Genomic DNA, 64,021 nt, shown 5'->3' on the forward strand with positions numbered 1-64,021 from the left:
AGTGCATAACATTATTGTACAAGACCTCTTCTAGGCATCTTTTTAAGTCAAGCATCACATAGAGGTAAGTTCTCAGCTGATTGTTTTTCAAATGTGATTTTCAAAAGCCTGGGTAGAAGGCACTTATTTCTCTGCTAAGTCCTAGAATGTCTCAGGGTCAGTTGTTTTCATTTTTGTTTCTCAGTGTCAAGTATGATAGGTCCTACAGTCCTTGTTTAATGTAATTTTGTTAAAACTTTTGTACTTCTGGGTGTTGCATGGAGACTGCAACATGAAAGAACTTTAAAAAGAACGTGAGGAGAGTTTCTGTCTTGAGAGGGAATAGCAATTATCTAGGTCAAATGAACTGCTTTCAAACAGGCAAACTGTACTTGTGTGCTTGGACAGCATTGGAATTAGAGGCAGAAAATATGTATATCAGTAATTCAATGAATCAACTGCTGCCTGTGAAGCCTCCTTGCCTCAGACTATTCCTATCCAGCAATAACAGGAGTAACTGGGATGATTGGTGTGTAGTGAATAAGATCCATCAGAAAAGCAGCTTCTTGGGAATGACCTAAACTATACTAAAATCTTTATTTTCCAATTTTTCCACCTGCACTGATGACCCTGGAATTCCTACCTTCCAAGAGGACTTGATTTCAAGTTCCTTTCTACTAACCCAAACAATGCGGGTCAGCCTTTGTTAACTAGTCTTCAGCAGCGTCCCACTTCCGAGTGGAGCTCTTTCAGTGGCTCACATCACTGAATCTGCTATCTGAAGTACAAAAGGGAAGACTGCAAGACTCTGTGTGTGGTGTGATAACACTGACAAGCTCATCTATGAATCTGCTGTCTTGAAAGGTCCGGCTGTTCCTGTCCCAGCTGTTACTGCTCCCAGCCAGCAGCAGCCCAGGCTCTTGAGCTGGCTCCGGTGCTCACCGAGCGCTTCATTGAACCGACTCAGCTCACTAACCCAGCAGAAAAATGTTCTGCTTGCTTTGCCAAGGTAAACCCCGATTAGCTCCAGAGCCACCAGCTGAGAAACAGCACGAAAGCCAGAGAAGGTCAGTGGCAGTGAGCCATGAGGTGGGCTTGGTTCTGTTACTGCATTAGACTTTTGGTTCTTGATATGGTTTAAAATACCTGTTTATTAGGGTAGAACAGCAGCAAATGGGAGCAATGGTGTCTAGTGACCAGGGAAAGAGATCCAGGTACAAAAGACATGATCCAGCTCTTGGTTCCACTTCATGTCACTACCCGTGCCCAAGTCTCTTAATAACACAAAGATTTGAGTTCCTTTGTAAACTGAGTTGAAACTTGCTACCAAGAAGAACAAAAGCAGCATATTACTCAATGTTAGAGTATCAAAATTTAGCCCAGAGGCTGCTACAGTCTCCCGCTTCTAAATGGCATCTGCAAGCAAAAGCTACTTTTACTTACTGTCTTTCAAGCAGTAGTTAAAGACCGTGAAACCACACATTTCATACATATGTGTAAATCCTGCTCTGGTCTCTGCTACGTTCAGAGCAGAACTGACTAGAGGAAAGGATTTTTTTTTGAAGGCCTGCAGTTAGTGCCCAATTAGCATGAGCTGAATTTCAGGCTGTGGGAGGTTTTTGTTTGAATGCTGTCTTTGAATCATCTAAAACTCCTCCTGCTGGAGGTTTTGCAAGCACGATGGGCTCTCTGCAGCTTCCTTTTGCCTGACTGTCAGACTAGCTCTGCAAAGCAAGCAGCCAAAGCTTTGTCCGCCTTCTCCTTGGCACAGTGAAGAGGAAACTCATGGGCAAATTCTGTGAAAGAGTTGCCATTCCTGCAGCACTCTCATATCCGTCCAGTGCCAAATTTCTGAGTTGTAAGCATAGACTGGGGGAGACGGGGAACAGCTGGAAGACTCACCAAATTGAACACGCTCCTCTGTGCTGCTCTGCTGGTGCATGCGGATCCCTTAGAAAGCCTGCATTGTAAACCGCTCTCTTCCCCCATGTCATCCATGCTCTGCCCTTCCTGCATCCTGACGATGCATGGCATGGCTTTTCCACTCCTTACCTGAACATAGGCATCTTTTCTTTTGTCCTTACACGGTGTTCTTCTTCCTGCCCATGTTGTAGCTGTTTGATGATATGTGAATATGTGGTTCTACCATCTGGATTCAGTGAACTTCTCAGCCTCCTGGCTCTTACAGTAGAGCATGAATTGACACACGTAAGCCTCCAGTAGTTTTTAAAATAGTGACAGAGGTATCTTAAATATGAAGTGTGCAGTAGCAGGATGGCTTGAGCAAGGGGGTAACAAGGTCAGAATTTACCTTTCAAGATTAGAGGTTCAGCTGAGTGCAGGACTTTGTCTTTGCCGCTCTACAACAGCCAGCTGCTTTGCTTGGGTTTAGCTGAATTCCAGCAGACTTCCACAGGAACTGTAGTTGGCACTAATTCGATTTCTTCTCAGCAGAGTCAGCACAGATATTTTTCATCAATAAATATTTCACACACGTTCCAACAAACCAACCCGCTCTCCTCCTGAAGCAAACCTCTAGAAAAGGAGCCTACTTTTGCAAAAAAAAAAGGAAAGAAATAAAAGTTAAGATTTATCCCAGCTTTTGCTTTAGTCAAAGTGCTGGGAATGATCAGGCTTTAAATTTAGTTTTCTAAATTCAGTTTATCAGTGGTGGTCTTGATTCATGGAAAGATTACAGTTGCTGATTTTGAGACATACATCTCAGATAAAAACATGCTCAGATAAAGGACATTTAGACACACTTTCTTCAAATCTGGACTCAGTGTTGTTCCTGGATCTCCGTCCTCATTCAACTGGTATCGACCAGGCAAGTCCACCGGAAGAATTGGGAATTGGGTATTTATCTCCAAGGGTCAGGTACTTGCTGGTCCTAATTGACACCTCTCTGTTTTCCTCCTTTGCTCCTTCCTTTCTGCTCTAGAATCTCTTGGGAGGCCTGCACCGTCTTCTCATCCTCGTCCCAAGTCAGCTAAGAACCCTAGGGAACACTGCATTTCTCACATCCTTCCCCTTCTTCTCCCAAAGGTACACCTTTCTGCTGACAGTTGCTATACGAACAGCAGAAAAGGGTATTCCACTATCTTTCAATCTAATTTCCTATTATTCAGATGCTTGTTCTTTTCTGTTAATCCTGGTTTTTTTTATTTTGTTCCATATCATAGAATGTACTTTGCACTGGAGGCAAGTTTGCAATAATTCTGCATAATAAGGAAATACTGATTCCCTTCTCCATATTCGACAAAAGAGGACACTGAGGCATGGGCTGGCTAACTGAATTGCCCATGGAGTCCCTGATCTCATTCCCAGGTACAGCAAGCAAGTCTCCTTTCACAGGATTAGTCCACCTAAAGGTATCAACACATTAATGGCCTTTGTCTTCATTTTCTATTTTCTGCCCTGCATCTCATTTAAACAAGAAGAGAGCAAATCTTATTTGCACTGGTCTATCAAGGTGAACCTTGGTACAACTCCTTGAGAGTTAACTCTTTGCATTTTCCTATTTAAGTGCTTGTAATCCTTTTTCTTTGTTGACTAGGGACCATTTTTTCATTGGAGACTGGCCACAGGAATGCGAGTTTTGGCTGATTCCCCATTTTCTGCTAGGCTTTGAGCTGGTGTGAAGTTTCCTCTGTGTTGGTAAGTTACCCAGAGGGACTGCTGCTAAAGGTCTGTAGATTTGGAATCTGTCCAGATCCGGTTGGCTACTATTTTCCTTAGTGGGCATTCACTGCTTTTACAAACAGAACAGCAACATTGGAGTGTCTTGTTTTGAACTTCTGTCACTCAAGTTCCTCTGGTCAGCAGAGGACAAATACTGCAAGCTGTAGTCCGAGCTCCCTCGTTACTTGCTGTGGAACCTGAAATTCTTTATTTCTGTAACTGCTTGGTTAGACTGTGCTAAGAGACTGCAGGATCAAATTGTCGAGATATGATTTATGCTGCCTTCAATTTCAGGTGGCTGTTGACATCCCAAAAACAGAATATAAAATATCAACAAATTATTTGTCCTCCAGTCCCTCCAGTTGTTCCTTTCTGCCACCTTGATAGTGCTTGCCACCCTTTCAGTAGTGCCATCACTTCTGATTCTGATTCTGCAGCTGCACTGTAGATCGGATCACCGAAATGAACCACATTAAAAATAACCTTTCACGTTAACCTTTCTGGGTTATTTTTAACCCAGACCACAGACAATCCCTCACAAAATAATAGACAGTGAAACACAGCCATGCATGCCTGCACAGACCTTTGTTTTGGGGAGACCCCCACGGTGGTTTTAACTCTCCATTCCCCTAGAGGAGCTCAGTCCTTCCTCACCTCCATGATGACTGAGAGAAAACACACACACACCCCACCCCGGCATGGTTAGCACTCCCTGAACGCCCAGCACCCGAGAGAAGCCGTGTGTCAGCGCCTGGGTCCCTGCCTACAATATGTGTTATTATGAGACTCTGTGCTGGCCGGCAACTCCCTGTGGGCGTTATAAGCAGGGAGACTGAACACCTTCGCACAACCGGTGTGTAGCTCCACACACAGCCACTGATTAGCTCTCCCTGTTGAGGGAGGGTCTGCAGATCAAGAGCCCAGAGGTGGGCTAAGGAGCGGGGAAAGGCCCCATGTCACGTCGCGGCGCCCACACGACGGAGCGGGCCGGCGGCCTCAGCCTGAGGAAATCCCCCGGGGCCGGAGAGGGGCTGCCGGCGGCGCGTCCCCGGGGCCGCTGCCGCCCCCCGGGAGAGGGCGGGACGGCGCGGCCGGGAGCCGGCAGGGGCGCGGGACGGGCGCGGAGACGGCGCCGCACCGGCGGCTCTGCCGCTCCTCAGCCCTGTCTGCGCCGCTGCCCCGCGGGCCGGGCGGGAGGGACCCCGCGTCCCTCAGGGCGGCAGCGGCCGGCCCCCGTCCGGGCGGGAGGGACCTCGTGTCCCCTCAGGGCGGCAGCGGCCGGCCCCCGTCCGGGCGCGGGCGGGCCCGGTGTCCTGTCAGGGCGCGGGCGGGCCGAGTCGCCCCCCGCCATGTCCCTCCCGCCGCGGCCCCACCGCCCCGTACTTAAGGCGGCGGCGGCGGCGGGTGCTGCTCCCGCTCGCGCCCTAACCGTGTGTCCTCACAGAGATGGCCTCGACGTGCCTGCGGCCCCTGCTGAGGTACCGGTCCTTCGCCATCCTCTTCCTCACGCCGCTGCTGCTGCTGCCTCTGCCGGTCACTGTGCAGACGCGGGTAAGTGCCTGCGGGGACCCGAGCTCCCCCGGCCCGGCCCTGCCACCCCGCAGGAGCCCCCCCCGCCCCCGCTCGGGGCCCTACTGCCCTGGAGCCCCTCTCCCAGCCAGCCGCGCGGGGCCCTTCCAGGCTTGCTGGGCACCCAGCCTGCTTGCCCGCTGGCCAACCGGTCACCCTCGCCACGGCATCTCCTTTCCACCTGAGCGAGCAGTGCCCCATCCCTCCGCGTCCCGCAGCGGGCTGGCGCGGGGCCACCCTGCCGCCCCGTCCCCAGAGTGGGGTCCAGGCCTCGCAGCGCACTGCGGGTTTGGCTCCCGAGTGACCGTTGGGCACCGGTGCAAGCAGCAGAACTTGCAGAAAGATCCTCTGTTCATCCAGAGGGTTTTGCCACTGCCAGGACATGGGGCTCCCATGCACCCAACCCGACTTGCAGATTAGATGCAATTCTTCTTGGGCCAAAGATAAATACCTGCATAACTGGCCTGCACATTTAGCATTGTGTCTTGTACTATCTAGTGATGATGGCAGTGGACTGAAAGACAGGAGTCCTGGGTTCTCCAGCTCACGCTGGTGCCGAGGCTCCGAGATAGTTGAAGGGGTGCTGCTGAGTAGCATCCTTCATCGGTGGCGCGGTGGGAAGCCGTGCGCTGTGTGACGTGCAGTGATCCCAACAGGGTTTCAAATGCAATATCCTCCAGTTCACATCCCTCTTACTCCACTGATGGTGATGGCACAACTCCTTTGCTTTCAGTGGAGCTATACCAGAATAAAATTGGAATAACCCAGTGAAGAGTTTGGTCTTTAATGTCTTGTAGCCTCTATGGCAAAATGTCAAAGCTCATCTTATAGTATTTTAGCCTGCTAGAGCTTTAGAGGCTATTCTGGTGCTAAAAACAGTCTTTCTTCTGAGTGACCTGTATTGCTCAGTGTATTTTAAAGGACAGGAAAATGCCATGCATTTTCAGAATAATAATTATATGCGATTTCAGAATAATAAACAGAATTGCCAGCTCTTCTGGTTTATTCGTCTAAGTAATATCAGCCCTACCTTGCAGTTGAATGCTGATGCTTTATAGAAAGAGGAATTCCTGACTGTTAGGCACTACTTTGATCAATATGAGGAAAGATAATTTCCCTAAAAAAAAGTAAGTACGTCTTTAGTTTTCCGGTATTTGAAAGAATATTGTGTCATCAGTCTAATCTGGGAAACTACAGTATTTCACAATGGGAGAGTAACATTTCTGTCAGTGATTACGTTTCCAGCTCCCAGTGAGAAGGCAGGTCACTGTGTTTCCTGTTAACTGCTCCAGAGACACCGAAGAAACATTCTGTGACTGTTCCCATAAATGACAGGTGGATATAGGTATAGATGCAGGTATATATTTAATTCCAGATCTTTGGTTGTGTGAATTGGCTGTGGTTCTTGGAGTTAATTTATAAGCATGGTTGTATTTTTGAACTTCACATAAATTATTTACTCTCCACTCTACAAAGCCAGTGTTTCTTCTGTACTGTGAATTTTACTCACTTGGGGTTGTTTATCTGTCTTTCATACTGGCAACAGATTAACCACAGTCAGTTCTAGCACTTAGTTACTGTGGTACAGCATAAATTGTATCATGAGGTGACCTCATATTTATTAAGGGAAGGGACTTAAATAGGATCTACCTGATATCTTTTAGTCTCTGAAGACGTATTTTTTTCAAAACATGTGCTGTAATTAATCTGGAAACCTGAAGAAAAAAAAATCAAATTACTTACAAAGGCTGTTTTCTGGTTCTTAAGCTTCTCAACAAAATGAAGGAAAACACACCCCTATTTATAAATATCACCTTATGGCAATTTTTAAATGTCACTGTGACACCATTTATTTTTCCAATAAAGTCCTGTTTGTTGTATTAGAATAAAATCCTATAAACACATACTCTAAATTTGAGCAAAGTCTGAACTACAGAACACTGACTTCAGCTTTAAACCACTGTTTGCTGTTGGCTAATGGATGCTTGCTTCTCCTAACAATTTTGAAAGTACAAACCAAGGGAGGCTAGGTTATGGAAATGCCTGATCAACAGCATAAAAAGACAAGTTACAACATTTCTAATCAAGGGAATCCCCTTAGTAGGTAAGCACAGTGAGATTTGGGAAAGTAATTAAATACCTCTAGCATGCTTAGTCACCAAAAATAAGGTAAAAGAGTTACTTTAGGAAGTTACAAACTTTTAAATTATTCAGTGATACAGTTTCTGGGCTCAGGTGTGTGACTGGACACACCTCAAAGATTTGTGAATTTCAGACAAGCTGATCACCCACACTGGGAAATTCAGCCATCCATTTAAAAATAATTAACTCAAAATAGAAATGCCCAAATCTACAAACACTATTAAAAAACCTTGGCTCTGCTTCCCAACTGCCCAGAGGTAATTGCACACTGCAAACTGTACTTACCTAGTTGTGGAAGGTTTCTTTTTTCACACCCTACATTTTGTGGGGGTGCATTAGAACAAACACTGTGCTCAAAAAGATCTTTTTATGCAAGGGACTTCAGAACAAGGTTTAAAAGTACAATTTTAAATCCTCATGTCTCTGCTACCTATTTCAGCATAACTTGTTCAGCTACAGACAATGAAGTGTTTGGGCCCCTTATAAGAGCTACCAAAGTGTTTCTTACCTCTAAGAATAGTTTTTTATGCTTAAATTTGTCTTCCATTTTGTCGCAGGAGGCCAAATGTGCATATATCATCATCATCATGGCTGTATACTGGTGCACTGAAGTGATCCCTCTGGCTGTGACCTCCCTCATGCCTGTGGTGTTTTTCCCTCTGCTTGGAGTTCGGAGCTCTAAATCAGTAAGGAGCGGTTCTTGCTCAATGCAGATCTGATACAGGGGTATCCACTGCTCTGGTCCTCCATCAATATTTGGCAAACAAGCCTGCTAGGAGAGCACTCCAGTTCTGTGGTAATGTTTTTAAACATATTGAGCAGTGTTGAGGGTTCCTGTATGGGAACATGATGAACTAAGTACGCATTTGCCCAAAATGTTACAGGTTGAGGTGGGGCTTGAGGTGGTAGAGGGGAAGGTCCCTTTCTGGGTGTGGATCCTGCTGCAGAAGCAACCCCTTAGTGCTTGTGTGTTCATAACCCATCCCATGAGAGAGCAGTGCTGACATGTCCTCTGGGAGATCTCAAAATGCACAGGACAAGCTGCTTCTGATGGGGTTGGTCGCACAATGCCAGCAAGTGCACAGTGTCCCCTCCAAAGCTCATCCTGGCTGTTGTGCTTGTGCTATAGTCCAAGGGAGAAGCTGTATTAGGGACTGTAACACAGGTTCAACTGCTGGCCAACGAGCTGCTAAGGGCAGATATTGTTGCTAAAGGTGCTGAGAAACCCATTTTGGAGCTCAGCATTTCTAGTACCTACACAATACTTTGAGTCCCTAACAATGTTTTAGGAAACTGCTGTCATTTTGTACTTTATTAACTCCTGATGATCCAAAAAAAAAGGTTCGTAATGCACAAAGAAACCCTGCAGTGGACAGTTCAGCACTTGAGCAGGGGATCCAGGGTTCAAGAAACTGGAGGTGGCTCTGAGGCTGCAGCTGCTCCTTCTGCCCATGTTGGGATGGGACCTGGTGCAGTAAATGGCTTTGAGAGGATGGAAGGCAACATGTACTAGTGAAGCTCACAAAAGGCAACGTTTGGGCCCCTGACCTGCCTTCTCTGTCTTTCAGGTGTGCTTGCAGTACCTAAATGACACAAACATGCTCTTCATGGGAGGGTTGATTGTTGCAATTTCTGTTGAACAGTGGAATCTTCACAAAAGGATTGCGCTGAGGGTCCTGCTGATTCTTGGGGTGAAACCTGCACTGTAAGACCATTACATTTCTTCTTCCTTGCCTGTGTCAATTTAGCAGAGGCCTAGGGATAGTGTTTAACAATCAGCAGGGAACCTTCGAAAATCTCTTTAACTGCATTGTACAGAGTTTCTAGAGGTGAAGTCCGGCAGCAGGAGCAGTTTATTTGTCCTTTAGCCAAAACCAGCTTTTGGCTAAATTCTAGATGCTTGCCATTGGGGACAAAATGATGACAGACTTAATCATGTGCAGACTAAGGAGCTAAATGGCTTTCCAGGATTCCCTCAGTGAAGGTGGCAGAGCTGTCCTGGAAGAGAGTCTGGCCCTGCTTTGTGTTACTAGACACTACACGTATCCCTGCCTGGGCTCAACTGCCTAAATTGCAGTGACTGCAAGGACTGGCAGTGTCTGTGTTCTCTCATCCTTTCTCCTCTGCCTGCTTCTCTCTTCAGCCTCATGCTGGGATTTATGATAGTCACTGCCTTCCTGTCCATGTGGATAAGTAACACAGCCACCACTGCTATGATGGTTCCCATTGTCCAGGCTGTCCTGGATCAGATGGACAACACAGAGCATGATGTGACCATGATGGAACAAGGAACCGGGCAAACAAATACAGTGATTGAGCTGGAGGAAAAGAGTGCGTCAGATCTCCCTTCAGTGCATGGTAAGGGCCTGCTCAGCAGTGAGTTAATGCTACTGAACGTGCTACACTCAGAGCTCCTGAGCTAGAAGGAGTTCTCTGTGCCTTTTACAAGGAGAGAGGATGGTAACCTGTCTGAAAATCCATAAATGCATGACATTTAGGCTTTACAAAATTACTTACAAATTTGTTGACTGCCATTTTGTTATGCTTAGTGCTAAATCCCATGCAGATTGTTACGTTCTTTCCTTCGAACTAGGGTCATCCTCCTGTAGTTTCCCTAGACTTAACTGCCTGCTGAAAAGCATATCCTGTGGGAAATATCCAACCCCGCCCCCCCAGCATCCCACTTTCTAAATCTTGTGATTATCGGTGAGGATTCAGCTTCTAAGCCATGTAGGAACCAACTTATTTTGGTTCTGGGGTATAAATATCTCTCTATTGACCAGATTGCATGTGGAAGTGGGAAGAAGAAAGAGGAACACTTTAAAAGCTACATGGAAAAGAGGAGCTGGTGTCATTTGACTCACAGTAGACAAACTACTCTTTGGAACACTTTAAAGTGTGATCTTACCCTGTTGCTTGACTCCACAAGGTCCTTCTGTCAATGCTGTGTTTCTGCAGTGGGTTTCACTTGACTTGAACCATGTGCAAAGACTCAGTCCCTCTGATTTCACTGCTCTGCTGTGCAGTTGCAGAGGGGTATATTATTAAATACCATTAAAGATCAGATCTACAGTGCCTTTCTCTTTCAGAAGAGGAAGGATTGTCTTGGGAATTTTCCCGGAGATGTGATTTCACTGAATTAGCAAGTTGATCTGCCACGATTCTCTGTGTGACTGTGTGCAAGAACGAGTGCAAATGTTGGTAGCGCATACTGTGTCCCACACTGTTAACCTCAGAGAGCGATGGACACAGCAGCAAAATTTCACACTTGATGTAAACTGACGTAGCATATTGATCTTAATAGTTATGCCAGGAAAGAATTTGGTTTTGGGCAGCGAGTTTTTTCTGCCCATATTCACAGCTGTGGTATTGGAATGGTTCCCGTGACTACAATATCTGGCTGGTGGTAAGCCTCTGTGTGAAACAGGAAATTACTGCTCAGAAACTGTGGCACCAGTATGGACAACAGCATCCTTGGATCATGTAGACCCAGATTGTCAACCTTTCTTTTCAGCTCCCCATGAACATATCTGTATTTTATTTGAATTAAGAGAAATGGCATACACAAACTGGAAGCACTGAGCCTGCAGACCCTGAATTCTCTGCCTCCCTAACTTTACCTGAGACAGGTCATGTTCTTTGTGTCTAGTCATAAGCAATGGACAAGTCCCTGATGACCCCAGATCTTCTGAGGAAAGGAAAATGAGGAAACGCGTGTGTAAGGGAATGACACTGTGTGTATGCTATGCCGCCAGCATTGGAGGAACTGCAACACTCACTGGAACAGGACCGAACATTGTGTTGAAAGGCCAGATGAATCAGTAAGTCATTCTTGCTGTTTCTTTTACTTAGACTATCTTACTCTTTCTGTGACTAGTCTTAGATGAGAGTTTCAGTTGCCAACTGTAAGCAATAAACAGTTGAACTGAGAGCGAGGAATGTGTATGAAGCGATGGGCCTCATTTTTCTGCTTCAGCCTTTTTTAAGCAGCTCTGTGCTGCTATTAGAAGTCTCCTGAGAACCTTGGAAATACTTGTTGGTAATCAACAGCCAGCTGGTTGATCATGAGACACTGGTTCTTCAGCCACCTCTTTTTCAACTGAAATGCAGCACATTAGCAGAGGAACTGCAGTGAAGAGCATCAGAAGAATGTGTGATTAACTCTTCTCAGCACACTGAAGAGAGCTAAAAATAGCTTAGGCTCTCCTGTGATATTATTCCTCCATGCTGTGGCTGTGGAAACTGTACAGATACTGTTATAAAGCAAAGGAGTTATCCACAAAATACTCTCTTTGCTAAACTGAGTTTGGCAATTGATTTAAATGCAACCTAATCTACAGTGGAAGTTTTGCAGACTCCACAACAGTCCCTCAACGTTGCTTTCTTCTGTTGGGAGTACTTCAGCCTCAGCTGCCACACTACCTGCTGGTTTTAACACCCAGCTGGAGATTTGTTATTGATATTTGTCCTCCAGTCATTATTGGGGGACACAGGGAAGAATAAAAAATGCTGTTCTTAAAACACTGGCCTCATTCTTTTAAGCCAACCAGCGACTTTGTCTTCTGTTGCACAGAAGTACAGCTATTATTTTCAGGAAAGACAATTCTTGCACTCTTATTAGAATGAATGCAGAGAAAGAAAGAACATTCTGTCTTGGGGTAAATGAGCAGGCATGTTGCAAGTGAAAATTACCTAGAATGCGTGGGAGACCTTTCAGCAGAGCTTGTCTTACTGAGACCTAAAATATCAACATGAGCTGTTATAGGCATTAAAGTAACAGACAGGGAAAACTAAGGATCATTTAAGTTCTGCTGTGAAATCCAGGCCACCTTCCTATTGACTTCAGTTAGGCTATGAATGTTGCTTATGGTTACTTGCAATGGTTGTCCTTGATTTAGATGTATAATTGTCACTAGTGCATATTAAAGGGAGAGTAGATGACTAAATGTTTTGACCTTTGTACAGAAAGCATTTTTCTTTTCTTTTCAGGTTATACCCTAACAATAATGATATTGTGAATTTTGCTTCCTGGTTTGGGTTTGCATTCCCAAACATGATTCTGATGTTGGTACTAGCTTGGTTTTGGCTACAGTGCTCCTTCATGGGACTCAAGTGAGTATTTAACGACATGATGTTGTGTAAACCCCTCAGCTAATGCAGATCAGCTTATTGAGAAATCTGAATAAAACAAATGCACTGACAAATTATTAATTTTGTAGCAGAGAACAGTTCTATTTCACAGCAACTTTTGAGGCCTAGAAACCTTTTGTGTTCATGGGAGTTGCGCTAAGGGAAAAGCTTTATACGTTCTTAATGTTCAGACAGAATTGCCTTTTTATTTTTCAATTTCACATCTGAGAATTTCGGCCCTAGCAGAGCTAGCATATCTGTTCTGCTACCCTTGATTCAAAACTGGGTTTTTCATCCCAGGTTGTTCCAAATTGGACAGAGACTTACTTCCATTCATAGAACCTGTTCTTCTGTGAGAACTGGCATGTGCCCATGAAATGCTTTGACACACTTGTCATTTCTGTGTTCCTGGCCTCTGCTGTAGTCTGTGTCTGTCCCCACGAGTGACAGCTTCAGAATGGAAAGCATGTTAAATCCCTTTAGTACATTAATACTTACAGTATTTTCTTCTTCCTTTTCCTTAAAGCTTTAAGAAAAGCTGGGGCTGTGGGACAGAGAGAACTGCTAAAGAAAAAGCTGCATGCGACGTGCTGAAGGCGGAAATGAAGAAATTAGGCCCTATCTCCTACGCTGAATTCAATGTCCTCCTAATGTTTGTTTTGCTGGTTCTCTTGTGGTTTACCAGACACCCAGGCTTTGTAAAAGGCTGGGCCACCAGGCTGTTCCCAAGAGGAGAAAAGTATGTTTTTAGGGGTTTTTTCATCCTGTAAAATGTTGGTTTGTGAATCAGATTCACAAATCTGATTGTTGTGAATCAAATTCCCTTGCTCTTACATTCCATTTTGAGTGCAGGGTCGTTCACTCTAACCTTGTCTGAATTGACATTTGCTGGGCTTGATCCTATGGCTTATGCCTGAGATCACCGATCGGTCTATTGTTTGACAGTTCGCACTGCAGTGAAGGCTGGAGACTGGGACGTGGAGCAAGCTGAGCCTCCTACAGGAAGAGAAAATTCTGTAATGCTGGTCTCAGTCACACTGATGTACGCAGTAGTAGTTTGTTTGTATGAGCTCCAATTAGTTGTGGTGTCATCTGAATATTTGGTAATATCATCTCTAAACAGTATCTTAGAACTCACTGGGAAATGGATCTGGTGCTTCGAATGGCTTCTTCACATAATGTCTGTGGCACATTAAGAACACAAAATGCATGATGGGACTATTACTCAGTCCATTTCTTTACACATCTTTCTTTGAGATACCACTGTTGAATCTTGGCTTCACCACAGAGAAGGAACCCTGCTCCCAGGAGCCACTGTCTTCTGTGACACTGGTTATTAATGTGTTGTAGCTAGTTTCTTTTATTACTGTGTTTGTGTTGTGGCAGGTCTAAGAGACCTCAGTCATGAACTAATGACCCATTTTGCTAATGTACAAGCCCCAAACAGGATGACAAAGAGCAGTGACTGCAATAATGGAAGGCAGCCATTTTGTAGGAGAAAGATGTCTATTTTCTGAGCTAGAGTCTCTTTTCTTTTTTAGGTTTATCACTGATTCTGCTCCTGCTGTGTTTGTTGCCCTGTTACTGTTTATCCTTCCTGCTAATAAACCCGAATTCACAGGCTGTAAGGCAAGCGTGTCTGACCCTGAACAGACTGAAAAAGGTATTTAAAAGAGGATTGTAAGACTGGGAGGCAGCTAGCCAGCTCCAGCTAACATGGCAGAAACGTGCTGGGTTTGCATGCATTGCTTCGGGACAGATTGCCTCCCTTGCTTCTTGGGCAGGGCTGGGGCACCGTCCCTGCTCACGTGTGCAGATTTCCCAGTAATATTCATCTGCCCGTTAGGTCTTTCCCTCATATCTTATAGAACAGGAGACAAGATCTCTTCACTCTCCTAAAACATGTTCTGCATTTCATTTCTCACTTCAGATATAAAAAAAACATTTTTATCAGCCCCGTTGCTGGACTGGAATGTGGTTCAGAGGAAGATGCCCTGGAGCATTGTGCTGCTGCTGGGAGGAGGTTTTGCTTTGGCCGATGCAAGCGCAGTATGTCCTGACAACTGTTTTTCTCTGACTCAAAGGCGAGCTTCCCTGGTTTGTTATCTGGTCCTGTGTTACTGGGCATGCACCCAAAGGCAAACACAGTCGAGATGTTCAGATCTGGAGGCAGATCCAAATTAGCAAAAACTGGGAGGAGAGGTGAAAGCTTGTGCCTCTTTTTCAGGAATTTGTGTGCTCTGACCAAATTTCTCCCAATTTATCTTACCTCTTGGAGGCTGCTGAATAGTTTGGGATCATCACTGGACAGACCAGAAAAGCAGCCTTTCTTATTTCTGTTATCGTCCCAATCCCAGCCCTGGCTAGAAAAATAGAAGTATAGATAACACTTGTAAGATTTTCAGGACCATTTGAAGTTTTTTTAAAGGATATATGTCTTCAGATTTAACGCAAACCACTACTGAAGTCAGGAAGAAAATCATTGTGGGTAGATATCTTCCAAAATTGTGTACGGTGGGGTTTCTTGCACTTCTTGTCAGTGGCTGTTGCCAGGCAATATGCTGCAGTCCATAAACCCATGACTTGATCCTGTGTTCATAAATTCACGGAAAAGGCAGCTGAATTTCCAAAACAGGAAAGACTCTTGAGGTGAACCATATTGTTTCCTTCATCACTTCAAAGATGCATCTAAATCAAAGCAAGTCTTAGCTATCAGCAGTGCCATGCTTTGGGGAAATTCATATTCAGATCTAAGTTTTGAGGCCAGGTTCATTTAAAACATGGGGCAAATTAAAGCTCTAGGGCCTTGCATTCATCTACATACATTATACATACATTATTAAAGCTCTAGAGCATTAGAAGACATCAAGTGAAAGGTTTTGTAAGCTGTCTGAGTCAATCACTGCCTGTTTCCTTAGAACAGAGCATTCGTACAGCATCAGTATCTTCATAAACCTTAGAAAAATAAGCTAGGAAACTTCCGAGTGGTACATGAAGTATTTGCGATAGTCTCAGCGATAATTATTTCTGTTTAGCAAAAAACCAGAATTTTGTAACCATTGTGTGAGCAAGTATTTGGGTTCCATAAAAATCAGGAAAGTTGGGCTCAGTATTATGTCCAGTTGGCAAAGAATTTCTTTTAGTGTTTGTGACAGAGCATTGTACTTTCCCAGATGGTGTTTCTATAATTAAGGAGTCATTTAGCATTATTTAGTAGGAACATTACACATAACTTGAGTTCCCTGCTCATGAGCCAGGTGTTCTAAGCCTCACTGAAAAACTTTTTTTTTTTCTTGCCAGAACTCTGGGCTCTCAGCTTGGCTGGGTCATCAAATGACTCCACTAGGATCTATCCCACCCTGGGCCATTGCGACAGTACTTTCGCTTATTATAGCTGTCTTCACTGAGTGCACCAGTAATGTCGCCACAGCCACCCTCTTCCTACCTGTCTTTTCATCCATGGTAAGATCACTTCCATCCTGTTATCCTGTCAACCAGGAGATCAGAGTTAAAATTACAGTCTCTAGTGGCAAAGCAATATCGTATTTATTTTCTTGAATGTTGCTTCAATGTTAATCTGAAAGCCAGCAGTGAAACAGTCCATCTGACAGTGTGCCATAATGGACAGCAATTTTAGCTCATGTTCACTGCTATGTTTATAGCATCACGTGTAGATAGAAAGTGGGAATGCAGACTTCGTCCATCTGCCCCCACTTATGCCTGGAGCCTGAGAACCAGCTCCTCGGGGAAGATGCTGATTCAGGATGCCTGTCCCATGGCCCCCCCAGCTGAAAGGGAAAGGCAGCTCAAGCCTTCTGTGCAGTGTGTCCCTGGGCCCTGGAGAAAGTGAAGTGAGAGTCACTTTTTTAATAAAGATCAACAAACATCAGTTACTTCTGGTCATTTTGTATGTGAACCATCAACTCAGAACTGGAAAAACACACACACAAAAAACCCAAACCAAAACAAAAGCCAGCACTTTCTATTTATCCCTTTGAACTGTTCCTTCATCTTCATGGTTTTATGCTAGAATACAGAAAGCTGTGGGCCTGGTTATTAGAAACGTGTCATTTTCCATAGGAAGCCAGAACAGTTTAAAACTTATGGAGGAAAACCTGGTAAGTTTTGCTGCCTTTTCAGAGCAGAATTGAAATTGTAGCATAAAGGAAAAAATAGGTTACTTGGTTTTTTAATTTAGAAAGTACAAACGCTTTATTCTGGACCATTTCACAAAGTAAAATTATCCCAGTCAAGGTGCTGAGCTATTAGTGACTTAAATTGGCACTTAAATTCTGAGTCCCACAGAGTTTATGTAGCGTCTAAGAGTGTTACTCCACATGCCTAGTAATTATAATCTCATTTCTGTGTTACCCTGGAAAAAGTGTGGTCTGAGGTCAAAGAAAAGATCATTGGATAAATTTGACCAGAACTCCAAATTATACCATACAGCAAAACAAACAACAAGAAAGAACCAAGCATTGTTTTAAAGTATTGTGGGATGGGAAGCGAGAGCAAAGTTATCTTTAAGCATGTGTGGATTTCAGAATAAAATGCTTGTAAATTACCCTGGTGATATACCAGGAAACAAAATGAGCCGATGTGTCTCAATGGTCTGGGAAATGTTCTTTATGCTTTTCTTTTGGAACACCTCCAGTGTGATATTCTCTGCATTTCATTGCAGGCTACATCTGTCAAGATCCATCCTTTGTACGTTATGCTGCCGTGTACTCTTAGTGCTTCATTTGCCTTCATGCTACCTGTTGCAACACCGCCAAATGCGATAGTGTTTTCCTATGGCCACATCCGTGTTTTGGATATGGTAAGATGAGAATTACCTGGTCTTTTATCTGAAGCTCTCCATTGCCTTTATCCTGAAATATGGCAAAGGTTTAATTTTCTTAGCTGAGTATTTCCAAAGTCCCAGGAAGCTCTTATGGGCTGGAACTCTTAGGAGGTGTTAATACTGCAATAAAGATTTGCATCTCTGAAGCAACAGCACCTTTCTCACAGGCTTTGGCAGACTTACATTTTTGATTGAAATTAAAAATTGACAAGTCATAAGTATCTTTAAACACTGAAGAGTTAAAATGCAGTCAGTGCTTTCCAGTCTTCTGGGGCTTTGGCAAGTGTAGCTGAAGCCTTGTTTCCGCTGGAGCTGAAAGCAGAAGGTAACAATCAGTTGCCCAGGGCTCTGGTCCTCTGGTTGCCTGACAGGCCACACAGTGCCAGATTCTGTCCCCAACACCCAAACGTTATTGGGTTTCTAACTGGAGACTTGAAGGGGGAAGAAGTTCTTTCACTAATAAGAGCAATTTGTTGCACATCCTGTAAACTGCTAGCCTAATTATACAGCAGTGTTCAAAGGTTTTGCACAGCGTGTTCCCTGGTATTTCCACCTAAGTAAGAACCCAGGGCAGTGAGTACAATGGCTATTTCTGTGATTTATTTGACCATGTGTGTCTTGTGTATGTACAAATAGGTCTTGCCGCAGTTTGCTGTGCTGTTGTTTGGTTATTGTTGTTGATTTGGACTTTTGTCCTCACAGGTTAAAACTGGAATAGTGATGAACATCATTGGAGTCCTCTGTGTCACACTGGCCATCAACACATGGGGAAGATCCATGTTTGAGCTGGACACATTCCCAGCCTGGGCAAACACAACGGCTAACCAGTGAGCAGTGAAGAACTCATGGCTTAAACAAGGAAAGGACCCTTAATACTACTCCCTGTTGCCCGAAGGCCTATACAGTCTCATCACCACTTCAGAGACAGTCACACAGCAGTTCAGGCATGAAACAACTCAAATTTATTCTGGTCTTTTGTCTGGACCTCCAACCAATGTCAAGATTTAGCATTTATTGAACTTTAAATAAAGAGAGGGCAGGCTGTTGTATCAAATGGTTTGAACCGTCATATCACTGGTATGTACTTGTACATTGTTAGCATTGAACACTGCACTCAGGCAGGGGCTGAAAATTCATTAACTAATACATCCACAAGTCAGCAGCTGTACAGGGAAATCCTTGTTGTCACTTGTCTAGTGAAAGAAGGGGTATGGTATGGTGTGATGTGATACAGTACAGTATGGTACGGTATGATTATGGTATGGTACGGTACAATTTGAGCAACCTCCATTTGAGCAACCTGCTCTAGTGGAGGTGTCCCTGCCCATGGCAGGGGGTTGGAATTCGATGATCTTTAAGGTCCCTTCCAACTCTAACCATTCTATGATTCTATGAATTATGGTAGGGTAGGGTACGGTACAGTATGTTTTAGTCAGTCCTCAACCATACGGTGGACTCCTTCCAAGTCAATATCCAACACATTTTCCATTGCCTTGTTTTCGCTACCAGATCTCACTGCATATAGACACCCTTATTGAGGGTTGAGATAACATAATTCCATGCTGGATTCAGCTGATGTCTTGGGCACTGATGATTTAAGGCTGGCTTTGTGTTCCTTGCACTGTGACACTGGCAGGGATAGGAGCCTTTCCCTCTCTCAGCCACAGGACTTCACACCTATTGTGAAAGTCCCTGGATTAGCCCCTGATGTGTCTTATTAAGTAACTGTGGAATTTTGGAGTGGAGACAAGGCATGAAAAAGGCTCTATTTGAATTTGTAAAAATGCAGTAGCCCAGATATTAGGTGCTGGCTGACACGAATGGGAGTTGTCTTGTGTACTTTGGATTGCAGGTCCTGTGAGAAAAGTATTTTGTAGGACCTGTTTATGTCATTTCTGAAGCAGAAGTAGTTTATAGAAAGATTGGTGTTGGACTAGGCGTATTTGGTCAGTGGTACGTGGGTGTTTTCCACTCAGCCCTGGAGACGAGGCTGGGTGGGAGGTGAGGCAGCACGTTACAGCGGAGACACCTGTGGGCATGGCCGGCGTTCTGCTCCCAGACTTGTTGTGCAGCCTCATTCACGACAGTTCTCCTCTTTTTGCCTCAGTTTCCCCTCCTGAAGAAGATATCATGGTACCTATCTACCTCACAGGGGTGTTGTGAGGACATAAGGGTCAAATTCTGCACCCATGGGGATTCCCCACCTCATGATAAGGAGTGCAAGGTAGAAGCTACAGAATTGTAGAATTCTGGCCAGAGTATCTGGCCTCTAGCATAGTAGTGTGTGTAGGATACTTAGTAGTTTTGTTATTAACATGTATGCTCTTTATAGAACTGGAAAAATATTCACGTTTGTCTTTAATAGTGAGAAAAGTATTTATCCACAAAATGACCATGTGCTTTTCTGAACAGAAAACTACTTCAAGAATGATTTGATTTGATTTTCGTGCCTTTATCTTCTGTGGTCTTTCAAGGTGCTGGGCACCGTGAACTCTCCTGGGGCTGTTGTTGCACCCTCTCTGCCCAGCTGGCGCGGCCTCGTGCCTCTTCCATGGAACGGTGGAGCATGTGGGGAAACACTGCTCTGCCTGCAGAGTCTGTCTGAGGAAGAGACAGTTCTAGTGCCAAGGAGGAGCTTGGTGACAAGCATTTGTCACCACCTGAAGCCTATCACTGTATTTGGTTGAAGAAGATGAAAGCAGGAGCAGTGAAGCCCCTCCTGTGCTTTGGCAGGTATCTGAATGCATTTGAGAAAGGGACTTTTTTCTGCCTTCTGATGGACTTCACAGTGTGAGGACACTTCACCACTGCCAGGAGCTTCACAGTGCTGCTCTTCACTATCGCAGGTAACAGAGCCGGGGTGCGGGGGTGGGCGGCACTCAGCTCATCTGTCTCAGTTCACGCACATCAAAACTCCTCTCAACCCAGTTTCAGCCGTAGGACAGACACTGCCCTGTCCCATGTGCGGAGAGGAATGTTCTGAAAGTGTCTTGAAGGGGCAAAGTGCCCTTGTCTCAACTAGGGAAGAGCTTCCCTGTGTTGCTGTGCAGGTAGAAAACAAATGTTATTTTCCTCAATGGCCACACAGGGTGATTTATCGACAGGAGTGTTGGGGCAGGGGGAGTGTACGTGTGGGGTAATAAAGAATGCTGGTTTTATTATAACTGTGGTGTATTGGACGTGTCACCTCTCTGTCCTGTTAATGGCAAACATTACTTTCTGAGACATAAATCAATCCTGTGACTGATTTGTATTTAATTTAAATGGGTGAGTTGCAGAATTAGACCTTGGCAAATAAAAATTGACAAGATCTGTCTCCTCTCGGGCATGGATTGTTTCCTGTGTAGCACAGTGGACCACTTGTTTCTCCATGAGCTTCCCTGGTAGCATGGTGTTGCTCCAGCAAGATCCAGGGGGGTATGCACTGTAGAGAACCAGTGCAAAGCAGGGATTTGGATACTGCTTTAAGTACCTTCAGACCCAGGTATCAATGGTTCTTCCTCTTTCCTCAGTGGAGTGATAACTTGAGTTTCCATCTTTGAAAATGCTCAGGTGGGACCAAATCAGGTGGCTCACCCTACACTGTCTCATTCAGTGTAGAGTAAAAGATTGTGAGAACCTAAGAAAGACAACTAGTTTTTAAGAATCAATCTTGTACGAACTGTCCAGCACAACAGGCACAAACGGGCTTTTCTTCAGCACCAAGCGTGCATGACGTCCTGTTCCAGTTCCCTGAGTAAATATATGTGTTATTTGCACTGGGTAATACAACCACAATGGCTTTGGTAGTGGAGCTGGGTTACATCCCCTCCAGCGCTGCAGGGTCAGTGTCATGAGATACACCTCTTGTCTGGTGGTTACTTTTCTGCTCAACAAGGGGGTTTTGTGTTTGGCTCAGAGGTTGTGATGGTCCGAAGGTAGTGGCGTAAAGGAATTCCTTTGTGCCCTACTTCAAAACATGTACCGCCAGAGCCAAGGGAGAACTCGAGGATCTCTGGTGTGGATGTGGTCAGGAGGGGTGACCAAGCCACCCTGAAGGAGCAACAGCTCCTGGTTCGTGGTCTGTGGGAAGCGTGCGGTGCCCGATGGTCCCCATGCAGCCGGCAGAGCAGCAGGTAGTGCTACCCCTAAGGAGCTACATTAGTGTTTTCCTGGTTTCTGTCCTCTCTCTCTGGGATGTCCTTGACATCTTTCTCCTCCCAGCACAGCAGGTTGCTGATACTGTTTCTTCAAACGTTGGATGTCTCAAATCTGCAGAGCCATGATAAGGGCTGCTGTCACACAGGGTTTGTTGCTCTTCGTTCATTCTCTGTGCACACTTGTTCCCACAAAGTACAGGGTTACGTGTGTGTGTGAGTCCATGAAGGACCAAACTACAGGAAAAGATACAAAGGGAGGACAAAGCTATTTCCTGCCTGTGTTGAACATCTACATCTGTGGAACGGGGAAGAAAAACCCTTCAGCGTTCTCTATATGATCTGGAAGTCACCAAGCTGAATAAAGCACCCAGACAGAAACAGTCTCATCCTTAATGTGGACACAAAAGTCATCCCCTTTTCTGTTAAGTACGAGTATGTTCTTTGGCCTCCCATAGAGATCTGGCTGAGACCAAGGTTTGGAGCAGGGCGATGTTACGCAGCGGGTGGTTCCTCCCGCCTGAGCTGTGATCTCACGTCAACTCAGTCTCTGGTTTATTCGGACTTTGTTTTCCAGGTCAGGTGTGTTACTACTCGAAAGAGCAATAACCTGGTTGTAGCCAAAAAACATTTACTGACAACATATTGGAATGTGACAAATGGTGAAAATCAGCCCAGAAAAAAAAATAGATGACTGAATCAGTCATAGCCAAAATCCAGCAGCGATTCCTTCACTCAGAAGCACGTCTCCCTTTTCAATAATGATGTTGTACACATTTTTACATACTGCATATCTTTTTTTTTGTAAATGCCTATGCTAAATACGGAAAGAAGTGGGCAGTAGTGAATCCGGAATGCTTGGATCAAGTGACAGAGAGTTTTCACAATGTTTTCCCACGTGGGTGAATAAACATGTGAATTTAGCCCAGTGTCAGTCTGGTTGTGACACTGACTCTCCTGTGCATCGCACACCCCTGTGCATCGCACAGTCCCCACAGCCCGCTGCTGGGCGCGGGCCAGGCCTGGGGCGTCCCTGCGTGCTCTGATGGCCGGGCGCTGGGTTTCCCCTGTCTGGAGGAACCACCCCCATGGCAGCTCTTCTGCATCAGGTCAGACCCTCACTCTGTGTCTCTGCTGGCCCCTCTCTGAAGGGTCTGTGGCACGAAGAGATCTCTGCCGTGCCCTGGAGCGCATCCATCTACTCTGCGAGACGCGACTGAAGGTCCCTCTCCTTGAGCAGAGCCCTTGGGTCTCCCTGGGCCTGATGATAGATGCAGTTGTCACCTCCACAGAGGTGTTTGCAGGACACCACAACTTGATAGTAGCCATTGCTACAGGTGAATATTAATGACAAAACCAGCACAATGTATAAAAATGTTATTATCCAAAGCCTAAAAATAGTTTCTTAGGAAACCTAGTCTCATATCATATTTTCATTTAAATATCCATGATAGAGAAGGGGAGAAATTTCTCAACAATTGGTATTGTAGAGGGGGTTAGTTTTACTGTTTCATTTGTTTCTAAGATTCATTCTTTTCTAAGATTTTGATTCTAAGATTTCCTGTATAACTGTTGCTGTCCAATTAGAGTTATTAGGGATAGATTTTACACCTCCTCTCATCTTACTTAAATCCTGCCAAGATTTTTCACCTGCTAAACCAGCAGGAGGCTTTTTCATGCACATTCATCTCAACAGCCATTGAAATCCAGCTTCTGCCATCAACGCTCAAGGAAGGAAAAAGAAAGCTTCTAGAAGGTTGATGAGCATTTTTTGAAGACATATCTAGGTAGTGGTTACCTAAAGATTGCTTAAAGATTTGCTGGACTCTGCATTTTACACCACTGTCCTGTAGCTAATAAATGACAACATGGAACGACCCTTTATTGAATCCCAATGATAGGGTTGGTTTCCCAGGAGGAGGTGCTTTGTGAGAGTTTTGTTTGTTTGTTTGTTTGTGCCCATAACTGTTTTGTTTTAATGGGTGACCATCCCCCTTGTTTTTCAGAGTGAGCTCTATTGAAATCCTCGGCCCAGGAGCTCTGCCCCAGCTCCACCCAGCTGAAAATCATTGTGTTTGCGCTATTAAGGGAACTGGTTTTCTAATGCCAGCAAGTTCCGTGTGTGCAGAGCTTTGCCTGTAGGTTTATATGTTTACGTATGTATCGTACACAGATATATAAAGTGGGAGGAAGTGGTTCTGTTTCATGTGAGTCTAGATTACTTAAGCATATGTGTATAAATCAGTCTGGGAAACTGTGTGAAAAGACTTGTGCAAGTACATATATTAAAGGGAGACAATGTGAGCATAAAGCAAGAAGCCAGAAAATGGTTTATTAAGGCCTTTTTGGACTCTACTCAAACTTTAAGCAAGTTGCTTAACTTTCCTGTTTCAGCCTGAAATGTTGTATTTCGTGCTTATCAACCTGCAAAACTAATTAGAAATATGTCCTGCTAATTCATGCATGAAGACAAAGATTAAATGATTTGCCTCGCTAATGAATAAACCATGTTGCTAAAGTCTGTGAGTTTGGTCAAATCGTACGAAATTTGCTGTGACTCTGGAAGTTCTACCTCTGAGTGATGTAGGAATCCCGACTTGGAAGCGGTAAGTAATCCTAAAGCTGTGACAGCGTGGGAGTAAAGTCTTTGAATATCAACTCTAAAGCCTCAAAAACCAGAGGATAAGTAATAGGAACTCACTGTTTCAGTTTTGAACTACTTAGTTTTAAACACAGACTTGCCATTTTGAGGGCTGGGCTGGTGATCCTGCGCAGCAGCTTTGGGAGCGAAGCAACGCTGAGTCTCTGCTGCCAGAATGGGGCAGTTCTCGTCTGTCTCTTGTCCCCTGCTTTTCCCTTGTTAAACCCCTGTGCCATTTGTTGTACTGGCACATGAATATAAGCCTAAAAAGTAAACGATATTTATCAAGAGACAGTTCGTTTATGTTTTTGTAGTAGATTTCTCTCAAATGCTTTGTTATTTAATCTGGGCTTTAGCATTCCGGTGTGGTGACTGTGAACTCCATACGCTGAAAATAAACTACTACTTCAGTCTGTGCTTTTGCATGGGCAGCTAATTCCTGTAGCTTTTCATGGTGAAGGGGAACTTGCTTCTTCCAGAGGAAAATTCTAAGGCATTTGTGTCCTACATGGAACAGAGGTAAGTACAGCCCCCGCCACTCAGAAGCACGGAGTAGAAGGTGGGTGTAAGGTGCTGCTCTGGGGTGTTCAGGGACTGCTTAATACAACAGCTGACTATACTGAAACTATTTTTTGCCCATTTAGGTTTTTCTGGAGCACTAAGTCAATAGTTGCCCATTCATTATGGTGTAAATGGAGACTGTAAATTCTTGACATAAAAAACAGACTATTTTTTCTGTAAGAAAAAAGGTGTTTTCCTTCCCATGTTTACTTCAGTACTGTATTTACCCACGTGAAGTTACTTGCTAGTCTTTTTGGCCCACAGCTCTTCAATGACTTTTCATAAACTGTTCCAGGTCAGAATGTTAGCCTCATTACAGTCTTCAGAAAACATTATTTTTATAGACAAACCGTATTCTTGAAAGAACTGAATGTTCCAGATACTAAAACCAATTCATTGTATTTTCATTTGTGAACTATTCTTTGTGAACAGTAACACAGGTTGGGTCTTAGCAAATATTTTAGCAAACCAGTTGAAGATCAAATTTTCCATCAGAAACAAAGTTAACAAAATCTTTCAATTAAAGAATGATTACTTCTGGAGCAAGTATCTATTTTACTTAAATAATTTGTCTTGGCTATACAGTCAAAATCAGAAACCCAGGATTTTTTTGTGCACATCACTAAGAATAGTTATCCCTCAATTGGGGAAAACAGAATTTCCTCTGAAAAAGATGGGTGGGATGGGGCAGGGGAGGCAGGACACAGGACACTTGAGCTCCTCTTTGAATAACAAAAGCTGGGGCAAAAACAACAAAAACTTTCTTGGGAGCATCCTACCCACATACAGGATTGTCTCTCCAGGCCTCATTTCAGAGCTCACCTGTGGCTGTTCTCATTCATGTCTGTCTACATAAGTCAGATCAATACAGAGCAAACCTGCACGTGTCACCCTGGATACTGAAAATACACAAGTTAAAATCAACCCTCTGGGGGCTCATTTTGGGGCATAGCTTCATCCTTCTTTGAAGGGTGGTCAGATAAAACTTGAATTCTTTTGGCAGGTTATCTTGGCCTAACTCTCTGGGGCCTGGTTTTTGTTTGGTTTTTGTTTTTTTATTTTGCGGTGACTTAAATTTATGATGACCAACATTCTAGGAGTTAATTAGGTGCAGGTGTCCTTCATGAAACACCTCTCAGGTGTTTGCCTATGTCTCAGTGCAGCGGCTGTCCTGGCTGTGTGGGGTTCCTCCACTCCGTTGGAATTGATCCAACAGTAGGTTGGACTCTGCACAATAAATTAAGGTCAGGGAGAAGGTCAGGATTCTCTGCCTCCCAAGGAACATTTAAGGAATGGAAGCTACAAAGGGTAAGTGGTTTGGCTTGTCTGGGGTTTTTTTTTTGCTGTAGCTTGATGCCCTGTGACAGCAGGCGTCAACAGATCAGAAAAAGACCCTGATAAATACTGGGAGGCATGAATGCCTCTACTTATTAACATTATGCAGGTGAGAGTTCCAAGTTCATATGCTTTGTGAAGCATTTATAACGCCTGTGTGGCAGGGTCACTGTAAACAGAAGACTGCACACTATAAAACCCTCTGGCAGTGAGCGCTGGGGCCATTGCAAGAAACCTCCACCAGAAAGAGCCTGTAATAATGGACTCTGGAGACCTGGTAACTACGAGGTTAACCAAAGATGTACATGGTGTCTGAACAGCTGTGCTAATACTCACTGCTGCAGTTCTTGCACTCAGAAGGTGGTGGCAAGCAATTTTAGGAATAAAGACTGTTTTGACTACTCTTCTAGAATTGAGAATAGACTCCAGGAATAGGGCTGTTGGAAGAGTGGGCAGGGCCCATGTTCTCCTTTCTTGAATCCTCCTGATATAGGAGATGCGGATTCCCAGACTGGAAAGAACAATCTGCAAATAACATCTTCCCTCTACTAAACCATTCCACACAAGAGCTAGTAAAGATTCAGTTGGAGTGTTTGGTGGCAGTTATTAAGATAACTGTAGGTGAAAAACAACAGGAAAAATTGTTGCTGAACAGCTATGGTATCCTGCAAGGAAATTGCAGAGTGACTGCCATGAGTACGCTGTGAGTTAAGACAAAGTTTGGCATCTTTCTCTCTCTCTCTTTTCCAAAATACTAAAATGAGCTTTTATGTGCAAGGAATAGAGATGATGTTGGTGTTTCCAGCAACAGAAAATGGTGTCCTCGACTCCTGTTCCCAGCAAGGCGGCCTTTTTCTGCACTGTTTCCCCACAGGGCAGAGGGATGGCTCTTCCCCTTGGGAAGCCGAGTGTCTGAGGAATGACCACGGGCTCCAGGGCTGAATCCAAGGGGGAAGTTCAAGTGGGGTGTCCAGATAATCCCATGCTTTTGGTAAATGCTGCTGAGAAGCAGCTCAGCTCCTGAGCACTCAGGCATTTCACTGTTCAGGTTGAGGTGCAGGAGAATATGGGGCTGCATCTCCCTTCTTACACGGTTTTAAAAAATAAAGCAAAACGATGGTGTATTTTTGTTTTATTCCCCTTCATGGAATTTGAGCTCTAAATCCTCCTTACAATGAAAGGGCTGTTGAAGATCGCTTACAAAGGACACACGGTTTGTTTGGAGATGGAGGTGGGCCCACAGATACATGAGGTGACGCCCTGAACAGCTGTAAAAGGAAATAAAAATGTTTTATGTGCTGGCCTCTATCAGATGATTGAGTCAAGGTGTCAAAATTCACATACGAAGGTCTGTGTTGCCATGGCCAGTAGTAATATTAGATCATCTGAGCACAATCAGCTGATTCTTTAAGTATTTTTAAGGTTGTTCCAGTCTCCTGTGCCTTGGAGCTGGAGAACTGGGAACGCAGACGAGGATCTCTCAGAACCTGGCTCTGACTTTGGCCGAAGCTAAAATATTGATAATTTAATGTATTCCATTCACTGAAGTAGAATTCTGTGGCAAATCAGCAGTTCTGACTCAGTCTCTAGAGGAGCGTATTCCACAGCCAGTTTTTGAGGTCTCTACCAGTGCAAAACCAAGGAATTTGCCTCACGGTGAGGTTAACCGTGGAATCTCAGCACAGGCTGTGATCACAAGGTGATGTGGTCCGGGCTTGGTCCCTTGGCAGAGAGGAATTCAGAGGCAGCAATAACAAGGCAGCATCTGCTCCATGATCACTTACGTCCCGCTCTGGTCCCTCCAGCAGACCAGTGGAAACAGCTTTTGCAGAGCCATGTGTATGTCCAAATATCTCCAGTGCCTGCTGGTTGATTCCAGGCCAGTTCCCTGGGCGGGGAGAGAGTCTTGGGGTAACATGTCTGGTGAGAAGAGACCTTGTTATGCCATAATGATGGGAAAAGTTACAGAGAAACTTCACAAGAGAATTTTGGTTACGCAGAAATCATCCCTAGAAATTTTGCTTATAGGAAATCTGCTGCTTTAGTTCTAGTGCTCCCAGAGTGACACCTCGAATAAAATCATTGCTATTTGCTGTTCAGATGACCAGTTTTCGGAGAAAGTGCACAGATGATACTGGTGCAAGCACTTGTGAAAAATGCCGTGAAAACACTGGATGGGGGGGAGGTGTTGGAGTGAAAGCAGGAGCTGTAAGAGAGCACAGGAGGTGCCTCCATAAGTTCTGGGTACTTTGTGTTACTGAGGTCTGTGCTAGACACAATTCAAACATACTTTGCCGTAGACCCGGCAATCAAAGGTTACAGGCCTTGCCTACAAGAGGTATATTTAGATTTGCTCCCTAAGGAATTCAGCACTTTCCTTTGCCCTGATGCTGTATAATCCTGACTATAAGCACTAACAGGTTGGCGAGTGCCACTAAGGAAAGGGCTTATATTGCTGCCAAATATTGATGTAGGCATCAGTGAACCTGTAACTATTTGTGCACCTCCTTTGCAATGACCAAGAATTAAAGTTATTTTCATGATGAGTGGGTGAGGTTGTGGGTGAGTGTACAGAATATTTAGTTTTACTTGCCAGCAGGAAGGGTAACTAAGCATATTTTCATTATTGGAGACCATGCATTTCCAACTCTTTTTTTTTTGTTTAAATCTATAAAAGTAACTGCAGTGCTATTTCTAGTATAGTTAGATGTTTCTGTGCAAGAATAGGAGAATGTGATTATTTTTTCCCCCCTTCTGATTCTCTTAAGTCAGGCAGTTGCAATGGCAATATAAAAACTAGAAAGAAATTGCTTGGGTTTTCTATTTAGCCCCAATGATTTAATCAACATTACTCATTTATCATCCAAATTTTAATTCCTAGGATTTCATATCTTGATCCTTGGCTGACATGAACTTGCTGGTTTGCATAAACTTCAGCTGCTTCTCCAGTCCATACCTGGGGAAAGTTATTCTGAGTCTGGATCACTGTTGTACACGAATGTGTGTCATGCATTAAACTAGCACCTACAAGCCCAACATTTTGAAGTCCGTCTCTCCACATAATTAGTATAACTTGGTTTTGAGAGCTCTGATGTGCCAAAGTCTAAGTGTAAAGCTCCTTCAGATCTGAGCTTGCAGCTCAGGTTCCAGCAGAACTTTTTCCTTAGAGCACCTTAAAAAGAGTTTAAATGGCAAGCAATACCTTTGTGAAGATGTTCCTTGTGGACCATTGTTCTCAGGTTCAACACATATGGCTCCTGTCAAATGCCTGACCTCAAACTCATCTGCTTCCAGATGTTCTAAGAGGAGAAGACGTATTTTTAACCAATTTACTAAAGAAAAACATAAAATGCTTTCTGAGACTTGACAATTAATCTTGAATTTATCTTTGCTTTCTAATGGTTGTCTGAAGGTAGAGGAGAACCATGGTCACATAAGTACACATTGCAGCGTATACAACCTCCATTCCATAAACCACAGTCTTTTAAGTCTTTTTAGGCCATTTCACCAAATTTACAGCTCCATTGGATGGTGTTTAACAGTATTCAGATGAAGATTGTTCTCCCATGACTCTTATAGGCTGGCTTATGAAATGCATATTACCTGCCAGTTTCTTGACCTCAAAAAATAGAACTCAACGAACAGTTAAGCCTTTAATTAAATATGTTCTGACAATTGTTTCAGTCACTGATAACTATGATCTTGTTTCTATTGAATTACAATTATAACATTGGAGTAAAAAAATTGCAGACTTTGTACTGGCTTGTTATAAATATAACATAATGCATACTCTGTTCTCTGTTATTTAACCATATTTGAAGCAGGATACTCTCCAGTCTGCAGAATTCTGTCTTGCGTTCTATGGGTAAAATCCTTTAAGATGTCATTATCCAGGTCAATACAAGTTGGCACTCTGTTCTGAAGCAGATGGGAAAATATATGAATACAAGGGGATATCTTGGGTTCCATGCATTGGGTATAAAATACTGTTCCACTTGATGGGTTTTCAGTCATGAAGCCTTGCTGGATCTCCTTTTCTTCCTGGTGTAAATGCACTATATTATGGTGTCACAGATAAACCCTTTGCAACATCTCCCTTCCCCAGTGTCCGCCTTCGAGATCTAACGCTTCAGACAAGACTTTATTTTCTCCTGTGTCCAATCAAGTCTCAGCGCCTTCATGTCCTACAAGTGGCTCCATTCAATGGCTGTGTCTCTCTGCCAGTTCTAATGATGTTACATTGTACTTATCACCATAAACCTTTACATTTTCTAAAAAGCATTATTGCCAGTGCAGTACTAATGAATGTGACTGAAAATGCCAGAACCTAACCTATAGCTTCTAATATTGGCTGAAACCCATGAGTGTAAAACTTAAGTTTGAATAAGTGAAAGGTATATCCAGCTAAAAATTATATTTCTGTCATTTACAAGTATCCAGTGTGGAAAACACTACAGGTGACTGGGATAATTAAAAGATAATGGTTTCACCATTAAGTCCTCAGAAGCAGCTCTGAGTTAAGTCATAGATGTGAACATGCCAGATCTTTATCTGCAGGAAATATTTTGTTATCAATTTGAAATGGAATCTCCAAGTCCTCCAAAGAATCTAATGCCTTTATAGTATCTCAAATATTAAGTGAGAGAACTTTTTTTGGCAAGATGGAGAATACTTCATTTAATATTAAAAAAGTCCAAAGTTCTGTATGGCAGTTGGAAAAAGAGGTTGAAATCCCGACATTGAGATCAAAAATTGATGATGATAGAAACTTTACATTATTTTGTGGTCCTGGAAAGACCTTTCAGTGTCCTGGTGTCTGTGGTTTTCCTAAATATAGTATTTACAAAGACATGTCACAAACTTGACTTTATTGTCATTTAGCTACTATCTGTAATTACTACTGCAGCCATGTGTCATTTTTTTAATGCAGTTTTCAACTTTCCACGGCTTAATTTGCTTAAGGTAGAAAATATTATCTCATCTATGTCTGTTTGTTAGATAACATATCTGTGTTTTATATATAAATCCTCTGTAAAAATCTGAAGCAGTTTTTAGACAGGCAGCAGCAGCAATGGCAGTCTAGTCCCTATAAAAGGAGAAACTGAGGCAGTGATGTGGTCCTGGTTTGGCAACAATATGGAGAATTCCTGGCTCACAGTCATATATGTTAACACTTTACACCCTGAAAGTTTGACTCAACTGATATTTAAAAGCAAAAATAATTCCAACTTTTCCTAGAGAATGTTCTTAGTTATTATACTATGATCCTGACTTTCAATTTTGTTCCTAGTTTTGATGGCCAAGGATTGAGATGTTTGACTTAACTCTGGCAAACTTACATAGTAATTTTTTCCTGTGACCAAGCCTTTTTTCGGATTCTCTGCTCTGAAGTCAGTCTTGGGAGAGAAATCACATTCCAGAATAGCAATGCAGACACGTGGGGTCTGTTTGATCTCTGCTTTTAGCCCAAAGTCTGTGTTTACTGGGGAGTGACTTGTTATGTTTTGATATAGTAATGGTAGTGTTCCACAACCACTAAAACCTTGTCTAAAAAAAGCAACCCTATTTTATTAAAAAAAACTATGCATAAATCCTTTTTAGAGGGTTTCTGTAATGCAATTCCCAGGAAAAAAAAATCATACTGCATACGGAAAGATAGTATTATAGAAAATTGCTATCTAAAATGCTGAAAGTAGTTCAACAAATGAAAATAGCAAATCACTTAAAAAAAAAAGTTTTTAAAAAAAAAATTCAGTCAGGTTTCAGGTAAGTCTGCATACAGTGAATGTTGTACAAGCGCCTAATCACACAATTACCGCGGCAGTGAACCTAAGCTGGCTTGGCAGTGCTAAACCACTGGGGTTTTTGTTTCAGCCAAGTTCTGAAAATTTAGTTTGTAACACAAGGCAGAAATGCACCTTCTGGAATAAATTTACAGGCTCAGAAGCTGGGCTCCTCTCCAGGTGCTGATGCAACAGCGCGGTTCTGTCCGCAACCTTGGGTCACTTGTTTATTAACTGGTTTCACCCAGATACAATTTTTTTTTTTAATGAACGAAGAACTGAGTGCAGAGGTTGACTGAAATCTACTTGGCCTATTGTAAAGTTACTATGAAAAACAAAACAAAGTCCGAGCTCAAATCTCTGTCAAATATGCAGAAAGAAAAAGAAATCAAAACATAGTTGAGTATTTTAAGGTTGAGTCTCTCCTTTCCATTTCCCTCTGCTCTGGAAGTGATCAACAATGGCTTGTCTAGCACAAAGTGAAAAAGAATGTTCTGCAAATACAAGATCACTCCCTTTTTATCCTTCCCAGCTCAAGCATTTATCTATCTATCTGGGGGAAAAAACATGACTAGAACATTGATCCCAAAGCTACTTTCTAATGGAATTGGAAGTGAATTGTCCATATGGTGAAAGCTCCCCTACATGACAGAACAAATTGTTACTCCAACATGCATTTTCTTCAAAAGATTGTTTACTCACATTGTACGTCACTAACTCTGATGCTGGAGTGTTGTTCAGTTCTGGAGCACGAGGCCTTCCTGAGAAACCTGGAGGGCTGAGGACTCACTAATGGCAGCAACAGTAAAACCACAGTAAAAATGAGCACTTTGAGCCATGTCGCAGCCTCCCAGAAGAGCAGCAGCAGGTGAGTGAGATGGGAAATGCCAGCCTTGAGATGTTCAGTGGGGGTTCAGGGCAGGCTGCTCCCCAGGTGAAACTGTCTGGAGACAAACCCACCGTCCCGCTGAGGGGGCTCTGCATGAGCTCAGCCAGCACTTCGGGCGTTATAAAACCTCCACAGAAAACCAGATTTCATAAGTTCTGCTATTCATGCATTTACTTAGCTTATTTTCAATTCTGTTGGTGCATCCCAACACTAATAAAGTGATTTTAAAAATCACTTGTATTGAATTCTAACTTAAAATGTTTTGTACAGTTACAAAAGCAGTCACCTCTTTTGAGTAACCTCAAAATGTCAAATAGTAATTTCTGCTTGATTTTTTTTAAGTACAGAGCACTATCATAAGCTACCGTGCTATCATAAGCATGAAAGTGTTTACGGAAATGAGTAGTTCTTAGGGCTTTTCCTCCAACCAGCTTTGCAATGTCTTGGTCCAAACTGATTCCACATTTGGAAAAGAATTCTGCACCCATTTGATAACAAGCCCCTCATGTCTGGAAGATCAGTTACATTTAATCTACCGATGTCCTGTAGAAATTGAGTTGCTGAATTGGTTCGGGGCAGTACAGAACCATGAGAAATGCGCTCTTAACAGGTCCTCCTTGTTCATCTGCCAGAGGAGAGGTTGCATGGCTGGTTTGTAATACCCAGATAACACTGACAAAATGCTAACCTTTCCAGCCATATTACTGTTGGAAGGAATATTATTTTATGGTTAGGAAACAAGCCTATAAAATGTTGTTGTCAGGATGTTATCTGTATGCCTACACTGGATCGCACTGGAACTAGCACTGTCTATGTGACTTTTTTCTTCTTCTTTTTTCTTTTTTTTTTTTTTTTCAGATGGTGAAAGCTTGCAGAATTTTGGAGACTGGTACATAGAGGTGGTACGTAAAGTTTTCAGAGGTTCATTTGTTTTGCTTGCAAAGTTTTCAGAGTGCACTCACTGATGTAAAATTGAACTTTGGTCATTTAAAAAAATACACTGCAGTTTGCACTTTGATTTCTGAGTACTTTGACTTCTGCTACTTCAAAGTTCGAGGTGAGCCGCAGCGCAGCGTGGGACAGCAGAGCAACTTGAAAAGGATTTTTCCTTTAACATATTCAGTCTGAGTTTTTATTTGAATATTGAAATCTTTGAATGTTCTTTCCAACCACTGGTGTTTCATGCCCTGCTCCCTTAAAACCAGCGGGTACTGCCCTGCCTACCCTGGTAAATGGATGATGCCTGTTACGGGCAGGAATTCGGGTCTTATTCAGGTGTTTCTGTCTAACAGTTTTGAGGAAAATGCTCCCTCTGGGCAGCGTGCGTTTCCCTCCTGAAACTGATGGAACTAATTTTTTAGTAAACTTAAAATTTAGAACTATCAGCATTTGTCCAACGGATTTTATATCGGTATCTAAACACAAACGGGAGATGAGCAATCCTGTCATCGAACGTTTGAGAGCGATGAATGAGAATTACCACCAGGAACGCTCTTTACCCTCGGAAACGGCACCGGAGCCATCGCTCCTGCCCCCCGCTGCCGGAGCGGGCGGCTCCCGGGCGGCCGCCGGGGCCGGCTGCTCTCCCGGTCCCCACCTGCCTCCGACGGGCGAGCCCGAGCCCCGGCGCCCCCGCTGCGGCCTGCCCGCCTTCCCGCCGGCCGCAGGCCCCGCCCCGCCCCGCCCCGAGCTGCGGCCCGGCCCGTTGCCGGGCAACCGCTGCCGCCTTCCCAGAGTGCGCAGCGCGACTTCCCACCGGGCTTCCGGCCCCGCGGCCGCCCCCGCCGCCATCTTCTGTCGGGGTGAGCGGGATAGCCCGGCGGCCGCAATGGAGACAGGTGAGGGGCGGTGGCTGCTGCGGCCTCCCGGGCGCTCGGAGGCCCGGCGCGGTCTTGGGCGGATTTTGAGCCCGCTACCGCGGAGAAGGGAGCTCGGGGCAAGGGCCTGCTGCCCGCCTGCCCTCCAGTGTCCGCCCGGCTCAGGCCAGCCCCGAACCCTTTTGCTCCGGGAGGGACCGGCGGCCATCCCTGGCCCTCTCCTCCCCGCGGCCGTGGGCAGGAGGCGGCGGGAGGGCACCCAGGGGCGCAGCCGTGGTTGTAGAATTAAACCCCGCTTTCCCGAAACTCTTCAGTAGCTGTTGCCGCGGACGGGACCCCGGCTTCTTTTTTGACGTTTGCCCTTGAATCAGGAATCGGGGCTGCGAGCCTGAGAGCACGAGGCCTTCCCTCAATCCCAGTCTGTCCTTCGTCTGTGTTCCTGAGGACAGCGCTGGCTCTCACAGCCCTCCGCGAGCCCTGGGCTAGTGGCTGTGCCTGGTGGCTCTCTAGAAAAAGGAAGGCTTGTTTAGATTCAGCCTTTTCAGAAGCCGTGGGTCCGGCCTCGGGGTCTGTCGATGCCGGACTGGGCACTGGAAGCTCCGAGGGCAGAGTCCGGGGACGGAGCGCCTGGCTTCCACCCAGAGGGGTTTTGACGTGCTCCTGATGGCAGAGGCTTAGGCCTTCTTAGTGCTACCCATTGTCTCAACTTGCGTTATACTGCTCTTGTACTCACTCCTCGAATTTCTGATTTTTTTTAAGGACATTTGTCTGTAGTATGGAAATGCTCTGAGATATGAGATGGAGTCACTAAGGAATTAGAGACTTGTCACTAAAATACAATGATAAATGGTAATAATAAACTCTATCACCTAATTTTTATGTCATAAGATTTTTAAGTATTACATAAATAATTACTCCTACTTGAAGCATTTTATTTAGGTTTTGTTGATGCTATAAAAATTAAAAGAACTAAAGGCAGTGTGGGCTATTCAAACAGATTAAAAATGAATGTCTAGTAGTTTGTAAAAAATCATTTTAAATGTAGAATCATTATTTACATGGATTTTTTTTCCTGCCAGGATCCCCTGGAGCTTATGTTATCAATGAAATATTCAATAGTTTTCAAAATTAATACAAATGTAGGTGATATGGTGAAAATAGGTGAAATCTGTAATAACCAACCTGGATCAAATAACATCATTTACACAAATAGCAAAGACATGTTTTTCCAGAATACAGTGACACTGGAAAAGAAAAACGAATAAAATGAAGATACTTTGATGGAGTGATTCTAAAAATAAGAAAGTCAGTTGATTATTCCTCTCTTTTATATGGAAGCCTCTTGCTCATATAGTCATGGGCATAAGTGCAGACATTAAGTTAATTTCTTATGACTACTGCTAAGCAGGCAAAATTGGTCAGTACCCAGCTTTGATTTGGTATTGAGTTGAACTAAGGAGGCTGTTCTTCCATTTTCACCTGTCAAGATGGGGCTGTTTGGCAGAATTTCAGAATGGTTCATGTTCAAGGGAACCTTTGGAGATCATCTTGTCCAACCTCCTGCTCAAAGCAGGGTCAGCCAGACCTTGTCTAGTCAGGTCTTTGGTATTTCCAAGGATGGAGATTCCACAGCCTCTCTGGGCAACATGCTCCTACAATCAATCACCTGAACAGTAAAAAAAAAAAACAAAAAAAAACCCTGGGGAGCAGCCACCTCACCCCCCCCAAAACCACAAACAAATAAACAGAATCCCCCACAAAACCCCAAACTCATTTAAAAGGAATTTCCCATATTTCGGTCTGTGCCTGTTGCATTTTGTCTTCTCTCTGGGCACCACTTTGTTTCTGTCTTCATTCCCGCACGTCACGTATTTATACACGTTGATAAGATCATTCCCCAGTCTTTTGTTCTCAAGGCTGTGCAGTCCCAGCTCTCTCAGCTTTTCTTCATCTGTCAGAAGCTCCAGTCTGTTCATTACTTTTCTGTCCCTTTGCTGGACTCGCTCCTGTATGTCCGTGCCTGTCTTGTCCTGGGGAGCCCATAACTGGGTGCAGCCCAGTAGAAGAGGTCCCACCAGCACTGAACAGAGCAGGGTCACCCCCCTTTTCCTGCTGGCGATGCTCTTCCCAATGCAGCACAGTGTGCTGTGAGCGGCTTTGCTGCAGCAGCCCAATGCAGGTCATAACTTGCCCACCAGCACCCCAGGTCCTTGTCTGCAAAGCTGCTTTTCAGAAGGTCACCCCAGCCTGTGCTGTTTCACTGGGTTATTCCTCCCTGGGTGCAGGACTTTGCGTTTCACTTTGTTGAATTTCACGTGATTCCTGTTGGCCTGTTTCTCCAGCCTGCCGAGGTCCCTCTCAATGGCTGCGCAACCCTCCTGTGTTCAGCCACTCCTCTAGTTTTGTGTAATCTATAAACGTGCAGCATGAGCACTCTGTCATGTCAAATGTCAAACAGCACTGGATCCCATATCAGCCGCAACAGCGTATCCCTGGTGATTGGTGTACACTGTACTATGGGAGCAATGCCGTATTGTCACTTGTGTACTATATCAACATACCTTTCTGCAAAAAAAAACACCAAACCAACAAGCTGCCTTGCATTACTTTAAAAATACATACAACTAGGATTTCAGTGGGCTGTTGGCAGTTCCCTATTCTTACCTCCTTAGTTTTCCCTGTACAAACATTCCAGGCTTCTTGCTCTTCCCTTTTCCTTCACTCTAAACAAAGTGTCAGTGGACATTCCTCCATTCTTTGCACTTGCTTGGGTGCTAAAAAAACGTAAAACACTGTGTTCATTAATGCAGGCCCAACACTGATTCATGTAATGAAGGCTTTGGTAAATGAATCCATATTTATTATGGGGTGTTACTGCTTTTTCTCCTGTTGAAACACATTATCTTTCTTTGTATGGCTCAAACTGAGAAAATTACTTTCAAATCTGTTGTGTGGGTCCAGTTCTTACTGTTTTTTTCATGTATCAGATGATACAGGAAATCGACTTCGGTTCCAGCTGGAGTTGGAGTTTGTTCAATGTCTGGCAAATCCAAATTACCTCAACTGTGAGTACTTAAAAATAAATATCAGGATCCTGAGGAATGAATATAGTTTAATGGTGTTTGTTATTACTGGTAATGTTAAACAGGGAGAGAGAGGGCTAAACAAAGAAAAGGGAATGGGTCTTTTACAGCACAAAGCTAGTCTGTAAATAATTTAATTTTTCTAGATTTCTAACAGGTGGGGTTTTTAAAATGCAAAATATTTTATTGGTTGAAATAAAAAAAGAAAGGCATCTGTCTGGTGGAAGAAAAAATAAGAAGTTTAAGTCTCTGGTTAGAAAGTAATGTCAAGTTAACAGTATTCCTTTATCTAAAAACTGAATTTTACTAATGGTAATAATAGTTTCAGATTCTGTACTGAATTCCCTTGAATTCCCTGCCGATTTTGATGCTACACTCAAAATTTCCTGTTTCAAAAAGCTGTTCTCTTCCTTGCTGTTGTATGAAAGATACCTACCGTAACAGGGATGAGACTAGTTTATTATGCCTAGTATGGCGACATAAAATATATTTTTCCCTGTGCTTTTTTTTTTTATTTTGAATTGTCAAAATTTGATAGTAATGATTAAGTTTTGACTAAAGCACGTCTTTGTAGTTTTGTGAATACATATTCTTCAGGTTTGGCAGATTTTTTTTTCATGCATCTGTAACTGACGATTCCTTATTTGTCATTTTATTTCAGTTCTTGCACAAAGAGGCTACTTCAAAGACAAAGCTTTTGTAAATTATCTTAAATATTTACTTTATTGGAAAGAACCTGAATATGCAAAGTACCTGAAGTAAGTGTTAAAATCACTTAGGTTTCTGCATTTTAATGATTTGATGTTTACCTTCTGTTATTTATTTGATTCCTGCCTGTAACCTTACCTTTGTCCTCCTTGCTGTGTTTAAATGCAACATAAATTTTCCCCGTTTCCAGCAGTCCAGATATAGCAACAGAAAAAATTATAAAACTTGTCTTTCATGAGTAGTGTATGGAATCTTCCTTTTGCAGCCTGTATCTGCACTTTACCATTTGTAAACAAACATGCTAGTTCTTATGTATTTTAGTAAAATCTAGCCACTAGAAGAGATCCTCTAAATGAGCATATATCACGTATATCCATTTATTAACTGTTATAGGACTCCTTGCTTCCTAGCCTGAAGTTAAGTTACAGTGTGTGGAATACATACAGTCTTAAGTGGTTCGATACTTAAGTAAAGCATATACATGATAAAACTACAATAACAAACCGTAGAATTACTGAAGACTCTTGTTTTAGAGGACCTTGTAAAACTTGTATTAAAGTATGTTTATTTTCCATCCAGGTATCCTCAATGTTTGCATATGTTAGAGCTGCTCCAATATGAACATTTCCGCAAAGAACTGGTAAATGCTCAGTGTGCAAAATTTATCGATGAGCAACAGATTCTTCACTGGCAGCACTATTCACGGAAAAGAATGCGCCTCCAGCAAGCACTTGCAGAGCAGCAGCAGCAAAACAACACCTCTGTAAAATGAAAACCCTTGGAAGGGTGATGATAAGGTGCACTTTGTCTCAGCTGAAGTATTTTACATGAGAGGAACAAACCCTTCTGTAGGTTTGGCTCTGGGTAGATTTATCAAGTGCTGTTTTTTTTCTTTTGTCAACGTTTTTAAAGATACAAGACTGATAAACACCTACTTCCACAATTTATTTTGTAGCATGGGCAATTACTTACTGTAGTTACTGATTCCTCTTGATTTTGAAAACAAAACATAGTTTTGACAGCACTGACATTTAAGTATCTAACACAAAGTGTAGCTCAGAAGCCTCTTCTTAGGAGGCATTTTCCCTGGAGAATAATGATGCATCTCAAAGCATGGCTGAGAGCTCCCTCGTGTACTACTTTTTACAGCTGCAGGATGAGCAAAGTTGAAGTGATGATATTGTGCACAAAATTTAAATTGTGGATTTTTGCCTTGAAACCAAGCTGAGCTATTACTTGTTTGTTTACCTGGTAGTTGTTGCTGGGGTCTTACAGCATGTTTTAAAGATGGAAATCAAAGTGCAACGAGACAAGGACTGCAGGAATGGAGCAGAGATAAATAATAATAAACTTTGCAGAGTTTACTTTAATCTTGGTTTTCTGCCAGTGAAATAGTGGCTGCTCTTAAGCCTCTCTGTAGTACATGTAGTGAGAACAATTTGTGTTTCAAGAACAGGTAAACGCTTGCAGTACTGGAGAAGCATTTGCCATTTATTCCTCTATAGTTTTTATTGTAAGAACACAGGTCTTGGCAACTGCTAGGGATTTAATTTCATATTTTTTATATTCATGCTGCATTCCTGTTGTAATTCATATCCTTGTAGGAGCAGATACTGCAACTGTTAGCCCTTAACGTGATCGGTGACACCAGAGTGTCAGCCTCCAGCTTATACTCACGCTGCACAGATAAGCCATTAAACATCTCCGGCGCTGAAAACTTATCTACTGCTTCAGTAGCTGTGTGAAGTCAGATTTAAGAATAAGAAGCAGATTTTTCAGTTTTTCCTACCCTTCTGCCCCCCAATTAAAAGTGTAACTTAGCTGTTAAGTTTTCCTCCGTAGTAATTGTAGGCTGCTCTCAATTTATAGCATGAGCTCAGCTCCTTTGAAAAGAGACCGTTTGCAAACTCAAGTTTATTTGAACATGAGAGGAAAGATACAGACTTTTGTTGCAGGACTTCAGTGGAAGGTTTGGACCTAGAATTTAATGATGTTTATCTTGACTGGTCTGAAGTAATTAACCATGAAAGTTCTAAAAGAGATTAAGGATTACTTGACAGGACATTGGGAGTAACTTGAGATTAACATCTCCGTAAATGATTGACTACTGGAGGCTTCAGTCTTCAGTAAACAACATGCGCACAAGCTCTGCTTTAAAACATTCTTCTTCAACCAGCTTCTGAGGCTGAAAGAAAAGTTAGTATGTTTTAGGGGTAATTAAAAAACCTGTTGTAGCCTAGAACCGTCTGTACATACTAATATTCGCCATATTCCTGCAGTTGTTTTCCCTGGCAGGATGGGAGGCTGGGGTGGAGCGAGCAAGGCACAAATAACTGAAAAAAGCCTGAGGGGTTGCTAGCCTTGGAAGAGGCACTTCTAAGACAGTAACTGCTAATTTAAATAATATGCACAAGTTAAAACTTGAGCTTTACTGCACATAACCTTGTTTCACTCCCGTAATTCGGTATTTGGACCTTTTAATGAGCTGCAAGTCAGGAAGCTAACAATATATTGCTAAGAACCCCAAACTACTACATGCTAAGTGTACATATTTGCTTTAATATATGTTTGTTATAGACAACATTGTACAGAAAACAGAGTGGTTCTCTCTTGAGGAGCTGTTTGGGCCAGGAAGAGTGCATGGGCGAGAGCAGAGAAGCTATTCCTAATTGTCTGCTCTTTTTAAACGAGAGGGTATCAGAAAACCTGCATTTAGAGCCATCAGCTGCTGCCTGTTTCCCATTTGAACGCCTGTAGGTCCAGAGCATACAGTAAGTCACTTACCGTTCCGTATTTCAGTAGTGTAGGCACTCCTGTTAGTTTCAGATTTTTCCTGAACTCGTTGTTGGGATCTTTCCAGCTGTTGAGGAAGAATGGGTTAAGTACAGCTTGTAGAGGTGTGGTTTGAAGTAAGCCTGTTAAAATTCCTTCCAAAGGATGATTCAAAGGTCTTTAACTCCCACCTCCCAGAACCAGCATGCAGATAGTTCACATTGGGGATGGTGTAGACCTCAAAACTCAAAAAAATGCTTCATTCCTTGCATAAAAGGACAGTTCAGTTAATTGTTCCAATTGTTAAACTCCAGTCCACGACTAGCAAAGGTAATGTGAGTTACTCACTAGGCTCTGTCTCCTACTAGGCAGTAGATGAATACGGACTCATCAGGCATGTTGTGAAGTTCCTTCCTCACAACTGGTTCAGCTAGAGAGTAATTTTTAAAATCTATTAGTAGTTATACTTTTACTATACTACAGAATCACATGGACCTACTTTGACCAGCAAGGCTGCTAATTAATGTTCTGCCTGCTTCCGGTAGAGATCTGTGTTTTGTTTCATCTGGTCATCTCCAGGCTTCGCAGAATTTACACACTCAGCGTTGAAGGGTCTGGTCTTTGAGTAAAGGCCAATTTCTGCTTTAACAAGCAAGAAAAACCACCGCTGGCTCCTGTCTGCAGGAAGCCCCTCGGAGCAGCAGCGGGGCAGCGCAGCCTTTGCTGGGGAGCTGCCCTCCTGCTGCTGCCGGGCACCCCCCGGGGTCACCCCCGCCCCCGGAACGAACTGCTCCCGAGGTTCGCCTCCAGTCTCTGCTGGGCGCTGCCCTTCAGTGGAAGGTGGCCAGTGGGGCCGAGCCGCACGTCGGCTGTCGCCCGCTCCCAGGCGCGGTCCCGCGGGCGAGGCGCGTGTGGCCGCTCCGCAGCGGCGGCAGCTCGCGGCGGCCGAACGCTCGCCGGGAGAGACAGCGCGGTCCTGGCGCCGGGCTCCGCCGCTGCCGAGGCCTGCCGAGGGCCGGGCGCGCTCCCTCCCGCCCCCCACCCCCCGCCGCGGCCCCCCGGGCCCCACCCGTCACGCAGTCCGGGCACCAGCTCCTGCCCGCGGCGTCCTTATCGCCGCAGAAGAGCGCGAAGATGGGCCGCCCGTGGTAGCGCTGCGCCGTCTGCACGAACTCGCTGTACCCGCGGACCTGCTTCTCCTCCCAGCCCATGGCGGCGGCGGGACACGCGGGCTCCGCCCTGGGCCGCGCCGGGCACCGTAGTTCCGCGCCGCTCCCGCCGCTTCCCGGCGGCCTCTGCGGCGGCGGTCGCCAGGAGCGGGTTTGAACGGCGGCCCGGTAGGTCCGGGCCTTCCCTCCGCGGCGGCGGGCCGTACCCTGAGGGCGAGGCGGGGAGCGGGCCGCGGGCTGTCGCCGCCTGTCGCCGACAGGGCTGATCGGCCGCTGGGGTCGGGGGCGGCTGGCGGGAGGCGGTGGCCCAGGGGAGGGGCTGCCCCCCGTGAGGGCCGCGCCGCGGGGGCGGGCGGGGGCCATGGCGGGAGCGCGGCGGCGGGCTGACCCAGGCAGAGTCTGTGCTTCAGTCGCGATAGGAAGTTTCAACGGCGTTATGCGTTGGATCCTGCTCATTTTTTAGTTCTCAGGCAGATGAAGGAGACGTAGGTCTTTGGCTGTCCCCACGCACGGCCTTTATTTGAAAAGCCTCTTCGTGAAGGAGTTGGGGTTTCAGCGTGCCCTCGGTCTGTGCTTCTGCGGCACTGACACAGAAATGACCTGGGGCCATCCTGCCCCCGTCTCCTTCCCCCCCTGCTGCAGTGCACTGTCTCCCGTTCAGGTAGTTAATAGCTATAAAGGTTCTGAGGCTCATAGTGTGAGCCCCGTGGTCCGTAATGGTGCTGCTCAGCTCTCTGTGGGGTCTGTAAAAGAAGGATATAAATTGTAAATTTTGCCTTAAGCGGCAGGATTGTACTCTCCGTTTTGTGTACCACCTGTATGAGTACAAGTGATACGTTTTCCATTTCTAATCCTCCTCGGGGCGGCTCTCTGCTGTTCACATCAGACCCGGGATTGCTTTTGAGAGGCAGCAATAACATATGTTTCTTCTTGTGTTCATAGCTGTAATTGTATGCAAAGGACAAATAACTGGATTTTCAGCATCAAGCTGATGTGATGGGACCAAGCAAGCCAGCTGTGTCTGATGCTACGTTGGCATTCACTACCCAGCTATACAGGAACGAAGCAAAGGCTTTACAAACACAGGTATTATTTGACTTGCGCAAAGGTGCTGAATTTGTTTCATTTGTGATCATTACAAAGAGATGATTATGACCCACTTCCTGAGGTAGCCCACTAGAGAGTGACAAATCTTCGTGCTTGCTTTCACGATGCTGTCATACATAATCTTGACAGTGTCCTTTCATCAGGGTATAGATGGGAAACTACACCTGTAAATATTAGTTACCTGTCTGCTGTGGTTTAATCACAGTAGGCAGCTAAGCGCGCAGCCGTTCGCTAACTCCACTCTCCCCCAGTGGGATGGTGGGAGAGAATCGGAAGGGTAAAAGTGTGAAAACTCATGGGTTCAGATAAAGACAGCTTTTGTTTTTTTTTTTTTAACACTTTGGAACAGCTCCAGTTTAATAGAAATGTTCCTGCAGTTCCAGAGAACTTGGCTCTCAGATTCTCTAACCCCCGTCCAATTATAATAGAAAAACTGAAGGCATCCAATGATCAGAGAAGTCAACCTGGAAGTGGGGACCCCAACATAAGGAGCTCCAGCATGTTTTCAGTGATATCTGAAGAGAGACTAAAATTGGCTGTTCAGCTAGCCAAAAGGGACATAAAACGAAGACACCTTGAAGAGCAAGTGAAACAGCAAGTGTTTGGAGATGCTGTCAATAAACCATTGTTGGCCCAGAAGTCACAAGAGCAAAAGACTGAAGTATTTGAAAATAAAAATGCACTGAAGTCTCAAACTCACTTGAAATATCAGCAGAAGCTCAGTCAGCCTTCCAAAGTGGAGACCACCACCTCTGGTGCTAAAGTTTATCTCTACACAGCAACTGAGGGAAAGCTCATACCAGCTGGTTCGGGCTCTCCACCCACCCGTGACACAGGACCGGACCCCAAGCCAAATGCAAACAAAAAAGGAGATAAAAATGTGCAGGAAGTCCAACGTCTGCAAAAGGAATTGAGGAGCTATGTCCAGAAAATTGAAGAACTGACTAAAAAAGGTATAAGACTGAACAATAATGTTATATAAATGTGTGGTGGTTTGTTGATTTGTTTTTCTTTCTGTTTTTTTTTTGGCTTGGATTAGAATTCATATTTAGTTCTGGATTTTTGAGAACCATCTACTTTTTTCAAAAGTAGATAAAAGCTAGAATGGCTAGCCAGCTTAAACAATAGCAGGGTTTAATATCTCCGCGTGTTTGTGGTGTGCAGGTTTGTCCAACCTGCAATGATAGTAAATTACTGGTAGGCTGTTCAATAACATGGGTGAAAAAATCTTGGTGTCTGTAGGCATATTGGCTAGATACTCAGACTGCAAAAAGCAGTATCATAATTGGTCACATTCTTATCAGTGATGAGAAAGGGGGCAACAGCTGGTAAAATTTCATTTCACAAGTCCAACTCACTGAATTTATGGCCGTGCAGTAACACAATAAATGTGCTTTCTGACACTGCGCTGTGGGCTAACCCTGGTTGGCAGCGAAGCACCACACAGTTGTGCTCATTTCCCCCTGGCAGGACAGGGGAGAGAATAGAAAGATTAAAAGCAAGAAAACTTTCGGGTTGAGATAAAGATAGTTTAGTAAGGGAATAAAAGAGGAAGAAGAAAGGAAAAAAAAAAAAATCAAGTGATTAAAGGCAATCACTCGCTACCTCCCACAGGTAGACTCAATGCCCAGCTGATCTGTGGGCAATGGCTGCCTTCCCTCAGAAAACCTCCATTTTTATTGCTGAGCGTGTCACGGGATGTCCCTTGGGTCAGCTGTGTCCCCTCCCAGCCTACGCGCTGGCAGGGATAGTTGAAAAAAGAGAGAGTCAGTGCTCAGTGGTAGCCAAAACACATGGGTGTTGTCAGCGCTGTTAGTCATAAATCCAAACCCAACCAGCTCCGCGCTGGTGACTGCAAAGGAAACTATCCCCCTCCCAGCACACCCCGCACTGGTGCCTCTCGGAACTAGCCGCAGGGTTAACCGTTCCCAACTCTGAATGCTTTACTTGCAACTCTGTCACAAAACTAAGGGGTCACATGTGATTTTGTAAGCTATAACTAATAAGCTATATTGTATTAGAATGTTTAGTCAAATTCTAAATAGAAACATGATGCAGAGTTAAAATAACTAGCGTGCCTTACCGCTCTGGGGAGCTCTGCAAAATGCATGATACATTGTGTATTGGTTCTGCAAGAAAGAGGCTTATTACTAAATTATGCTTGTTATCATGGCTTAATTGGGGTTTTCACAGGTTATATTAAGATATAAAACTTTACATTTCATGCTTTTTAGGGAGAGAGAAAGAAATTTTAGATCCCGATAAAGAGCAACAAGTTTGCACTAGGAGAGAGAAACAAGCTGCACGGTCAGCTCGGATGCTGTACGTACTCCAGCAACAGGTAGGAACCAGGATTTTAAGCTGGGGTGCAGAGTGGCTAGATATTGTGATGAATTTGACAGAAATGAACCGAAACAAGAGAAATTTGATCAGGTTATCTCTGAATTTCCATGGCGTTCTAGTTTGCATCTGAATGGTGTGACTCATTTCTCTCATGATTGGACAGAAATGAGCGTTACTGTTGGAAAATTTGGAATTTTATTCAGACGTTACGATGAAGATTAATTGTTCATTCGTAGACATGGAGCTAATTCTGACTGACTTTCCCCTCTCCCCTTCCTTTCTTGATTAACAGGTAAAAGAAATTCAAAATGATTTAGAGAAACTGACTCCTAATAAAATCAAACATACTAAAAAGGTAAGATGTAATTATCTTTCAGGCTGTCAGTAACTTAGTAACAGGTTTTCTAGCTAATTGAGCTTGGTTGTCCAGGGTACACCTGAGCCTTCTCCAGAAGGGAGATTTTCTTTGTATCTTGCACCTTTCATCCCTTACTCACAGAATTGTGTCTCACTTGGTCTGATTCTGCCTTTGCTGCTTCCCTCTTCTCCTCACTTCTCATCCCTCTGCAGTAAACTGGAGGGGAAGGTTGTTCGTCTCTGCTTTTGTGTGGCTTCTAATTCCTTCTTCGTTCCAGTTCCTTTTCTGAATAACACTGTGTTCTACTCTTCACTACCGTGTTTAACTTGCTGTTGATCTCACTCAGTCTTACCAGCCTCCTTTCTGATTTTCTTCCCAAGCCTGACTGTTTCTCCATGAAATTTTGGTGACAATTTTTTGAATAATATCAGTATTCATAGAAACTGTAGCTATTAAAGCATTTATTTTTCATTTTTGCAGTCTCGAGCAGTATCCAGGTTGGCAGCAGCACACAGAGGAGCCATACGAGCCTTGCAGGCGTTTGCCAACCAGTTTATGGATCAGACGGAGCAGCAGATCCCGACCCACTACAAGGAACTGGGCAGCCTCATTCGACAACTGTCTCTCTGTTCTGCCAAACTAGAAGTGGATTCTTCCATTTCTGACACAATCATAGATATTTTGCTTCAAGTTGAGGTAGGAAAAAACGTTTTGTTTCTGCTAAGGAAGAAAAGATGTAGTGAAATATGAGACTACAAACTATCCTGTGTGTTCATAAAATAGCAGAGTATCTTACTGTTGTGGTTTTGGGTTTGTTTTGTTTTTTTTAAAGGCTATATTTTCTAATGTATAAATATGTTTCTAATGTTCCTAAATAATGGTGTTCTAAAATAGAGTTGCATCCTAAACGCAGAAGGTACCTGCTGCTGTTCTTGTTGGTGCTGTTCCGGTCTCTGTTGGCTCTTGCGGTAGAACGAGGACTGGTAGTGACAGTGGAAACAGAGCACCAATTTCTGATTTGTTTGCCATTTCCGGGACTGGAAGAATTGCATTTTATACCTTGGTCCAAGTTATGTGTTTATTGTTTTGCGATGTGTGCTTTATTCATCAGGATTCGTGATGGGTGTCCGAGCCTCACACATGGTGGTGGGTGCAGGATTGTCCCAACAGAAGATAAAGTTGTAGCTACAAGAGTTACTTAAGCTCTATCCCCTTCAAATGGCTTGTGTTAGTGATACCTGATGTCTTAAAACATGGTGTTGGTATAATAGAAAAGTTCTGATTCACATTTCCTTCTGCAGTTCCTACCTACCAAGATTATTTTTTTAAGTAAAAACCTATGTGACCTGAACTATTATGTATGTAATTAACCAGTGTTTAAATAATTTGAATAAAAGCAACTGGTACGATAGCGATAAGATTTTTTTATTTTCCTTAAAATACTGTTCTAAGAGCTGTGTTTTTATTTTTACTGTTCTGAACTGCTTATGAGAACCGGTGACAGTGCTAACTGCTTGGGAACAGGAAAGGAGGCAGAATTGTTTAATTTTGGACTTAGCACTGGACGAAGTGACTGTCTGTCTTACCGTAGTTGTGTGGGCATTTTGGTTTTTTGTCTGTAGCCTTTGTGTCATGATGTAAGCAGATAATTTGCTGGAGTCAATTGTAAATACAAAAATGCAAGCATTTTCTGTAATATTTAAGTTAATAATATGAAGAAGCTTCTGCATCAACAATCCATCGGGAATAATCACTACCACAAAAACCGAAACGACACCAAAAAAGTTCCAACTACTTAGAATCGCTTGAATTTGTTTCTTGTTATTACATCAGGTTTACTGAAAGTACTTAACATTCTAAATATTTGATGCAGGATCTGGATTCACTGCTAGAAAAGAAACAAACACCCAAAAAAGTGAAGAAATGTATTTCTGCATCTCAGGGCAAATCTCCAAGGAACACTGAGACATTTCCAGCCAGAAAGCAGCTTACATCTCCAAAAGGGGAAAACAAAGCTCTCCTCTTAAAGAGACGGCTCGGACAAGAATGTAAAAAACTTCCCTCTGCCAGGAATCTCTTGACTGGTTTGTATTTTGAATTACTAAATACGTTTTTGTCAGCTAACTTACCATCTGCAGCTCAATTTTGTAGCATGTTACATATTGTTGGTTAGAAGCGTATAACAGCCCATATGTAGTTATCACATTCACATAGCCTTGTTACACGTTTTTTTTTCAGGTGTTCCCCTGAGATGACAAACCTGCAGGTTTATCTGCCCTTTTAATACTATATTATTATAATCATGTTCTTCCTATTTTTGTCCATTTCTTTTCCCATGCTATGCTTGGATTGTTTTTCTGCAGTGTACACCTAAATGGCAGTTTACAAGTTGACATTAATGGTGCATACAGAATATTTCCAAATATCTACCTAGTTAATACTGTCTAAATATATTATTTTCAAATGTAAAGTCGCTGACTGTTAGCAAAACTCCAACAAAGCTACCGTTATTTAACTGTTTACAGTGAAAAGATATACTGAAGCCTTGGCTCAGAATTTCCTTGGTTTGTGCAGTTTCTCTACGTTTGAGAGGGATGGCTGTGTTTTATTCTTCCCAGTTCACTGATGTTAATGTCTTCTGCACAGTAATGACAGTTTCAGTACTTGAGACATGTTAACTGAGAGTTAAGCTGAAGACTTTGATATTTTTCACTACTAGTTCCCCATGCACCCATTGGGAATTGGTTTACTTTATTGTTCTTTTATTTTGTATATGAAAGGAAATGGGCATTATTCTTTCTCAAGGTGTCGTGAGATAAATTTACCACCCGAAGTGTATTAACACCTCATGAATGCCATTATAGCTTATTACATTATTATATAACCTATAGTGATTGTTTTTTTTCATTGGGGTGTCTTTCTCATACCATTTTTTACTAGAACAGTATGTATTCCTTTCTACCCCTACGTAACGGTGAGAAGAATTCTATGAAATTAATTCATCTTTGGCAGTCCAGAGAGACAGTATATTGACAAGCACCTAAAGGCTTCCACGTATTTTGCTGCCTGAAAAAGAATGTTTTGTTATCACTACCTAGACCTCATATAGCAATTGCTACCAAAAGGCTTTTGCGTGATTTTCATATATATGTGTATTTTCAAATATGTATATACATATAAATGTGTATACGCACACAAACCCCAAAATCTCCTGTTCATTGAAGCAGCGTAAGAAAGAAAATTTATTTAATACTTGTCAGGAAGGACGAGTTGGTTTTTTTCTTGCTTCTTTTTATTATTTTTTTTTAAGTATGATAGAGCTTAAAAGTTCATTGCATATATCTAGCATAACAGAAGTATCAAATGTAGAAATAAAGGTGATTCTTGCCCCTTTCAACTTACAGTTGAAAGTTGATTTATTATTTTTGATATAGATAAATATTGATGTGTTGCAAATATTTCAGCGGTTCAGCAGGCAAACAGTTGTGCTCATATATTGCACAATAAATTCCGAGAAGAAAATGACCCACCTACTCCAGAGAGAAACGTCACTTTACAAGGAGGCATGAATGCACTGGCAAGAGCTGGAGCTGTAAGAAAAGATCGCATCCTTGAAAGCAGCCCTTTTAAGAAGAAAGGTGTGTTATTACCTGCAAAATCACAGGTATGGAAGTGATAAGAGAATTTATTCTTTCTTCTGCTTGCCTCTGGGATTTGTTGTGTAATGTAAGTCACTGCCAAGCTTTGCACTTCCTCACAGTGTTTTTATTCTAAGCTAGGAGATATAGGGAGATAAACTGTGTCACCTGCCTACATTATTTCTAGTGCCTATGATGTATTTTTTATCAAATGTTTTTTGAAAGCAGTATTATTGTTCTTGGAAACGCACTGTTCAACTAGAAACAATGAATAACAGAATTAGCATGGAAAGCTTCCACTGAAACTAGTTTCATGTTTGAAAGTACATTGGTTATTTGTCAACTTGAAATTAAAGCTGAAATATTTTCCTCTTCTTGGTCCTCTGTCATGAAAAATGCACTCAGCAGTAATGTTGTGCTAATGCTAATGTTAGTTGGAGGAGGTAAGTTAGGCAGATTTACTTCACTGATTACAGACGTTATAAAACTTAACAATACAAATCCTGTTTTCTGGTAAGGCTTTATTGCAACCAGCAAGAGGCTTCTGTAATGCGAACAAACGAGTTCTTTAAAGAATATTTCAAAGTGCTAAATTTTGCAAATAGTTGGGTTTTATTTTTTTATTAAATGCTTTTTTTTTTTGCCTTCCTCAGAGTATCACCTTCAGCTTGAAAAATCAGAACTGATACAGTAACATAGATGTTCACATATGTACCTTTCGCTGCTTCCCATACCTCTCAGCGAGGTTCAGCATTTCAGTAATTCATACTGAGGGGACAAGTCTAAGTGTTCTTGTAGCAGATACAAATATGGCAATATTATAGTTTCATGGCTGAATAAAATGTTACTTTGGGAACCTTCTGTTTGGCTTTATTAAGAGTTAACATAGAGTCTAGTTCTGAAAATGTTAAAAGAGCAACGTTGGAAACATTGGAACTGTTTGCAAAAATAATAGTTGCAGGATTAAAAATATGTTCCCTTCAGGCACAGTTGTACTTCCCTTTAAATCAGTTGTAAAACCTCCACGTAGGTCAGCTGTGCCACAAAGCAGGCAGGCATGTCCTCAAGACAAATTCTGAAGCAGAATGCAAAATACTTCAAAAATTCAGCAACTGGAATACATGTTTTTAATGTGATTGTGTTAATTTTAAGGGAATACTGAAATCTCTAAAATCAAGACAGGTACAGCCTCAAGGAAAGTGTGCCAGATTTCAAGAGACAACTATAGCTTTCCATCTGAAACGGAACAAACGACTTCAGGAGAGCAGAAAACCCCGTGTGTCCCCGGCCCCAGCGTCTCTGCCTGCTCCACCCCAGCGGTACGATCAGGGCCTGGGGTCCATCTCTGCCCTGCATCCGTACGGTGGTGAATGGTGGGTTTGGCCCAGCGCGGCTCACTGCCGGGCGGCTCTGTTAGAGAGCCGTGACTTGGCCTGTTTGCCAGTAGCAGAAACGTAATTGAAGATCCCTGGTTCTCAACAGAAATTCCTGGCTTATGTGGCCTTAAAGTCAGTATTAATTTTCTCTCTAAAATTTTTTGCAACTTTTTTAAACTAATACTCAGAATCGCATTATTCTGTTCTTCAGTTGTTAGGGTGTGCATTTTGTAACCCTCCTTGTTACTCTTTTATTTTTGAAGACTAGCAAGGCTTGAAGCTGAAACTTCAAGAAAAGTGAAGGATCTAGCTGACCGTAGCAGAGGAGAAATGAAAAAAATACAAAAGTTAAGGTAATGACTTACTTTGAAAGCTAATAAATGGTGTCAGATCTGATGTGATCTTCTCCCTGTTCCCACCAGTCCCCCAAAAAGTACATTTATGCGTTTGGGTTTTTAAATTATTGTTGTTGTACCAAGTTTCAGAATGGTGGTGTCATTTTTTCTCTTTTGTGTAGGTCACAAAGTGCTTCTCCTGCCCCATGTGCAGCCGGAGTCGAGACAGCAGGACAGGAGCGCTCAGAACCTCCAGCAGACAGGACACAGGTAGTAGAGTCAACCTCATGCCACTCTGTGAAGGAAGCTTTTAGAGCTGTAAAACATTTATAAAGGAGCAACACACAGTTTCTTTTCAACTTAATGCAAGTCATGTTTATGTAGTCAACACAGTTTTGGATATTTGGAGAGTGTATTTCCATTTCCGCTTTCTTGAATTCCTGGGTGATCTCTGAACCTGTGACAGTTTCGTCTTCAGTTTGGGAACACAGTTGTGTAGCAAGCTTTTTCCATATTCCTTGATTTTATTTGTATTAAAAAACATAGTAAGCTGTTTCTATTGAATTGGCTTATTGTGTGGGTGGAAGAAAAACGGGAATTTATTTGGAATTTCATTGAAGGGAAAAGTTGAAATGACAATAGATTAGTTCCGTGAGCTGCTCTAAGAAATGTTTGATTTGTAAGCATTCTTCCCCCCCCAGTTATTTTTGGTTTTGTGCTTTTTTTCTTTCTTTCTTGCATTGGCTGTGTGGGTTTTTGTTTGTTTTTTAATAGCAGGTTGCAGCAAATGCAGATACTCTGAGCGAAAATCTATTGGATGATCTGTTGGAAGATGCTGCTCAGGAGCTGTGGGGTACGGAGCAGCGTGAGAGACCGCAAATCCAGGCTCTGCCTGCAGCTGACACTTACACTCTGGAGTCAATGTGGCAAAGAATGGAAGAAATTGAAGTAAGATTTTCTCTCTTGGTTGGTCTCATTAGTGCCAGTTTCTTGTTTATTGTCCATAAATTGTAATATCTGTAAGTACCTACAGTCTTAAATGAAGCAAAGTCTGACTGGATCAGTGTATGAAATGAAAGACTGGGGCTCACATGGCAGCAGAACGCAGTGTAAGAACAAGAGAATGTTTGCCCTCGTGGTTTTATTGCTGGCTTTAGAGTTGGTAGAGCCGAGTGTGCTTCCCGCCTCAGGACTGTGCTTAGATCTTCATACGTGAACAGGATAATCAGTATGACAGTTATGCTGATTGTCTCACAGACTGGAAAGTATTTGAATATTTTCGGATATATTTCTTTTCATTTTTTTGTGATACGGGATCCCAGTATTCTAGTAGCGTGAACATCTCAAGGAAATAAGCTCTGGCAATCCAATATATTTTACAGGGCAACATGGGGAAGTCATACAGATACATGGTTATCTGTGCCCTTATTTATCCATCTTTCTATGTAAATAGTCACGAGATTATCATTTACTTGACTTGAGCTTTCTCATATATTGCTTTCTTAAAAATTTCTCCTTGACCAGCTTTTCCATAGTTTTCAGTTCAAGTCCCATTTCAGCCTTCCTGTCAGTGAAATTTATGGTAACTTTCTGTGTTACGTTAACAAGGCAAAACAAGCCTTCTTTGACCGAGGAGGATCACGACCTCCTTTCCTATAACCAGTGCAGCTGAACTGCTAAGTATGTGTTGATTGATTAATGTTGTGTGTTCAAACCCAGAGACACCAGGAGGCTGTTCGCAGGAGATTCACCCAGATCGTGTACAGTGATGCCAAGTGCTGGGCCCAGGAAGACAAAATGGGTAAGTGTCCTTGTAGTGCAGCTTGATTTTCCTGTAGTCTGTATTTTTAAATTCAGATGTTTTGAAATCAAGATCATTGGATTATGTGTGATCAAATAGCACCATCCAGACACATTTTTTACTATAGGTGCTCCTTTCAGGGGACTGTTTCTGAAATACAGTTCTAAAAGCAATATTGTAAAGAGGAAGGATCTGTTCTGAGAACAGTCTGTCATATTTTACTTACCTTTATCTGGGCTGCGTTTGGATGGAAAGCACTGCTGGTGCAACTTAGCTGAAGGGTGGGAATCTCTAACACATATTTCCAATCATCAAATGTTAAGTTTGAATGTTGGCCCTTTTCTAGGCGTTTGTCATTCCTCAGCTTAGCTGTTTTCTTTTCTACCAAGCTGTGTGCAATGGTTTTTGTGCAGTGAAGGTGGTGGTTGCTAAGTCCATACGCTCCCACTCATCGGTGAGCAGAATGTACCCCAGCAGGCGGCTGGTTTCCTGCCTGAGCCTGAGGTGTCCTAAAGCTGCTTCACTCCTTTCCTTGTTCAGCTCTTCATGACTTGCCTGTCTTCAGTTTTGAGGAAGGCACTGGCAAATCCATAAATCTCAGCGTGGTCTCGTTTGACTTGATTCCTTTGAAACACCAGTAATTACTTAGCAGTAATCATTTCCATGCTGCTGAATTCAAAACTGTTCTTAGGAGCTGATGGGCTGAAGTGAGGTGTAGGGGAACAATCTCAGTTTGTTCCTGCTGTTAGGCAGGAGCAAGCAGATATTTATCTTCTAGTTTGCTTCGCCCATTTTCTTTCCTTTGTTTTAATAAACTGTCAATTTAAACAGCTTAGAGTTCAAGAGTAAATGTTAAGTAAATACTGGTGTAGCAGTGAATCCATGGCAGTTTGAGGTTTTTCTGGCAGTACATAAAAGATGATACTAAATTACTTCAGCTTAGAAGATTTTTCTCTTTCCTTATTCCTTTCAAGTGACAGTGATACTGGTTTTAGATCTTGCAGCATACATGCAAGTTTAATTTTTATAGCCTCAGAAAATCTGGATTTTTCTGTACGGAACTAATTATCCAATGTGCTTCAGCAAAAAGTACTTAATCCTAAAAAAACCACAGTTTGGATGCTTCCAGTTCACATTAATCAAATTTTCCTGCTTGTTTTTATTGTATAGAAAATAAAAGAAAGAATGTACAGTCTTTCACATGAGAGAGAAAACTAACTTTTAATATCAGATTGAATTTTTAATTGAGAGGGACCTAAGGAATATTAGTAGGAACCTGTTCACTAATGAAAGGTAGCATTCCGAACACTAGTTTGATGTTTCCCATACAGACAATATGTTCTGCCACAGTGGCATGCTAATGACTGATGCTTGCTGTTTTCCTCATCCTCCTGCTGTGTACTTTATCCTATTAATTGATTGAGTACAAGAGTGGAAGCTACACTATTTTCTAAGCTGAGTATCCAATCACATACTGACTTTAATGGAACTGTGTTGTTTTACACCAGTTTGAAAATCTCACAGTAAGACTGGTGAAGACTTAGCCCAAATCTTGTTGAACTTTTTTTTTCCCATGTCTTGGATTTACTGCCAAGCTTAATAGACTACACTAATTTCAGAATGGTATTTTCTATCTCTCCTCTAGAGGTACCCACTGACATAACAAACTATTAAGACTAAAGGTAGGATTTCTAAAATGCTCAGCTTTATTACACTGAGCTCTTGGAAATCCTACATTGAATTTACATTTTAGGGGCTTGTCACCTTCAGTACTTATCTGAATCACTTCCCCTTAAAAGAAGCAAAAGTCTTTGTGAGGACTTACCTGCAGTAAATGTAGTTTTTCTCTTCTGAAGAAACAATTTTAAATGTTATTTTCTTCCTTTTAGAACAACAAAAGGCACCAATAGCTAAAAGACCTACATCTCCTCATCCAATTCAGATAAACAAATTCAATGGACGCACAGAGTCAGAAATGGAAATTTTACTTTCTGATGGCAAGTAAGTAGAATATTTGGCCCTACACTAAACTGTGGTGCATATGAGCTGTGTGTCTTCTTTATAGTGTTTTCATTACAGAAAATTACGGTTACTATTTTAAGAGATTTTCTGGTCCTTCATAAAGATAATTGAAAATCTAGTTCTGGCTTAACAACTATTTTACATTTCCAGAGATATTGATGAAAACAAAGAAGCAGAGGAGAAATTGCAGACTGGAAATGACATTCTGCGGCCCCTGACTCGGAATTCTCTACATAAAGAGTGTTGTGCATCTCTCTCGGTGCCAAAGTGTATGCTCCAGAGCATCTTGGATTATACCAGCAGATACGAGCATCACTTAAAGCTTATTTCCCATGAGGCCGTAGGCAGTTTCAATCCATGGCAGATTGCTGAGAGGTATATGAACTATCTTTGTGTTTTTGAAGCTGATGAACGGGTTTTTTGTCCTTGTTCAGAAAAGGAGCAGGGAGGGGGCTGTTTAAATTCCAAATTGAAAGCCGGAAGCAGTTGGCTGTTTCTCTACTGGTGCTTGGTGTTTGTGGATTTTTAAGGTAGTTGGATAAAACAGAAGGATATGGGAGCGGAATGTCCTGGGGGAGTGATTATTTTTCACATCTTTCTACGGTGTTACCACAAAAACAACTGTGAAATATAGGGTAACTTAAATTATTTTCAGAAGACTATCATCAACAGGTAAATTGAAGGGAAAAAAAATTAACTTCTAAGTGAAAGAGAAATAAAGCACTGTAAATAACTGTGCAAATCTTAATCTTTGTGGTGAGGGATTATGAAGTTGATCTTTCATGGAACAACAGTAGATATTCTTGAAAAAGAGACAACTGGCCTCAGCACAGATTTCAATGCTTCCTCTTCCACAAGTCTTCATGCTTCATGGAGTCCCGTGTGGGAAGTGAGACGTAGGTGACATCCCTTACCATCCCTTAGTGCAAACAGAAGAGGTGAAGAAGCAATAACTAACTGTCTGCACTTCACTTCCTGGCAAAGAAAAATTGTTTATCGTGCTCAATGTCTGCTAAGCAAGCGGGGTGAGGCAAGCTGAAATACCCACCTTTGCACTGAAGCTTGAATAAGTGTTTTGATTGCTCAGTAACAACCAAATTATATCACTAGGTATCCTTTCCTTGCACTTTTCTTGAGTGATTGCCTACAGTTGCCTAGAAATCATTTTCAGTATGTATGATGTATTTCAGAAATTACCTGTTGGTCTTGTAAAGTCCCAGCCCAAAAAAAGCATGGAAATACAGGCTGAACTTGAACCTTGCTAGTCTTGTTCTTTTAGAACTGAAGAAATACTGACACGGCATCAGTTAGCAGGGAAGGACCATTAATTCCCTGCACAGTGCAATCAGAAGACTTCTGATGGGGAGAAATGAAAGAAGAAAACTCTGGAGTATTGAGAAAGAATTACAAAATCTAACTTCAGGGGTTGTAGATGGAGTGATTTGACCTAATTGTCTGTATTGGCAGATTATACATCGGGCTTAATTGCCAAGAGTTTTTAAACTTCTGCACACATTTTTAATGTAGTAGCATTGAAATCAGCGATACAGCTCATTTGAGTAACATTTGGCATCTGCGTCAGTGTTCCCAGGAGCAGGTCCTGCAATATTTGAGATGATTTGTGTGCACGGAGTTAATTCCGTGTGTTGATGGTTTGCCCAGCTGTGGATAAGCAGGCAGATGTTTTAAAAACTGTGGTTAGACCACTGTATTTGTATCTACTGAACTAAACCACTGAAATATGCTTTGTTGGTTCTCAGCACCGAACTATGCTCCTTTTTACAGTTAGTATGAGGCTGGTAGCTGAAGGACTGGCACCTCCTTGGGACCGGCAGAGGGATTAAACGGCAGTGAATCCTTCTGACGGCTGAATTCCACTGCTGCTGTTACTTGAAATTCCAAACGCAGTCCGATATCCAGCATGCTTCCTTGACTCGCTCTTACCAGCAGAGGGCATTATAAATCCTTTGATATAAAATAGTACCACACAATGTTTAAAAGAAACACTCCCATGCTATGCTCCGAAGGTCTTAGAAAGACTAATTTTATGATATTTTAGAATATAAGCAAAACTGATGAGAAGTTTTCAAGAGGCCAGTAAACAATTGTGTTCTTACACTAAAATAGTTTTCCCTTCTTTAACATCTGCTGTGGTTCAGAGATCACTGAAAACCTGAAATTTCTCATCTCACTTTTCCTTAACCTACTGCTCTTGGTAAAGCCTGATTCAGTGGCAGCTAAAAGCAATAAGAAGCTTCCCGTCTACTTCAACAGCCTTTGGATGAGAACCGCAGTGTGTTAACTCTTATTCCCAGAGCAGGGTCTGTATCTAAGAGTTTGAAAAAAGGAAGCAACTGAGATCTCTCAACACTTTTAAGCCTGAAGTATGTTCTTTTCTATAAACCAGACTGAGGAGAGAATTTCTGATACCTTATACATCACATATCAGAACACAAATCAGATCTTTGCTTGGGCTAAGCAGTAGAAAGAATGACAAAACATGAGTATTTGCCTTTAAAATCAGAGCATTGATATCAATGGAATGAATGTCTGGAATTTGAAATCTGATTTTCTGAACCTTTTCTTTATTTCCCTCCCTCAGCCTGGCAGAGCAGCTGGCAGAAGAAGCCCTGTGTGCCGTGGCAGCTGAGCTGCAGGATGTTTGTGAGGACTACGCAGAAGCCGTGTTCACATCAGAGTTTCTGCAGCCAGCCCAGTAAATGCTTTCAGATCTGCCCCATTATCAAACGCAACATCAGCCTCAGTCTAAGTCTTATCAGATGATCTAATTTTGCATGGGTTTTTTTAAGTCCATGAGATTCTGTTCAGCAAATGAATTAAACCCATCAAGGATTCATGTTACCTTTTAAAAAAATCATCATAATGTTTTTCTTTCCAGAGTTTATCATACTGCATTTATCAGAACTTTTCTTTTAGCCACTGTTTCAATAGAATGAAGTAAACTGTTACAGGTAAAGTTTATATAATTTTATAGGAATACCAATCCATTCGCATACCTGTATTACTCACTCATTTTTATGTGTGATCTTCTCACTAAAATAAAATCCTGGGAGAAGGACTGGGCTCAAGCAGTGTCATGGACTTACCTGTCCTGTGCCTCAGTTTTCTGCTTTAAAATGGGGAGACTGTGACTGACTTACCTCATAAGGCAGCTATGGGTTTTCATTTATTCTTCTCAGTAAAGTGCCCTGAATGTATCTGACAGTTGTTTCGGAAGAATGAATCATTACTTGTATTTCTAAGGCCGCGGTGGAGCAGTCCAGAGCAGAAGCTGGGTGGTTTGGTGTTGGGGGCTTTCAGTGTCAGGTGAAAGGATGTTGCCTGACGCCCGTGCTCAGCACCTTTCCTGGGATGGGTTCTGTTGGGACTGTCCAAAGGGAGGATTCTCACAGTGCGGCACTGGCTGTTCCCACAGCCTGGGCTCTTGCAATCAGCTTCTGAACGTCCCACCTCTTCTGCTGGCTTCCCAATGTCACCAGTGCGTTATGCACAGACAAATGAGACCTTTCAATGGAAGCATGTGATGGTGATTTTCTCCCTTTTCTTCTTAAGCTAGTCTAAAATACTATAATTTTATCAGCATTTAGTGGTCCAACCCCACATTCTGTAGTCTTAAGAATCCCATTGACATCAAGAATAAGAAAAGAAATGAACAATTAGCATTTCTGCAATATTGAATTAACTTGACCTTTTCAAGTGATCAATGTACTGGTTTGGGTTATGTCTGCAACAAGCAATGAATAATAATTATTTATGCTGTATTCTAGGAAAATGTGAATTTAACCCTTGAGGTAACCCAAAACCCAATATGACAATCTATTTTCTTTGACAAATTTTGTTTCTCCAATAGTGTTCAACCTATAACAGCATAAATTCTAAAATTATTTGTATTTCCTCTAATTAGAACACACATTTTTAAAATCATTTTGTTTCTGTTGAAGCCTGGTTTACTGTTTTGCTTGTCTTGTAATTTACACCAGCTATAATGATGTAAATGTTACTGCTGATGTGTTTTTTGTGTAATTTAAAGCACAATCTTTTTTATTTCTAACATTATAGAGATAAGGCTGTTCTTAAATCCAAAAGATTAAAGCCATATTGTCTCTATGTATGTGTATATATGCTTGTGAAAGTATTCAAGCCATTTTATGTCTTAATAAATGACACTTGTTTCTTAGGACTGAACGTAGTTTTAATGTAAGATAACTTCCATGGGAGCCCCTTTGGAATCGTCAGCACCGACACCAGGGGATCACCTGGCAGTGTCACGAGAGCCAGACACCGCCTGCCTCTAAGTAATGTGGTCATCTGCCAAGGTAAATACACCTTCTCCATCAAACCCCACCGTGCCGTCAGCAGTATCCTCAGACTGATGACGCCAAAGTGGACTTTTATTCTGGGTGAGAATTTTGTGGCATTTGGGTGCCTTCTTGGAGCAGAAACATGAGGAGAGCAAAGGTTTTAGGTCTTGACTTCACTCTCTTAAGTTCCTTAGAATGGACTGAAAGCAAAAGATTCTGTAACTGAATTTCACTGAATTTTTAGAGTTGGAAGGGACCATAAAGATCATCTAGTCCAACTCCCCTGCTGAAGCAGGATAATGTATTATTTACACACACCAACTGTACAGTTGTGAGGTTTCTACCCTGAAAAATTTCCTAATTGCAGGGCTCCCTCGCTGGAGCGGTGCCGCGGGGGACAGCCGTGTCCCCGGGCTCAGTCACACTCATTCCCCCCAGGAGCTGCTCCTTGCCCTTTGTGGGGATGCCCAGGCTGTGGGTGGGACCAGTATCTGTCGCCATCCAGCCTCGCTGAGGAGCTGTGGGACTGTGTCCCGCTGGGGTCATCACTCCAGCCACTCCTGGGAATCTCTCTGCTCCCGGGGCAGCCGCGCTCCCCACAACAGACAACTGCTCTGCAGGGAGTGATGGAGCGGGGGGTGAATGCAGGGACCCCAAAAACAGGACTGTGTATTTGCATTCTACCAGCAGCTCCTGTGACTCCTGAAAACATGCAATCTACTCTGTAAATATTTAACTGTAGAAATCAGCATGCTTCTGGCAGTGAGGTAGTTATGGCAACGGTGTTTGCTCTATCACTGCTGTGGAGAGCTACTTTTTTCTACTAATGCTGGACCTAATTCAGCTTCCATTAATGTCAGTGTAAGAGCATAATTGAACTCCTTCTCTCTGGCGTGCTTTGTCTCTGGGTTACTCCAACTTTCTGCACATCCTGCTCCTCTGTGGACTGCCGGGCACCGCTACTGGGTACAGTAAATCCCTCAGGGTACCCAGAACGGGCTGGAGTCTTGTGTTCTGCTCCCTTCACTCTCCAGGCACACGTTGTCTTGGCTGTTACACCTGATGGAGTATCGTAGAGTGTTTCTCTGTGTGGGTAGATTATTTTAAAATAGACGAGGTGCAATGAAAAAGGCAGGAGGTTGGAAATTGCAGTGAGCTTGACAAGGAAAACCAAGGTCTCATTAGTCTGTCCTGCCTGCTGACAGCCAAAGGAAAAACTGGGTGTTTCTAGAAACACGTGCCAACTCTTGGGCTGATTTCTTTTTCGTATTGTTGTTCATTAGATCTTGATTTAAATTGATAAAAAAGATGTACCTCATGCTATTCAAGATGCCTCTGAAGTTTACTTCCTTATTGATATGAAAGCAGCGCTAATCAGTTATCACACAGTTACAGCAGCCTGAGTTCTTACTCTGTGATGCTCTTGTCTCAGAGCAAGTGGCAGTCAGTGAAGTTATCCTGATCAAACCAAATGCAGAGCAAGAGAACAATCTGCGTTGATGAAGTCATGGGCAGAAAATGCTGATTTTTTTTGAAATTAAATTGCAATTCTTTTTCTGCTACCACCCCCTTTGTCTTCAGGGAAGTTTTGCTCAGCTTTCTAATGAGCAGAACAAAAGTGTGAGACATCTTACTTGCATCTGCTGGATAGAAACTAAGCAATCCCAAATTTCTGCAGGCTTTAACCTCTCTTGGGAATCTGAGTCTCATTTATTTATTGCACTGATTTATTTTTTTATCTTTGGATATTCTTTTCCTTCTGTGAGTCAAACATGCGAGTAGCAACGTGATGAAGGTTCCTGTCTGTGGAGTCAGTCTGTGGCTGTTCCAGTGAAGTCTCGGGAGGGACAAGCTCCTGCAATTTCAGTTGGAGTTTAGTGCTCAGCAATTGTCAGGGTTTGGTCTCCAGTTTGGGGCAATCTGCAGAGAACCTGGTCTTCATATTGCCAGTTCTGTGAGTTACACCGGTGCCGGCAGCTGAGTGAAAGCTCGTTTGCGGTCAAGGAGTTTTCACTGGAAATTTCATTCCTCTCTGAAGCTTGTAAATGTGGCTGAAATTCAAAGGAAAGGTTACATTCTCTATAATGCCTGGGAATTCTTGGGACAAAAAGTTCATTCTGAATATGAAACTATGTGGCACCAACTAAACTAAAAGTAAGGCTGCTGCTGCCTTCCCCCCACTCTCTGGCTTTCCTCTCCTGCTGCTGCGCCCAATCTGAGTGCTTGGGCTGAGTTAAAACCAGCCAAACAGAACTGGGTGAGCAGGAAGGAGATAGAGAACAAGTAAACTTCTTTAAAGGGAAAGAAACAGAGTGGTTGCTTCTGTTGTGAAGACTTCCAGCGTGGATTTCTGACCACCTCAGGAGCACGTGCTTAACGATGATTATATCAGCAGGAGGGGGCACCATCGGTGTCAGTTATTAATAAACCTCTTAAAATGCACATGCTGACTCTCTTTCTTCTTACTCTTCCTTTTTTTAACTCACTTTAGCAGTTTCTGTCCCTTTTTGAGCTGGCACAGAACAAAAAGTCCCTGGTATTACTGAAACGTAAATAGCATTGTTCAAATGGACCCAAACTGAGATGCTCAAGGGAGATCAAGCTGGGCTATTCCACACAGACAGCTCCTTAAGCAGGCTCTTCCAGCCTCCTGAAATCTGCTCAAAGCAGAACCAGCTGCAGAAGATGAAGGCTGCCCAGAGAGTAATACCGCCCATCAAAGAGACTTCAGCAACCAGCACATTTGTTCCCTTTCTGAAAGGCCTGGACTTTGCCTGCAGGCACAGAGCTCCCGGGGCTGGGGTGGGAGTCCGTGACACATTGTGCCATGTGGGCCCTTCTCAGAAGGGTCCAGCATCACGACCAAAGACCAGCAGAGGCCTGACCCCTGGACCCAGACTGTGTCAGCGCTGTGGGAAAGAGGCAAAGGATTTATTTTGCCTTGTATATGTTTAGTCCTGGGGGCAATGTGACACCAACCCTTCGGGCAGTGAGTTACACAGAAGCAGAACAAGTGGAAGAGGCAAATCTCTCTCCACTATAACCTTGCTGCCAGGTGGAATCTTCCCCAAAACATCTGAAAACCTTAAATGTCTGCTTAATGTGCTTGGCTTGTGCCGAAAGGCGGGATGAATTGGGTTGTGGCAAGGGAGCAGGGGAAAAAACAGCTGCAGTCCAGTAATGTTCTTTGACGGCTCACCAGGTGCTGGGGCTCCAGGATGAAGACTCAGTGTCAAAAATTTAGCAAAATCCCCTTTGTCAGAGAAAGGAAAAGGCTGACTGTGACCTGGAGTAGCTGAGCTTGAAGGGCCACGAAGGAGTTTGAAAATGGCAGCCTGGGAAGCATGGTTTCTGTATGTTTGACAGTATTTCTCCCTGTGCACTACACAGGTGGCTCCACAGCCTTCCCTTACGTGGTACTGGTAAATTACGACCATGGGTGCCACCAAGAGAAAATGTTCTGTAGGTTAGTTACTAGTCTGAGGCAGGGGGTGTAGAGTGACATTGAACAGCAGGATGAAGACTTCTCTAACGAGAGGTTATTAACAGCAGTGGGGAAATGGGAGGTGGTGCACAGCAGCCTCGCAGGGCATCTCCACTCACAATGACCAACCTGTTCTTCTGCACTATTTCCATGGCATTGCCTGGGCCTGTGTGGAGCCCGATTCTGGAACCAAGCAGTCCAGCGGCACCAGCCCCATCTGCTGCTCCAGGCAGCAGGTCTCAGCAAAGCTGAGCCAGGGGAAGATCCATCTGTTGAACAGAAATTGTGTGAGCTGAACAAAGCTACACACGCACATGTGGAGCAAAGCTTGCTGAAGTCTGTCAGGTGCCCACGGAGCAATTGCAAGTCTCCAGAGCACCAAGTAGCATTGTCTTTCCAATGCATTGTGTCAGTGTTTTTTGATTTGGGTAATAAATGTTTTGGCTTTTCCATTTTGACAGATGTTTAGGAAAGTGGATAGGTTTGTCCGTATCTTTTTGCTTTATTTGGAAACACTCTAACAATGGAAAATTTTTTATTATTTTTTTAATCTTCTTAATAGCACTGTGGTGGCTTTTTCTGAGACAGTAACCTAACTGGATCCGATCCATCTCAGCAGGGTTGAAGGGCGCATATCACTTCTTCAATGCACACCTTCTTACCACATCGAAGCAGCTAACTCCTGTCACTGCTGGCACTAGAGCTCTTGCTGGTAATATCTCCAGAGGAAGTCGAGATGCAGTGAAAGCACAGTGACTCAGATGGATTATTGCATTAATCTGTTTAAATAGACCCTTGAGACAAGCTACTTTACAAATTGGAGCATCCTTAGCCAGAGTTCTGCCACTCGGGTGTCAGCTTTGTCCAATCCCCCCCAGTCTGTGACTTCTAGGGAAGTTTCTAATTAATGTTGAGATTTTTCCCTCTCCTTTGCACAGCATTCTGTGACTTTGCCTAGGGGTAGAGACTTTTTTATTTTTACAAAGTGGGTACTGAA

General features: G+C 43.1%; 4 protein-coding genes across 11 annotated transcripts; 3 read left to right on the top strand and 1 right to left on the bottom strand.

Annotated features, from left to right (window-relative positions):
• The first annotated feature begins 5,106 nt into the window (after nucleotides 1-5,106).
• Nucleotides 5,107-18,412, top strand: SLC13A5 (solute carrier family 13 member 5). Of its 3 annotated transcripts, none has more exons than XM_074160476.1 (12): nucleotides 5,107-5,211; nucleotides 7,929-8,057; nucleotides 8,940-9,076; nucleotides 9,515-9,729; nucleotides 11,021-11,192; nucleotides 12,361-12,483; nucleotides 13,028-13,240; nucleotides 14,043-14,164; nucleotides 14,432-14,550; nucleotides 15,802-15,963; nucleotides 17,183-17,320; nucleotides 18,047-18,412. In XM_074160476.1, exons 1-12 carry the CDS (start codon nucleotides 5,107-5,109, stop codon nucleotides 18,173-18,175), a joined length of 1,764 nt encoding a protein of 587 aa, XP_074016577.1. In that variant the 3' UTR covers nucleotides 18,176-18,412. The 3 variants fall into 3 exon arrangements, with proteins under 3 accessions (XP_074016577.1, XP_074016578.1, XP_074016580.1); XM_074160477.1 differs by having other exon boundaries at nucleotides 9,566-9,729; XM_074160479.1 differs by lacking the exon at nucleotides 7,929-8,057.
• A 14,225-nt stretch (nucleotides 18,413-32,637) lies between these two features.
• Nucleotides 32,638-40,017, top strand: MED31 (mediator complex subunit 31). 4 transcript variants are annotated; one of them, XM_074160961.1, is made up of 5 exons: nucleotides 34,447-34,527; nucleotides 35,266-35,355; nucleotides 37,494-37,571; nucleotides 38,251-38,347; nucleotides 38,877-39,767. In XM_074160961.1, exons 2-5 carry the CDS (start codon nucleotides 35,346-35,348, stop codon nucleotides 39,067-39,069), a joined length of 378 nt encoding a protein of 125 aa, XP_074017062.1. In that variant the 5' UTR covers nucleotides 34,447-34,527; nucleotides 35,266-35,345; the 3' UTR covers nucleotides 39,070-39,767. The 4 variants fall into 4 exon arrangements, with proteins under 4 accessions (XP_074017060.1, XP_074017062.1, XP_074017063.1 ...); XM_074160959.1 differs by lacking the exons at nucleotides 34,447-34,527; nucleotides 35,266-35,355 and adding an exon at nucleotides 32,638-32,668 and having other exon boundaries at nucleotides 38,877-39,665; XM_074160962.1 differs by lacking the exon at nucleotides 35,266-35,355 and having other exon boundaries at nucleotides 34,466-34,527; nucleotides 38,877-40,017.
• Nucleotides 39,194-42,490, bottom strand: TXNDC17 (thioredoxin domain containing 17). Its single transcript, XM_074160963.1, has 4 exons — nucleotides 42,139-42,490; nucleotides 41,418-41,499; nucleotides 41,082-41,157; nucleotides 39,194-40,482 (listed from the first exon to the last, which is right to left on the bottom strand). Exons 1-4 carry the CDS (start codon nucleotides 42,278-42,280, stop codon nucleotides 40,414-40,416), a joined length of 369 nt encoding a protein of 122 aa, XP_074017064.1. The 5' UTR covers nucleotides 42,281-42,490; the 3' UTR covers nucleotides 39,194-40,413.
• Nucleotides 42,185-59,418, top strand: KIAA0753 (KIAA0753 ortholog). 3 transcript variants are annotated; one of them, XM_074160957.1, is made up of 16 exons: nucleotides 42,185-42,406; nucleotides 43,181-43,324; nucleotides 43,695-44,298; nucleotides 45,580-45,686; nucleotides 45,981-46,043; nucleotides 46,527-46,742; nucleotides 47,920-48,130; nucleotides 49,511-49,710; nucleotides 50,837-51,003; nucleotides 51,324-51,413; nucleotides 51,578-51,665; nucleotides 52,173-52,343; nucleotides 53,115-53,196; nucleotides 55,086-55,197; nucleotides 55,369-55,593; nucleotides 57,821-59,418. In XM_074160957.1, the coding sequence occupies exons 2-16, from the start codon at nucleotides 43,235-43,237 to the stop codon at nucleotides 57,936-57,938; spliced, it is 2,544 nt and encodes an 847-aa protein (XP_074017058.1). In that variant the 5' UTR covers nucleotides 42,185-42,406; nucleotides 43,181-43,234; the 3' UTR covers nucleotides 57,939-59,418. The 3 variants fall into 3 exon arrangements, with proteins under 3 accessions (XP_074017058.1, XP_074017056.1, XP_074017059.1); XM_074160955.1 differs by having other exon boundaries at nucleotides 52,170-52,343; nucleotides 57,821-59,231; XM_074160958.1 differs by having other exon boundaries at nucleotides 42,350-42,406; nucleotides 43,723-44,298; nucleotides 52,170-52,343; nucleotides 57,821-59,231.
• Nucleotides 59,419-64,021: the final 4,603 nt, after the last annotated feature.

The sequence above is a fragment of the Numenius arquata genome, chromosome 18 (genome assembly GCF_964106895.1).
Source record: "Numenius arquata chromosome 18, bNumArq3.hap1.1, whole genome shotgun sequence".
Taxonomy (NCBI): Eukaryota; Metazoa; Chordata; class Aves; order Charadriiformes; family Scolopacidae; genus Numenius; species Numenius arquata.

What these genes read in the sequence shown, in the direction of transcription:
- KIAA0753 (XM_074160955.1), top strand. Translation starts at nt 43,235, where the DNA reads ATGGGACCAAGCAAGCCAGCTGTGTCTGATGCTACGTTGGCATTCACT. An exon ending in CTGCCTGCTCCACCCCAGCG is followed by an intron (nt 51,004 to 51,323) that starts GTACGATCAGGG and finishes TTATTTTTGAAG; the next exon opens with ACTAGCAAGGCTTGAAGCTG. An exon ending in AAAGAATGGAAGAAATTGAA is followed by an intron (nt 52,344 to 53,114) that starts GTAAGATTTTCT and finishes GTTCAAACCCAG; the next exon opens with AGACACCAGGAGGCTGTTCG.
- TXNDC17 (XM_074160963.1), bottom strand. Translation starts at nt 42,280, where the DNA reads ATGGGCTGGGAGGAGAAGCAGGTCCGCGGGTACAGCGAGTTCGTGCAG. An exon ending in GTGCCCGGACTGCGTGACGG is followed by an intron (nt 41,500 to 42,138) that starts GTGGGGCCCGGG and finishes ATTACTCTCTAG; the next exon opens with CTGAACCAGTTGTGAGGAAG. An exon ending in CTAGTAGGAGACAGAGCCTA is followed by an intron (nt 41,158 to 41,417) that starts GTGAGTAACTCA and finishes CTTCCTCAACAG; the next exon opens with CTGGAAAGATCCCAACAACG.
- MED31 (XM_074160959.1), top strand. Translation starts at nt 32,638, where the DNA reads ATGTCGCAGCCTCCCAGAAGAGCAGCAGCAG. An exon ending in TCCCAGAAGAGCAGCAGCAG is followed by an intron (nt 32,669 to 37,493) that starts GTGAGTGAGATG and finishes TTCATGTATCAG; the next exon opens with ATGATACAGGAAATCGACTT. An exon ending in GAATATGCAAAGTACCTGAA is followed by an intron (nt 38,348 to 38,876) that starts GTAAGTGTTAAA and finishes TTTTCCATCCAG; the next exon opens with GTATCCTCAATGTTTGCATA.
- SLC13A5 (XM_074160476.1), top strand. Translation starts at nt 5,107, where the DNA reads ATGGCCTCGACGTGCCTGCGGCCCCTGCTGAGGTACCGGTCCTTCGCC. An exon ending in TACCTGTCTTTTCATCCATG is followed by an intron (nt 15,964 to 17,182) that starts GTAAGATCACTT and finishes ATTTCATTGCAG; the next exon opens with GCTACATCTGTCAAGATCCA. An exon ending in ACATCCGTGTTTTGGATATG is followed by an intron (nt 17,321 to 18,046) that starts GTAAGATGAGAA and finishes TTGTCCTCACAG; the next exon opens with GTTAAAACTGGAATAGTGAT.